This window comes from Mytilus californianus, unplaced genomic scaffold (assembly GCF_021869535.1).
Source record: "Mytilus californianus isolate M0D057914Y unplaced genomic scaffold, xbMytCali1.0.p SCAF_10, whole genome shotgun sequence".
Classification (NCBI taxonomy): Eukaryota; Metazoa; Mollusca; class Bivalvia; order Mytilida; family Mytilidae; genus Mytilus; species Mytilus californianus.
In genome coordinates this window covers 54,078,359-54,150,447 of record NW_026262582.1, presented here as the reverse complement: position 1 = coordinate 54,150,447, position 72,089 = coordinate 54,078,359, and the positions used below count along the sequence as shown (strand labels likewise).

General features: G+C 32.0%; 1 protein-coding gene and 1 long non-coding RNA gene across 2 annotated transcripts; both read left to right on the top strand.

Moving 5' to 3' along the window:
- Positions 1-9,923: 9,923 nt before the first annotated feature.
- On the top strand, positions 9,924-12,678 carry LOC127718933 (uncharacterized). The gene is made up of 3 exons (XR_007990027.1): positions 9,924-10,245; positions 12,046-12,191; positions 12,579-12,678. It is a non-coding gene; the product is annotated as an uncharacterized LOC127718933 (long non-coding RNA).
- Positions 12,679-27,718: 15,040 nt separating this feature from the next.
- LOC127718870 (protocadherin Fat 3-like) lies at positions 27,719-67,744 on the top strand. Its single transcript, XM_052224921.1, has 19 exons — positions 27,719-27,918; positions 35,484-35,564; positions 36,440-36,616; positions 38,948-39,023; positions 42,223-42,371; positions 43,620-43,808; positions 44,370-44,491; positions 48,203-48,371; positions 49,567-49,700; positions 52,241-52,418; positions 53,288-53,446; positions 53,955-54,095; positions 56,998-57,120; positions 58,345-58,533; positions 59,954-60,147; positions 61,466-61,835; positions 63,361-63,715; positions 64,285-64,325; positions 66,921-67,744. Exons 1-19 carry the CDS (start codon positions 27,858-27,860, stop codon positions 67,001-67,003), a joined length of 2,991 nt encoding a protein of 996 aa, XP_052080881.1. The 5' UTR covers positions 27,719-27,857; the 3' UTR covers positions 67,004-67,744.
- Positions 67,745-72,089: the final 4,345 nt, after the last annotated feature.

Here is a 72,089-nt window from a genome sequence, read left to right as displayed (position 1 = left end):
ATTAGGGGCTAAAGGGTCGCAGCAGTCCATTCCATTATTCAAAATTGGTTATTTCTTAATTTTCACGCGTATTTTGGTATTTAGGTCCTCCGTAACCCCTCTAATGGTCATTGCGGCACATATCGTTTCTACTCAGTTTATTCCTCTATCAATTAGCTTTAATTTGGTGTATACATTTTTCCTTGATTAGGGGCTGACGGGTTGCTGCAGTCCATTCCATTATTCAAAATAAGCTATTTCCTATTGTTCACGCGTATTTCGATATTTAGGTCCTTCGTTACTCCTCTAATATGCGTTGCGGAACATATTGACTATATACCTTTTGTTTCTCTCTTAATAAGCTTTCGAATGAGGTATAAGGTATATCTATAATTAGGGGCTAAAGGGTCGTAGCAGTCCATTCCATTATTCAAAATATCCATTTCATTATTCAAAATTGGCTATTTCTTAATTTTCACGCGTATTTTGGCATTTAGGTCCTCCGTAACCCCTCAAATAGTCATTGCGGCACATACCGTTTATACTCAATTTATTCCTCTTCAATAAGCTTTAATTTGGTGTATAAATTTTTCCTTGATTAGGGACTGACGGGTTGCTGCAGTCCATTCCATTATTCAAAATAAGCTATTTCTTATTGTTCACGCGTATTTCGATATTTAGGTCCTTCGTTACTCCTCTAATATGCGTTGCAGAACATATTGACTATATACCTTTTGTTTCTCTCTTAATAAGCTTTCGAATGAGGTATAAGGAATATCTATAATTAGGGGCTAAAGGGTCGCAGCAGTCCATTCCATTATTCAAAATATCCATTTCATTATTCAAAATTGGCTATTTCTTAATTTTCACGCGTATTTTGGTATTTAGGTCCTCCGTAACCCCTCTAATGGTCATTGCGGCATATATCGTTTCTACTCAGTTTATTCCTCTATCAATAAGCTTTAATTTGGTGTATAAATTTTTCCTTGATTAGGGGCTGACGGGTTGCTGCAGTCCATTCCATTATTCAAAATAAGCTATTTCTTATTGTTCACGCGTATTTCGATATTTAGGTCCTTCGTTACTCCTCTAATATGCGTTGCAGAACATATTGACTATTTACCTTTTGTTTCTCTCTTAATAAGCTTTCGAATGAGGTATAAGGTATATCTATAATTAGGGGCTAAAGGGTCGCAGCAGTCCATTCCATTATTCAAAATATCCATTTCATTATTCAAAATTGGTTATTTCTTAATTTTCACGCGTATTTTGGCATTTAGGTCCTCCGTAACCCCTCTAATAGTAATTGCAGCACATACCGTTTATACTCAGTTTATTCCTCTATCAATAAGCTTTAATTTGGTGTATAAATTTTTCCTTGATTAGGGGCTGACAGGTTGCTGCAGTCCATTCCATTATTCAAAATAAGCTATTTCTTATTGTTCACGCGTATTTCGATATTTAGGTCCTTCGTTACTCCTCTAATATGCGTTGCAGAATATAGTGACTATATACCTTTTGTTTCTCTCTTAATAAGTTTTCGAATGAGGTATAAGGTATATCTATAATTAGGGGCTTAAGGGTCGCAGCAGTCCATTCCATTATTCAAAATATCCATTTCATTATTCAAAATTGGCTATTTCTTAATTTTCACGCGTATTTTGGCATTTAGGTCCTCCGTAACCCCTCTAATGGTCATTGCTGAACAATCGACTTGTTATATCTATAATTAGAGGATGAAGAATAGCAAAGGTCCAATGAAAATAAAAAAATACCACATAGAGTATTTTAATTTATATATATATATATATGTTTTGGTATTCAGGTCGTCCATACATTGATCCAAGGAAATTCTGTTAAAAATAGTTAGGAAAACCCACTAGTTTATCCTCCGAAACTAAGAACCAGATAAAAAAATCAAATTAAAATTTAAAGAGTGTTTTTATTTATTTGTTCTGATATGAATTTGAATATTTGTTAGATAACACCAAAAAGACTAATTTAGAAATACGGGATATAGCTATAGTGTCACAGTCATTTTTTTTAATTTTTATTTCACTATTCACCGCTTCAACTTGAATAATGAAACATATACTATTTCATTATTCATTATTCATCACTTAACATTGAATAGTGAATAGCGAACTATTTCATTATTCATTATTGAATTTTGAATAATGAAAAATGAATAATGGACGTACTTCAGCGTGGTCTAATCTATATTAAAAACGAGAAACGAGAAACACTTAAGAACCACATCAACAAACGACAACCACTGAACATCAGGTTCCTGACTTAGGACAGGTGCAAACAAATGCAGCGGGTTTGAACGTTTTATCTTTGAGCCAATTTATTGCAATCAAACAGGTTTTAGTTTCAAACTAGTTTGCAAAGCTATTCGTTTATTTTCACAAACCGGTTTAAACTGGGTTGAAACTCAATCTGGTTTTCTTGTTTATCTCGTGCAAACTAAGATAAGTTCTTGAATTTAGGCAAACTTCTCGTGGTGCAGTTTGACAGTTCGGTTTCTGCAACAAATATGGCGACGTCGCAAAAAATATTGAGACTTGAATTAGAAGATACAGAAAACGTGCAGTGGATATGCGACCAACACGAGAAAGGTGGGTGGATTAAATATTTTCATGAATATAAAAATAAGGAGATGTGGAATGGTTGCCAATGAGACAACTATCCAACAGAGTTTAAATAAAGTGGCTGTAAGCAAACATGTACTTTGGTGACGACTACAAGTCAGCAAATCGGATTACTTGGGTACATAAACATAAACCTCAACATATTAATTTTCAAATTCCAAGCCCCTGTGCTGTAGTGTGCGTACAGATGATTTCCATGGTACAAAAAACGGTAAAAATGTCCTTGTTTGCATCTTTCCAAGTCAAATCGTTCTTATCCGTGGAGGGGAGATGGACTGTTTAATTATTTATCGAAACATAAACACATAAACTATGAACTAATTCAAATGGCTAAAACATTGGGAAAATGCATTGTATAATTATTTACCAAAACATAGACACACAAACTAGAAACTTATTCAAATGGAGAAAACATTGGGAAGATACTTTGTATAATTATTTACCGAAACATAAATACATAAACTAGAACTAATTCAAATGGCTATAACATTCCTAACCTTTTTTAACATGCACACACAATATACTATTGATCCAGATTGAAACAATAAAATCAGGGAATGGTTTCACAAAGTTGTCCCAGAACGAAGTTATGCTTTGATAAAGAATGTCTTCAGTCACATATTGATTTGTCCTACGCTGTTTCGTAAATGACTACAAAGCGATAGGTGTTTTTAGTCAACGGTATTCGACAAATAATATAAATAAGATGTGGTATGAGTGCCAATGAGACAACTTTCCATCCAAGACATAATGTAGTTAAAGTAAGCAATTATAGGTTACAGCAACACGGGGTACAATTTTTATAGAAAAAAGAATTGATGTCTTTCTGTTCATTAATTATATTTATATTCATATTCATATAGGTTTGCATTGTATCCCAAATTTGTGAAATGTCAGTCATAGCTTGGTTATTTTAAATATTTTCACTTTCGGTGGTTCCATAAAAATAAACCTATTGAGTTCTGAAACATCGTGCATTTCGTGTAGCATCTAATGTTTGAATTACGCGACGAAATGATTACGCGATTTCAAATCTCATTGAACTGTTTGTTATTATAAACATATTTTATTCTAATAGAAGCATTTTATACTCATTTATTGACTACAAATAGGTCGTCAAGTATTGAAATATTTTCCCACAATTGGTAAATTGAGTAAAACATTATATTTCCCTGTGTATATGTTTTACATACTACAGTTCTATGCTAAGACGACAACCCTGCACACATTTTATGAAACACTTTAGCGCAAAACTTAGGAATGTTATACGGCATGCCGCATGTCTCAAAGTCCTACCGCTTTTCGCATGGCCTTACGATGCATATGTAAATAGACCTGAATCCCTGCATGATTGCATTGTTCATGTAATTGAAGCGGGCGTGATCTATCTTCAGTAACAACATACAAGTCTATTGACAGATGTTTGGAAAGTCCATGTAAAAAAGCGGCGGGAATATAAGACAAAACTTTGGACATGTCTTACGACTCTTTCGTGAAACTACTCTCAGATGCGCAATCCATTATGTGTGCATATCCCCCCTCCCCCATGAATACCGAATACCGCTGAAATTTGAAGTGAATACTAGTATCGTATACTATTTGCTATCCAGTTGATTTTTTAACACACACTGTGATCTTTTTTTTAAATGTCAATGTCAAAAAAAGATAATTCATTAAGTACCAAATAATAAATTTCTGAATACCACATACTATGCCTATGCCTATGAATACTGAATATTCTTTAAAAATACTCCGATTACTGCGTACCAAAAGGGGTGTCTTATATATGCGTTTTGTACGAAACCATGTAACCCAACTGTGACACAGGGAATGACACCAAACGTAATCCTATAGCGCGGGATAACTTAAATTTCTTTTCCATTTTTTTTACTACGGTATTGAAACGGGGGCAACTGTTGCTAACAGCGATGCATATACATGGGTGTTGGAAGTTCCCGGTGTTTATAAGCAGAATACAAAGACAGCAATTGATATTTAAACAAAACAAAGAACACTGCAAGATCTACAATTCACAATTAAGAAGATTATTTATATAACATGTTTCAAACATAATAAAATACACATCAAGCGTATGATCTAAGTAAGTACCGACACAGCAGACCAAAGCCAATTAACTAATAAAACCTCAATGCGTTGACCTTAATAGACCAATTGATAAGAGAATTACTAGCGTGAACAATGATTAGAGATATACAGCTAAATATAAATAAACCTTGACCGCAGATAATTGATAGCTATTAACGACCACTCTTATAAGATCGATCACAGACACTATACCATAATTACAAAAGTAGTTATTGTTGATATAAAGCCTGTAAACGTCCAGCAGGAAGTATTTCAGATACCCAGTCTGATATTGTTGAAGTACTGAAAAAATATAAAACATGATAAAATAATTATTTTTATTATGCAAATATTTGGGCTTAAGGGCAACACGTTATGTTACAGAAAACTTCCTTGGCGTCATTGAATAAGAAGCGATGAATGTAAACTAACTGACGCCAACATTATACTTAACTATCCGAGCAGTGTGCGCGGCACACTGTGTGAATGCTTGAGGATATTGTTTCTCTAGTATCATGTAATTCACTCAGTTCTGTCATATTGTAAATCAAGAACAAAACAAATTACATGCTACCTGCAGTTGACACAAAGCACACAGTATGTACATAAAATGATAGTGTGTTCTCAGATAATTAAGGATAATGTGCCGCTAAAATACTGTGCCTGAGCTAGCCACATATCTTTGACAGAAATGCGTCACCATAGGGGTATTTGCATACACGTGTGTGTACGTCTACCAGTCTACTTGTCTCAGAGTACTTTAGCAAGCCGTTCCCGAGCGGTATAGCCTTACTTGATTTTCCACGTGGTACCGCATAAGAGTAAATCTTTGTGGGCATAGACCGACGTGAAATAGAGCTGTTGAGCAATCAAGATGAGACTATTCCTCGTTAAGGTACGTAGGCACCCTAACTACTCAGAAAATGTTCATAAATGTCTGGCCTTAACATTTATAATAGTAACATAACGTGAACCATAAAGGCACAACATCTTCGTAAAAAAAAATAATTCGGCGGTGTTGGGGTGGCTGGAGGGTTGATTTGAATTTTTTGCACTGCTACTGCTACTAGCTAATTAATGCAACTGACTGAATAATCCTGACAAAGATTGAAAATTAACACGTGCACCAAGTTCATGAGACGGTTAAGAAAACATTGCCGTCTCGACCACAGACATCATAAATCTAGTAATAAAATGTGTATCGTCCACCTAAATAAATAATGGATTTTTGACAGAAGCCGAGTCGGACAGAACATGAAACACTAATATAAACATCAATTAAAAATTTCTAATTTATATAACATGTTTCAAACATAATAAAATACACATCAAGCGTATGATCTAAATAAGTACCGACACAGCAGACCAAAGCCAATTAACTAATAAAACCTCAATGCGTTGACCTTAATAGACCAATTGATAAGAGAATTACTAGCGTGAACAATGATTAGAGATATACAGCTAAATATAAATAAACCTTGACCGCAGATAATTGATAGCTATTAACGACCACTCTTATAAGATCGATCACAGACACTATACCATAATTACAAAAGTAGTTATTGTTGATATAAAGCCTGTAAACGTCCAGCAGGAAGTATTTCAGATACCCAGTCTGATATTGTTGAAGTACTGAAAAAATATAAAACATGATAAAATAATTATTTTTATTATGCAAATATTTGGGCTTAAGGGCAACACGTTATGTTACAGAAAACTTCCTTGGCGTCATTGAATAAGAAGCGATGAATGTAAACTAACTGACGCCAACATTATACTTAACTATCCGAGCAGTGTGCGCGGCACACTGTGTGAATGCTTGAGGATATTTTTTCTCTAGTATCATGTAATTCACTCAGTTCTGTCATATTGTAAATCAAGAACAAAACAAATTACATGCTACCTGCAGTTGACACAAAGCACACAGTATGTACATAAAATGATAGTGTGTTCTCAGATAATTAAGGATAATGTGCCGCTAAAATACTGTGCCTGAGCTAGCCACATATCTTTGACAGAAATGCGTCACCATATGGGTATTTGCATACACGTGTGTGTACGTCTACCAGTCTACTTGTCTCAGAGTACTTTAGCAAGCCGTTCCCGAGCGGTATAGCCTTACTTGATTTTCCACGTGGTACCGCATAAGAGTAAATCTTTGTGGGCATAGACCGACGTGAAATAGAGCTGTTGAGCAATCAAGATGAGACTATTCCTCGTTAAGGTACGTAGGCACCCTAACTACTCAGAAAATTTTTGGGGAACGATATTATATTTGGCCAAAATAAAATATCATTGCCCAAAACGAAATATGTAACGTTATGTTGCCTGCCCAAGTTGCATATTGAGTAACCCCAAAATTTGAAGATGTTGTGCCTGATGAAGCCTTGTGTCTTGTTAAAATTAAAGTTGATCTAGAGAAAATTAATGTCAATATAAAAATCCTTAACCACAATATTGAGATCAACGTGAAAAGAAAAGACACAAGGCTAGGATGTAGGACATGTTACAAAGTCAGAACCGATCGCGGATTTAATATCCGATTTAAATGTTCTACTGTAGCGTTTAAAACAATCTGATTTCCAAAGTCCCAGTGATTGTATCATGCTGTCCTCAATACCTTTAGAACTAGCGCTAGTGGCCGCACCTGATCGAAAGGAATGTCCGCTATAATCCTTTTCACAATATCCTAATGCCATGAGTATTGTTTTAAGCTTGCTTATAAAATAGTTTCGGGAAACTGGGTTTCCGATATTTCTTCAACGAAAAACGAATCATTATGCTTTGCGTTTATAGGTTTCGTTTTACACTCAGCAGCTGGAATAGCAATTTATACGAAAAAGCGATGTCATCAATCCTGAACAATGAAATTAATACCTTGTCGGAAAATATCTGTCTTTGTAGCTTTTAAATTTATAGTTACTTCGCTTTCTGAAACGAAACATCTGAAATAGCAATTAATACGGACAAGCGATGCCATCAATCTTGAACAATGAAATTATAATGCTGCTAGCCACGCCTGATTGAATGGAATGTCCGCTAAATTCGTTGTCTAATTGTGTTACTGGACAAAATATCTCTATGCAGTCTAAATGGACTTCGGTCGGACAATAAATACTATTCTTGTAGTTGATACAATGTATTTGAAAAAATTACGTCGGTGAAATAGTAAGCTAACAATATGTCAAATGTAAATATAAACAGTGATGAAGATAATTTGTCAGCAAAAGTTCTAAATTGCAGTTTTTCACGCGATCGTATGTATTTAGGCCTCTTCAATAACTTCAGTTGATCATGATGTCAGTTCTTCACATAAATACGCTATAAGTATCACTTATCCAATTGGTTGAATGAACAAAAGACAAAGAGCTTCTCCTCCATATTCCAAATATGAAATAAAGAAAAAACGAATGTAACTGTGTGCACAATATCTGGTATCATTTAACATACTAAACCTTACTAAGTAGTAAAATAATAGTTTCAATCAATCCAACTATTACTGTATCGTGACATCTGAACTTATGATGAGTTAGATGTTTGCCCTATGTTGAAGTGTCAGTGTGACTTGAGATAAAGGACGGCAATAAAAGCATATTGTGATATTGTGTTATGAATTGATATATACCATATCCTTTTCTACTTGCTCATAGTATATAATCGTTGTCGTGGACAAATGTATATATATTAGGATAAAACGTTAAGTTGCATGACTTGTCTATTTTCATTGTGTCATGGAACCTTAATTTCGTTAATTTTCCTAATCTGTAATCAGATTTACGTAGGTAAATTGATAAGGTCGTCGTTGTTGAATACTTGAAGGTTAATTGTTTGATGAACTATAACAGACAGTCTTAATGACTGTTAGTTTAATGTACAAGTAGTTTTGTGGACTAGAGGTAAATGATATTTGATGGGTGTTACATGTAGAAAGTGTCGAAAACTTTCATGAAGTGAATATAATATATGACATGCGGGAGAGTCGAGTATGACTAGTTACAGCGAATGGACATGTATCTGCTTAACTATGTAAATTTGGTAAAGTGTATATATACATGTATGAACATACATTTGTAAAATTGTAAATGTGAAATTGCATTTTTAAACCAATGCATAGGAAGAACCCCGTGGCTTGCCCAATTGTACCGCGATTTCGCGGGCATCATCTAGTACCATATAATAAATGTGTTGTAGTCCGATGATTTTACTCTCATTCTAATGATTCTTGTGAATCCGTAGCATAGTGTCAAGTAAGAGCCTCAATGCAGAACGTAGTCTTGTTGAGTGTTAACAATAATAATGTATCATGATCTATAAGAGTAAAGTATAACGTTTACTAAATACAACCTGGTGTAACATCTCTGTAATCATAGTTCCATATGTACATGGTATACAAAATCTGAAGTCTATGTGCACGTGCTAAATCAGGTGATCACCATAAACATGTCAATGATAAAACAAATATTAAATAGAAAATTTTACATTCAAGATGAACCTATGCACTTGCGAACCTTGTGTAACACAACAATTCTTTAAAAATAAAAGATATATATATATATGTACCCAGGTAGCACAAAACATTTTCAAAACATTTTTATAAGGTTGTATAAATGTCGTCTCAAAACGTTGTCGAAAAAATATTTTCGTGATGTTATGTAGATATTTTTTCTTGTATTTTAAAAACATTTATTTAAAACATTTTTTGAAAATGTTTTTACAATGATGTAAGAATATTCATGAAAATGTTTTCAATGACATTTTTTAAGATATTTTGTTTGAATGTTTTATAAATGTTCAGAAGATATGTACGTTCTACCTCTGAAAAACATTTTAAAAGCATACGAGTAAAACATTCTTAACAATATTGCTGCGATGTTTTTAAAACATTTTCTAAAAATGTTTTATGAAATGTTTTAATAACATGCCTTTAAGATATTTTAACAACATTTCTTCATAATATTTGATGAAAACATTTTAAAAACGTTACGCATTTAATATTGAGAAAATGAATTTATAAAACATTCTGTTACTAATATTTTAACAACATTTTAAAATAATATTATGAATACATTTACCCAAAAACATTTAAAAAACGTTTCGCATTTAATATTGAGAAAATGAATTTATAAAACATTTTGTTGCTAATATTTTAACAACATTTAAAAAAAATATTATGAATACATTTACCATGTTTACCTAAAAACATTTAATAGAAAATGTTTAAACAATATTTTGCAAACATTAATTTAGGTTATGGAAGAAAAACTTTATTTCATCAAATGACAGTGAATGAAGCGGTACTTCCCATATATAGCCTTTTACAGTGCACGTATTGCTATTTTCCGGATTTTCTGTTCCAGTACCGACAACAAAAGTTTACACATTTAAAATCTAACTGTTCCCGATGACCAACGAACATGATCCGAAGCAATTTTGTAAACCAGTAACCGGAAGTTTTATTTACCATGCTGTAAACAAAGACAAAGGAAACGTACAAAGTAAAGAATAACCTTATCATGCGTTAAAACTGGTAAGATATGACACTAGTTCACATTTATAAAACATTGTTATGCTTCTGGAAATATCTTGATTAATTTGATTAATATATTCCAAGAATTAATACGAGCGTTAGCACAATGCAAAAAGGGGGGTGATGATTTAGTCTACCTACATGTAGATGTTATGATGTTTATGTCCAGTGAACATTACGAATTATACAAAAGGGGTTAAACTTAAGGGTTTTTATATGATTTTAAAATTCATAAATGTAATCACTTGTACCCAGTGAGCATGTCTGAAACAGGTCAGGAATAACCACCAATTGGTGGATTATACCTCAATTGACGTATAATCCACCAATTGACATATATTGGTATAGACCAATTGACGTATAATGCAAGTTTTTTGTTATAAAATGCTAGTGTGAGATAGGAGCATCATTTTGCAACTTACAACCTATTTTATGACCATTATTGAGTCCTCCGAAAGTTTCAGTTTTGTCAAAGCCTGCTGCATCTCTTGAGAATGCATGTGTACAACAATTCTTTTGTTGAAACATCTGTACTATTGACCATGATTGACTTTTAATAATGAAAGTCAAGTATTAACAAAGAGCTCCATTCACCTGTGGAGTTGTACTCATAATCACATGACTACAGACAGTATTGATGACCATTGACAGGTGATTAGTGGTAAATTTGCCAATCAAGAATTGACAAGATAACAATAGAAGAAACTGCAAATACAATTATTGATTAAATGCAATATGTTATGTCACTATACTAAACTAGAAATGTTTGACATGTTTTCATACAATAATATGGTTTTAAGAAAACAATGCTCCATTTTGGTTGAATAATTTGCTTTGAAAAACAAAGAATTATACGTCAATTGGTCTATACCATTATATGTCAATTGGTGGATTATACGTCAATTGAGGTATAATCCACCAATTGGTGGTTATTCCTGACCTGTGAAAAGTTCTGTGTTACAAGTCAGCCCTTTGACGCTTTGTTGGATTTAACAGACTGAGCTATTTAAGCAGTACTTCCTTAGCTCAATCGCTGGCTACATATCTACTAGTCAAGGGAATCTCAAACACGCAATGGTTTATCTATAAACACACAATATATAACGCATACCAGTCGACTGGCACATATTTCCGCCCCAAAATATCTATGATACGTGCCCCTGTGCTATAATATATTGTTTATGTAACTTGTACATTTGTATTTCGCCCTACAGCCCAGCCCAAGGCCAGATAATTATTTATGTGCCGGTCCCAAGACAGAAGTTTGATCTAGTAGTTGTCGGTTCATTTCTGACATATTTGTTTTATAATTTATGCCATTAGTTTCATTGTTTGAATTGTTTTAATAATACGCCGGTTTACAGGACGTATTATGGTATACCGTTGTCCGTATGTGTGTCGTCAACATGTCAGACATTAACTCATAAATGCTTTAACCAATTTGAATAAAACTTTTTAAATTTTAGATTTTACGTTTCCGAGTTCTGGAGTTTTATTCATTAAAAATAGCGTGGATTTTCTAGTTTTCGGACAATAACTCAAAAACGCTTTCAGCAGTTCTCTTTAAATTTTGGTGAATAGTTTATATCTATTGACTTAAGCTCCCTTTCAATTTTCATGAATTTCTGATTTGACATTGAGAAATGATTGAACTTTTTTCTTCGAAAAATGCGACGGGCGTATCATGCGCTCATGGCGCAGCTGTTTATTTTTGAATGTTGTGGCCTTTGTAGCTGACTAATACAATGTGACTTTTTCTTACCTGTATTTTATTTATTTTGTTTATTTAAACTTTTGTAGGATCAATTAGCATGTTTAGACTTACCAAAATTTAGGATAGATTTTCAGAAATGCAGATTAAAATTGAGAATGGAAATGGGGATTATATAGAAGAATATAAGCTTAGAAATGATTCAAACCATCCTGGAGGAGCAAATTTTATGAAGGTATTTATTCTTTAAAATCCTCAATCTATAGTACATGTATTTGCGCTAAAATATACAATAACCATTACGAAACTTGTTTTTTTTGTAAGACCAAGAAAATGTTACAGGCCCTACACGGCTGGCTACTCTAAGTTGAGAAAATTGTAGTGTACAGTATACATGTCTTATTTTATAAACTGGTGAAATCTACCGTTACACTTTTGTAATAATAATACACCCCAAACTCTACAGATGTATAAAGTAGCTACAATTGTTGCTTCTGAATCCAAAAACACTGGATTAAATTGAAGAAAAATAGTTTATTGTGTAATTCAATGAAATCAGCTGAATTTCCACTCGTTTAATCACTAAACAGGAGGACTAATTTGTTTACACTTTATTTTACAGAAGCCAGCAGATGTCAAAAGAAATAAAAAGAATGGAACAAAAGAAACTTTGAAAAAGAACAGTGATACGAAAATATTGAATAAATGTTTTGCATTTATAATTGTAATTCTATCTTGTATAGTGTTGACTAAGGCAGCAAAGAAAACAGTCAAAAAACTTCAGAAAAAAAATGTCCGATGCTTCATGTGATCAAACATGAGATCAAGAAATACTTCTCAAAAAAATGCACAAAAATTAAAATCAGAAAAAAACCATGACAAATTATTACGTGTTTAAGGTATTACAAAAAATAGGGTTATGTCAATGATACATCAATCCGACAAAAATAAACAAAATATATGTAGACTCAACTGTAATCAACAAACAATTGTAAAAGATGTGGGGTAAAGAACAGTACGACAGCAGTTGTTTTTCAGATGCAGATCCAGGATTATGAAAAGAGGGTCTGCAGGCTCTAAACTAGACAAAGTTTGAGTGAAATAGTAGGAATTAGAATAACCATAATTGTAGCTCCATGAGGGGACCCAGGACCCCCCCCCCCCCCCCTCTCCCCCACCCCCAGATCAAACATGATTAAAATGTTTTTTGAATATTTTATAAAACATTTGAATGATGATGTTAGAAAACATTTTTCTAATGATATTCATATAACATTTAAATGATGTTTTGAGAATATGAACATTATTAAAACATTGTGTAAAATGTTTTTTGAACATTTTCACCACATTTTATCCTGCAAAAACATTTTTTTTTATGTTTTAAAAATGTTTCAAGGATATTTTATAAACATGCATATTTAAAACATTTACAAAACATTTTACAAACATTGTCAACAAAATTCAGAAACGTTTTAATGATGTTTTAAAAATATCCTGGACATGTTATGGAAAATGTTTTGAAAATATTTTTAGCGCCATACATTTTAACGTGATTTTGATATTTTCTACGATATTTTCACAACATTTTTCAAAATGTTTTTAAAACATAAACACAATGTTTTTGTGTTAACTGGGTATATATAAATAAATAGAAAGTAATTGTTTCTGTCTCTTGACTACACGCGTACGTTCTATGAATGTCGAAAATATATATACAACATCGTGAACTCAATTAGGCGCAATGAATTCTCTTCTGTAGATCTTATATCATGTGAATGTGTAGATAATTCAAATGAGCATGCTAAATTGCTGCTCGTCAGTTTCAAACTGCACGCATAATTTGTTGTATGACCAAAATATGAATTGAGATGACATGTCTATCGATTATTAATCATTTAAAAATATCTATTTTAACGATAGCTTTCAGAATCAATGAAAATTTGAGTATTTCACCAAAGCATCATATCATTGTATATTGTATATTTATATAAATCATTGTATATTTTTTCTATCATAATTTTGTCTTTAAACTGTGTACTCGTTGCTAACACAGTTACTTAGAAGTTTTGTGAACTTATGACAATTTGTCATAGCATGTTTCTAACATACGACACTTTGATATTTTTATATAGTTTTTTGCATCTCCTAAAAAGTAGGATAAAATGACATACGACATCCTGGACCCGCAGCGACGAAATATAGGTATCGAATGTCAGTTAATGTTATATAAAATGGGTACATTTTTTAGGCAAAAATGCCATACCCCTACCAAGTTAACCCCCCTCCCCCTATGCAAAAATCAGAGGCCACTATTTGGATTTAAACAACCGAACCTTAAAGTGCCGGGTGTACATTACAGGATACAAACAATACATGTTCATTGTTGGAGATATAGAATTTATTTGTACTCGCTACAAAACAGGAGAAAAGCTCGACGAGCCTCGCTCTCGTCCTGTTTCTCAAACTCGTACAAACACATTTTATATTTTCCGCATATAAGTATTTTCGGAAGTGACACCACAATGACTTATTTTTGTATTACATTTACGATGTCTGGTAGCATATATTGATGTGAAGAATAATTCAATATTTAAAGCATTTTGACTTTTTAAATCTCTCATATATAATAGCACATATTTTTTTCTTAAGAATTGTAAAGTGTTAGCGACAGTATTAACTGTGCTTGATAAACGATTGTTTACAAATAAAATCGAACACTTGAAGAACATGGGATGCTCAAAATGCTGTAATACGAAATTCATTCTGGACTAGTTGTCTCAATGTCAGGGAATATGAGCGCATAAAACATGTGAAAATACCGAAAACCGTATAAAATATTTACTTTTTTCATTCAGAAGATAGGTATGACCCATTTGATCAAAATAACAACAATGATTTAACAGGTATTTACGTTTTTGATATATAAAGTCTTTATTTAAATCAAGAACGTTATATTATGTTACACTTATAGAATAGGTCACAATGAGCATACATGTACTTATTATATCCCCGTTCCCCCTGTTCGTCCAATAAATGTTTCCGTTACACTTTTTATGTCCCAGGCGCTAGCGAATGATTATTAAGGTTTACCCTTGTCCGACCGTCTGTCCGTCTGTCCGTCTATCCGTCCATGTAAAGTGTAAACGCATCCCATAAACGACTTGATGTATATTCGTGAAACTTTTCACAGTTCTAGTACACCACCTGATGATGTGCAGGAAGAAATATAATTCCGGTCCATAGTGATAAAGGGGAGATAATCGAACTTACTGCAATATACGATAATAGACTCGTAAGCGCAACTCCTCTTTAACTGTTCTATGGATTTTAATGAAACTTTACCTAAAGATAGTATACTATATGTAGCTATGCATGAAGAAATATTATCATGTTCGGACATCTGGAAGACGAGATAATTTAATTTAGAGAAAAAAAGGGGGACAGTGAGCGTGATCATAGTTCTAGTTTCATATTATTTTTAACTCAATGCTTATAGTGAACAAACGAGGCTCTCTTTTAGTGAGAAGTGAGAGACAGGACCATTGATAAGCAAACAAATAAGTCCTAGAATTCCTATGTCGTATGATAAATTTAGAAAGATTTGTTCAAACAGAGCTCCCTTATGTTTTTTGATATATTTTGAAAGTGTCCTTGCAAAGGTTTGGCTCTGGACGGGTACCTATTAGGACGGGGTATGCTATGAGTCCATCTTGACACATTCTTTCTGTATTTTTCTTGAAATGCAACCCTCAATTCCCCTTATAGTTATATTGCATGTTTGATTTTTATTTTTCAGAGTATCATGAAGACAGCAGTACAGAAAAAAACAGAAATTACTGGTATAATTTGGTCTAAACCCGGTACATCATGAGAAGCACCATCTAAACCTGGAACATCCATAGAAGCACAGTCTAGACCTGGAACATCAGGGAACCACAGTCAAAATCTTGTACAGCAGCAGAAGCACTGTCTACAATTGGAACATCAGGAGAAGCACAGTCGAAAGGCACATCAGGAGAAGTTCAAAATAAACCAGCAACATCTGGTGTATCTCTATCAGGTTCATCGGGTAAGCTGTAGAAGTCAGCAGAAGTGGAAAAGCTTATGGATCTTCATGGTGCATATGAAGGCAAATTTAAAAAACAAGGTAGTCAAAAAAGGTCATCTGGCAAAATATAGCAGAAGACATAAACAAGCTTGGAAATAATTTCACATATCTGCAGTGTGAACAGAAGTGGAAGAATCTTACAAAATCCTTCCGCGATACTGTGGACCATAATTCAAGAAGTGGGAAATGATGCAAAAGAATCTGCATTCTTCAAAGAGATGGAAGAAGCCTATGGATACAAGACAAATGTAAAGCTAGCATTTACCCTTGGCTCAATGAGTCAAATGGCATAAAACCAATCGTTAATTCCTGAAGACAAAAGTAGCGATATTGATTGTATAAATGATGATAGTTTCTCATTACCAGAATGTCAAAGCAGTCAGGGAGAAAAAGGGGTTAATGATTCGGTAGAATCACCTGAAACTCAGAATTCATGCAAGCAAGAACAACAGGAGCTTTTGTCAGAGCTGAAACAGCAACACCAGGACAAAATGAAGAAAGAAGAAAAAAAAAATGGGAACTTATGTCCGAGATTGTCTCCCTTATGAAAATTAGACCTTATTGATTCATCAATACTTGTTACTAGAAATTTGATATTTTGTATGTTTTATTTATTTATTTTTTTATTCTATTATTACCAGAAAAGAAGCGTAACCTTTATCATTTTATGACTGTTAAGTTTGTCGATGTTTTTATGTTATATGACTTAAAAGCATATATTAAAAGGACTTTTATATGTTTAACCACATTCTTTGTGTGCCTGTTCCTGTAGTTCATTGGTTGTCGTTGGTTCATTTGTGACATATGAGTTTTTCGTAATAGTTTTGTTATAAATTAGGCACTTTATTTTCTCGTTTGGATTGTTTCACATTTTTCATGTCGGCCGAGGCCTTTTATAGCCGACTATACTGTATGGGTTTTTTTCATTGTTGACTGGTGTACGGTTGTCTATAATTGCTTACATTTACTTCATTTGAACTCTGATGAATAATTGTCACATTGGTAATCATACCACATCTCCTTATTTTTACATGTATATTAATATAGCAACAACAAAAAATACTTTAAAAGTGAGTTTTGTCCTATTTGTTTATGATTTAATACATGTATGTATCAGATAAACCTCAATACGGAAATTTCAATGAGAGTTTTGTCAAAAGTAATACATATTAGTAAAGGTAGTCACGTAAGTTTAATATCAAACAGTAAGGTATCTATTTGAGTATGTTCACAATTAACTGGCGTTTTTGTTCTGCAGTAGCCGTCCTACGCAAAACGTCCTGAAAGTCATTGATTTCTTCATTGATTTTTCACCCTTCTTGGATATACTCCTTAAATTCATCACAATTAAGTAAACAAACTTCATGTAAATAAAGACAACAGTAGTATACCGCTGTTCAACAGTCATAAATCGATTTAACTGAAACAAATCCGGGTCACAAACCAAAACCGAGGGTAACACTTCAACTATAAGAGAAAAACAACGGAACAACATAAACAATGAACTGCTACAAAAACAAACGCCAACATACATAGAAACGGACTATTTGATAACAACTGTCATATTCCTGACTTGGTACAGGACATTTTAAGAAAAAATGGTGGGTTGAACCTGGTTTTATGGCTAGACACAGACACATAGTATAGATCAATCAATTCGTGATGGTGTCCATAACATTTACGGGGTGTCATTTTTAATCTTTCCTCCTCATAACTCTGTTTGAGCACTTTCTGCGGAAGGAGCACACTCCTGTATATGAATTCCTCATATTGTGAACATGCACGAGCATAACGTATCAACTGAGATATGTAAACACCATACGATTGAGCAGAAGGTATGTTACTGCTGAGAAATGGGAAATTGATAATTGAGAAGTTGAAATCGTCCCGTTTTTCATAGATTTTAGTGTGAAGTCGTCCATCTGTGTCAATGTAACGCACAACAGCTTAAAACCAGTTTTACTGCCTCACACACATAAAGCATGTCAATATACTTTAGACTTCTAAATCTACCCTCTAGTGCCCCGAATGCCCGTTCAATACACATCCTTCTTGAACTGTGGATGAAATTGTAGCGTTTCTGATCAACGGATAGTTTCCCAAAATCTTTGAAAGGTGTCAATATCCATTCAAACCCCTAAAATCATGAACTTAACCCAGCCATCCACAAAAACATCCAGAAAATGTAAATTCTGGTCACAAACTGCTTGCAGTACAATAGATGGACATTTTTTGCGGTTATAATATTGTTCAGCATCGACTGTAGGTGTTTAAATAGGTATAAGTGAGTAATCTATAGCACCTATGACACCAGGACAACCTTTGTGCTGAAAAAAAAACTGTTGACAGTTTCTTGGACTTTTAATCCGATAAGCCATTTAATCAAATCGGGGAGCATATAAGAACAAATCATTGACAGTGTTCTATGGACAATGGCATGAGCAGTACCCTCACATACGCGGATATGACAGTTGTTATCTATTCGTTTGATGTGTTTGGGACTTTCCTTTTTGAATTTTCCTCGGAGTTCAGTATTTTTGTGATTTTACTTTATACGCCAAAGTTATCAGTTTTTCTCTCAGTGTTTGTTGGGAAGAGGCATATATAATGAATATAAACAGCTGTTTCTCTATAGACACTTACATAATGCCTCCCTTATTTCCAACAACTAATCTGTGGGATAAATGAATGACTACTCTGTCAAATGTGGATCTTCTCATTCTGAAACGTTGTCTAAAGTCATCAGGGGAATACCATGGAAATACATTTTCAACATAGTCTTTCATTCTGGCTATCTTTCTACGGTTCTCAATGAAATCCAACAAAATTGTAAACTGAAATGTTCTGTGTACAAAATGATGATTAATTTGCCTTAACCATGTATCTGCGCTCTCATCCTCACTTTGTGCTAACAAATCTATCATCATAAGAATCATGCGTTCACCGAAATTAAGGAAACCATGGTGTAGTTACAAACTGTTTTTTCTAAAACCTAAACTGGTTTTCTAAACCCTAAACCTGAACCCAAACCGGTTTGACTTGCAATAAATTCGCTCTTTGTGTTCATCCAAACTAGTACCTAACTAGTTGGAAACCGAAACATTTGTTTCCTGAAAACTGAACCAGTTTCCTTAAATTAACCAACCTTCTCTTGTGGTTTGACTAGTTTAATTAACCGTTATTAAAATTTTTCGTTTAATCGAAACTGATCAACCGAAACTGGTTTTAAACCAAACCATAAATAATTCAAAATCCCAAACCGTAAATCGAAACTAGTTTGAATGCAACATATACGCCATAGTTAGAAACCTGTTCCATCTACTATATAAAGTTAAAAGTACAAGCTAGGTTTGTTGATTTTTAATAAGAGAATGAATTTTAAAAGTTTTTCTTGTGTGTTCATGTACTGTAACAATCAATCTACATTCGAAGTAATTTCTTTGTTCATCGAAACTCTCAGATAAAAATATTTTAAATCGTGTGTCATCAGTTTAGATTATAAATTAACATCCATTTTCCTCGTCCTGTGATCATTTAATACATTATTTATGCTGTTTACATAACAAACATAAAAATCAAATTATGTCATTTTTATCAGATTTAAATAAAAAATGAACGGGTATTGTTGTTTTGTAAAGAACTTATCACATTCTTCATATATATATACGTCAAACATAAATATTTGGTGCTACTTTTCAAAAATATTGAAAACTTGAATGGAAGTCTGATCATAAACGTTTACTATGGTACAATAGTTTTCAATGATTTTAATTTAGAAAGATCGAAATATATTATATGGATGAAATGATTCATTTTTATTTTCCAAAATATATTATTGTGAATATAATAGGAACGTTTTTATTTGACATAGATTGTGTAAGAAAGGAAAATACTTGTGTATAAATTCATAATGATGTTTGAGAACTGAGTTAACAAAACAAATTAATAGAACAAGGACAATATATGCAGTTAAATATGATTATTTTTCCAGTTTGTCTTTCTATTGTGTTTTTCTACGGGGATTAAAACAATAAACGGTAATTTTATAATAATAATAATATAAAGATACATCAACTCTTCTACAGCAAATAGAACAAATTTTCCTTTAACAGTTACAAACTTAGAAGGCGTTATAAGCCTGCTAGACTTTCTCTAAGCGCGAGGCGTAGAGTTAGATTAAAGCATGGTTGGCTTGGAGTGAGAATCAAATGATCGAGTAGGACGATGCTTCTTTTTTTCTTTCATTTTTTGTAGCAGAATATTTACCTTGAAAGCTATATTTAAATATAGGATTAAATGCTGTTTTATAGAAATATATATAAGAAATAAATGCAAGAAACCATCACATTTTGCATGAAGCACAGAAGTACGAAAAAGTAATTCTTGTCAGAAATGTCACTTGCTTTAATTTCGTATAAATTTAGAAAAAAAAACACACACACAAAAAGATATATGTTATTAACAGTTTGAATCTAAAACTAAAACTTTAAAAACAAAACTTCGGCAGAAAGTGTCTGGTGAGATAAATGCATAACCATATCACGTGAACAGTGATAGCTGAAATTGGCATATAAAGATGTCGATTTCAACGTAGATCGCTGGTAAAATATTCGTCAAATTTCAATCATTATTGTAAATGTCTTTCATATAATGATAGATTATCGTTACATATTTATATCAATTGTTCATTTTTAAAGATATATTTTCAAACACTTTTTTTCAAATGAATAAAATTTGCAAATTTCTAAATGCATATTCGTTTTCACGAAGTACACGAACAATGCGAAAGATTGATTGATTGATTGTTTGTTGCTAACGTCCAGTGACAAATATTTAATGCATGTTCAGGACGAGAACAAATTAACAATAAATACAATAGGTAGGTCCTGTAATAGAGGACGTCCAGGATAAAGGTCGGGGAAATTTGGACTGCCACGGGAAAATGAGGGTATATTGGATAGGGACAGAAATTTGGCCTTGCAACAGGTCACCTACGTACCCTCGAAGAGTTGATTGGTGGCCTTCGGCTGTTTTCTGCTCTTTGGTCGGGTTGTTGTCTTTTTGACATATTCCCCATTTCCAGTCTCAATTTTATTGTTGCAAGGGTTCCAATGCGAAAGAATAATGTTGATTACTAGTAATTAGGTAGGAGGAGCTAATAATTCTAAAATCTTGGATTGCTTTCATACGGCATGGGTTGTTTTCATACGAAATATAAGCATATGACGGAATCGAACGATTTGTTCTTTTAGTCAATTAAAGATCAGCATTTGTATGGGTCTACTTGTCTACTACAAATATAAATAAGAAGATGTGGTATGAATGCCAATGAGACAACTCTCCATCCAAGTCACAATGTATAAAAAGTTAACAATTAAAGCAGGTTATTGTCCTGTATGTGCATGTAGAAATATTTTCTATATTTTTCGACAACGTTCCGTAGAAAAAAAGTTTCTATACCAACTAACTTTTATGAAAAATTTATACCAACTCGTATTAAAAATTGGCCCTTAAAAGGGCATAATCTACGATTTAGACAAACACATATAAAATTATTTTTTTTGTTTCAAACATTTATAAGAGCGGAATAATGAATTAATACTCTGCTTTTGACAAAATAAGCCTCAACAAACTTTGCTGGTGTATTATTGGGTCGAAAGACAATAATTCATCTTCATTTGAATCCGTATTCAACAGACCTACCAATTTTGACCGTTAATTGAGATGAGTTGCGTATGTGCACAGTGTGTTCAGTTATTAAAAAGAAAAGAATGGCATTATTTAAAAGTGAAACAATGGACCGGAGCTCCCTAGAAGAACCATTTCGTTGACTGTTTCAGCCCACATAAATCATTCTTATACAGATAAGATGACCACGTTTCATATATTTTTAATCTATGACATGAATTCACACAGACCTAGAAAAGTCATCAATTTATACGATATTGAAGATTATCAGGCCATACAACCATCGATGGCGTCTAGTCTAAAATACACACGAAATACTTATACATTAAAACGAGTTAATGCATTGTTTAATTGTTTCTTATGAACATTTTTACATTTGGATATACATTTAATGATGTTATAAATCAAATATTACAATTTGAGTCAAATCGGTGAGCATGAATTTTAACAGTTATGCCCCGTTAACATGTCGATGATATTCTTGTGCTTCATATACAATATGATTTTTACGGAACGAGACGTATTGATATCATATGGCTCAAAAAGTGTTTAGAAAATATGTAAAGCCAGTATGGATAATACAATGTTGCAATTTCAATTAACAACGAAATAGTTGATTCAATCTCAAATGGTCATCATGGCATGATTTTGATATCATGCCCCCGATAATAAGTTTCGTTTTTTATAGTATTAGCTTTTTCCCTAAACCTCACCATAAAGTTTGATATCAAGTTTTTTTTCCTTTTTTTTCTAACTTTCCATTCTGGCCCATAAAATTCTGGAAAATATATGTATCATGTTATTGACTGACGTAACAATATTCGGTTATTCGCTATCTGAGATTTTATTGATTTCATTTTTTATTCAAATATATATTTAGCCTTGAAAAGTTATTTCTATTATTTTCGTTTAAAAAAAACCGTTTTACAATGCTTCATTACTTGGAATGATTATGTCAAAATGCTAACTTTTGTCAAGAATAAGACTAAGTGTTTACAATATATGAGCTATGTCACAGCATTTGAATTCACTCCTTATGCCAATTTCTCATTATTATATACAAACATTTGATTCAGTTTGCATTGAATAGTGCATTGAATGGGCATTGTTCACTTCATTTAAGAAACCAAAATTTTCTTTTTAAGAACCTGATTATTTAGGAATAAAATTTAATAATAAATTAAAATAGACATCAGAAGTCAATTCATGCGTTTATTTGTAGTTTTAAATGGTTTTAATTTTTAATATTATTGAAGTATAGGGTATTCACATATCATTGAATAGCTTTATATCTATATTTTAACCATTATCATAAGTTTGTAGAAGAGGGACGACATTCTTCACACAGCACGTTGATTTGTCTTATATTATCAATCGGTCACAGTGCTGTTACGTAACTAATTACAAGCACTTCGTGATTATAAATATAAGTAGTAATATACAGTTGTAATTATTATAAAATGTACATAAAATTGAGAATGGAAATGGGGAATGTGTCAAAGAGACAACAACCCGACCAAAGAGCAGAAAATAGCCCAAGGCCACCAAAGGGTCTTCAACACAGCAAGAAAATCCCGCACCCGGAGGCGGGCTTCAGCTGGCCCCTAAACATACATGTATACATAATAAACGAACTTGGTAATTGTCATTATTTGCCGGGAATATACATATTTATCGGCAATTTGTACAATTTTCCTTTGATTTTACTGCCTAATATTTTTAAGATCATGGACAGGACTTGATACTCGAAAATATTAGGCAATAACGTCATGTATAGGTACAGCAACGTCACGTGCTTAAGCATGTTAAGTCCTTCCGCGTAAATTTATCAATGAAAAGCACGCGACTTCATTCATACACCCGAACAACTATCCAAACGTTTTGTACGCGTAAAAGTAGTTTTACTTACTATTTCATTTTATATCATATTCTCAACCAAAAAACAAACATACAGTTAAGACAAATTGCCGATAAAAAGAATAATGGCATTTAATTTTTGATACTGACTTCATCAGCTCGAATATCAGCTCGCCCTAGCGGGCTCGTTTGGTATTCTTGCTGATAAAGTCAGTATAAAAAAATGCAACTATTCTCTATCTATCCCCTTCTTAAACTGATAACCGGAGTCTTATTTAGTAAGGCAAACATAAGTACACTAGGTAAGTAATCATTACCAAAAAGAAGGATAATTGTTGTGTGGGGATGTTCACAAGTCATAGTTTAACCGCAGTTGTTGCTGACAAAAAACGTAAAACAGACGATAGATAGGCCTATCTTTAATAGTTTGGTATGTGTCAATTTTTCAGACAAAAGAAAGTTTCCATACATACTGCCAGACTGGCTGTAAACTTTTGAACATTCGTAAATTCACAATTTTTTTTCTCATTTTCAGTATTTTTGACTTGATAATTTAACCGAATTCTGCATTTAAATTTCACAAATTGTCTGTTTTAAAAAATAACATGTGTATGTTAAAAAGTCTTTTATTCATTAAATTTGCCTTATTTCAATCGGTTAATGTATATGTGCGTGTCATTTGTTTGTATCCATGAGTGAGTATTGTGATATGTAAAAAAACAAATGAATGAAATACAATATGTTACTTCCATGGTCAAATACATAAAAGAGTAAAATGTTACTCTTTCTCAAATACAAACATATATAAGTACCAAGGGGGTTGGATGACCTAATGCGAGATAACTACGACAAAACCAAAGAAGAATAGACATTAATTGATCAGAACCACCGAAAGTCAACTTTGCCTTAAAGATCTATTTGTAAGTTTTTGAAAAAGATTTTTTTTTTACAATATTTCAATATGTACAGAAGAAGAAGTAAACTTAACAACAAAATTATTTTCATTTACCTGTGTATAATATGACGCAGGTTTCTTCAAATGTGATGATTTTCTAAAAATTGTTTGACATTTCACAGTGATATCATACTTTAACTTTGTTTAAACCTGTTTATTTACTTTTGACTTTAATTATTTATCCCTTGTAATTTTTTTATTAACTGTGTATTTGCATTCAGGTGTCACAGGTCAAATTTATTCGTTCATTGTATGTTAATTTACGTTTTTTGATTGAGTTAAGCCTTCCAATTGATATTTTATAGTGTGTTTTTCTATGTTGTGATGTTATACTATTGTTTCAGAAAAGGGAGAAGGTTTGGTACCATTAAAACGTTTAATCCCGCTGCAAATGTTTGCACCTGTCCTAAGTCAGGAATCTGATTACAGTAGTTGTCGTCTATTTATGTAGGCCATACGTGTTTCTCGTTTCTCGTTTTTATATAGATTAGACAGTTGGTTTTTCCGTTTGAATGGTTTTATACTAGTAATTTTTTGGGGCCTTTTATAGCTTGCTGTTCGGTGTGAGCCAATGCTCCGTGTTGAAGGCCGTACCTTGACCTATAATGGTTTACTTTTATAAATTGTAACTTGGATGGAGAGTTGTCTCATTGGCACTCATACCACATCTTCCTATATCTATATATGATAAGCTAAAGCCAATGTCCAAAGAGTAACTACTGGACTATTGATACACTCTGGGACTAACACTCTATCAGCAATGACAAAGACCCAGTGATTGTGAATTACAGCAACACGAGCAACACTAACAGTAAACATTTATATGTCAAGATTAACATTCACAAAAAATAAATTCAGATGTATTAAAAGATAGACTAAATCATTCACGATTAACTTTGCATGGGAGATTTGAACTTAGGTGTCACGAACATTTCTAAAATCTCCTTCCAAAGAAGAAAGGAAGTAAAAGGGAAAACGACTCACATGACAGTTGGTTGCAATATACAACATCATACATATATTGTGTTCAAGTTTTTAATCTTCTATGTAAGAAGACGGTTTAACTGAATATGCGAAAGATGTTTTTTTATCAATATATCGGTTCCGTCCATTGTACCTTTTAACATAACGTTTCTGGACTAACTGCTACTTTTATATTTCACTGTTTTGAATTGCTACTCATTGCAGGGCAAAGAGGACACACTTAGAACATACTTTTCTAGTATGAAGTAAATGAGTATATGGAGAAAATGTCGATTAGACCTAACAATTCAATAATGTACTAAAAGCACACCCGAATGTAAGACAGATTGTGACTAAATGCAAAAGTGACAATAAAAAATCTGATACAAGAACTAAATCCCTGAATTTCTTATTTCAATCCACAGATATATCCGACGATCGATCTTTATACCCAAATCCTGGGCCATTCTGTTATGCTATACAATTTGATTAAAAAAAGACTCAGTATTTGTGATATTTAAACCAATGTGATAGACCTAGTGCGTGACATAGATTGTGAATCAAATCATGGATGCATGCAACAGATTGCATTCCTAAAACTATTGCGAAAGCCTTTTACGATTGATGAATTCCTGATGTTTATACACGTTAAAATATCCGCTACACTGTATTTTATATATTGATAGAATTATATAAAGAAAAAAAAATAGATAGTTATGAGGGTCTGAAATAGAGAAGTTCAGTACATTATAAAGACCAAAAGGTTCCTTGTTTAATCATGTGTATAATCTTAATGTTGGGATCCACACATACACACATACACACACGCATGCATATTTTTTCTATACCTTTTCTTCCTATCTTTCCTTTTTCTATATTGTTTGTTAATATGTCTCTAAAATTACAGATGTTTGATTAGAATTGTGTATTAACAAATTTGATATTTACATGCTGTGAAATTCTATTGACTAATATTGTATCATAGGAGAAGACGATCTAAGTTGGACTAACTTATGTCTTATGCTTTTTGTGATATTTTGCAAATAAAATATGTTTAAACTAAACCCTAAGTTATTGCAAATAAGTAACAAATGAACTGTCAGATAATAAGAACTGCATAAAAAATTTACGGAAATCAGCAGTGTGAATCTATTTATCGTTTGTTAAATCTCTGATCATTACAGATCAGCGCATGGAATTGTACTTTTGCCGCTTATTCTAAAGGTAAAGTTGAGTTATTTCGATTGTCTATATTGTTTGACAGATTTTCTATCTAATTCTATGATACGTGGAACATCTGCTACTGGTTTCAGTTTCAGATGTGTTTGATAAAAAATATTTGTGTTCTTCAAAACTAGTACCTAACTAGTTGGAAATCGAAACTGGTTTTACATTTGTTTCCTGAAAACTGAAACCAGTTTCCTCAAATTATCGAACCTCCTCTTGTGGTTTGACTAGTTAAACAGACTGTTGTCAGAACTTTTCGTTTTGAAACCGGTTTTAAACCAAACCATAAACCGTAAAATGAAACTAGTTTGAATGCAGCAAATATGCAATTAGTTAGAGACAATAGAAACATGTTCAATCTTATATATAAAGTTAAAAGTAGAATGTAGGTTTGTTGATTCTTAATAAGAGAATGAAATTTTAAAGTTTTTTTTCTAAACGGGTTGTAATTCAACTGTAAGTTCGTGTACTGTGACATATCAATCTACATTTCGAATTCATTTCTTTGTTCATCTGAAAACTCTCAGATAAAAATATTTTAAATCGTGTTTCATCAGTTCAGATTATAAATCAACATCTATTTTCCTCGTTCTATGATCATGTTATACATTCTTTATGTTTCAGTTAAATCGATTTATGACTATTGAACAGCGGTATACTACTGTTGCCTTTATTTATGCTGTTTACATAACAAACATAAAAATCAAAGTATGTCATATCTATCAGGTTTGAATAAAAAATGAACGGATATTGTTGTTTTATTAAAAAACTTCTCACATTCTTCATACGTAAAACATAAATATTTGGTACTACTTTTAAAATGTATTGAAAAATTGAAAGAAAGCTATAGAAGTCTGTTCATAAATGTTTACTAATGTACAATAGTTTTCAATGATGTTAAATTAAAATCATCGAAATATATTATATCGATGAATTGCTTTATATTTCATTTTCAAACATGTATTATAGTGAATACAATTGAACAGATTTTACTTGATATAGACTCTGTAAGAAAGGGAAACACTTGTGTATCAATTCATAATAATGTCTTAGACTGAGGAAAAAAACCCAAGGAAAAAGAAGGAACATATATAAAGTTAAATATGATTATTTTTCTGTTGGTCTTTCTATTGTGTTTTTCTGCAGGGACTAAAACAATAAACGGTTAGTTTAAAATAATATAATTATAATGATACACTTAACAGCAGCAAGAAGAGCAAATTCTCCTTTCACTGTGACAAATTTAAACATTGAAACGAAAACAGTTACCAGACATTACACAATTTTGTAATTATTTGATTTTGTTCCGATATTCAGATAAAGATAAAGGACAGAAATATTCAATATACGTAATTTTTCAGAAACTTTATATTCTACTCCCAACATTCCATTATTACTTTGATTTACTATTTACACTTCAAATATTCAATCATCTCGGCAGTTTCGTATATAGCATCTGTATCTGAGTACGGGAATTTGATCCACCAGGGCTGGTTCAAAGGGGCATTAGCTGTCAAAATCCTTTTCTTCGATATGACACAAATGTTGCATAACATACTAAAACGTATATCCAAATTAAAACAGTAAAAAAGTAACAATTAACAATGCATCGACTGGTTATATAGTATTAGCATTTCATGTGGTTTTTTTTTTAGATAAGACGCCATAAAATTATCCATCGAGATGACCTCTGAAGACTGACGACGTTCATATAACCCGATATAAACATAAAATATTAAAAGACAAGCTCGTGCGTCTAGGTCTGTTTGATTTCATGTTTGACTTAAATACATATATCAATCATCGTTTTATCTGTATAAGAATGATTTTTCGTTTGCCGGATCATTCAACTAACTGGTTGTTCCTATTATCTTCCTTGTTTCTCTTTTCAATGTTGATATTCTTTTCTTTTTAATGACTAAACATGCTGGCAACGTGATGAAACACATGCGCAACCCATCTCCACTATAGGTCAAAAGTAAAATAACAAAAATACCGAACTCCAAGGAAAATATGAAACGGAAAGTCACTTATCAAATGGCAAAATCAAAAGCTCAAACACATCAAACGAATGGAAAACAACTGTCATATTCCTGACTTGGTACAGGCATTTCCTTATGTAGAAAATGTAAACCTGGTTGTATAGCTAGCTAAACCTCTCACTTGAATGACAGTCGCATGAAATTCTATTATATTGACAACAATGTGTGAACGAAACAAACAGACACAATAGTAAAAAATGTCAAAATTAGGGGTACAGTAGTCAAACAAAGTACTTAAGATTTCGTTTTACCTCCTGTAAGCGCGAATAGAAGAGTATCTTTAGTGTATAGCTGTCCTGGAGTGATATTCAAATGTTCGAGTAGAACGATGTCTTTTTTTTTCTTTTTTTTTTTGTAGCAGCATATTACCTTGTCAGCTATCACTTAATTTTAGGATTGAATGCTGTTTTATGGAAATTTAAACGAAGTGAAAGCAAGTGACCATCACATTTTGCATGAAGCGCAGAAACACGAAAAAGTGCATCTTCCTAAAATTGTTTTGGTCAATGGTTTTCATTTTGTATAAATTTAAGAAAAAAGACAGAATTCATCTTATAATACATATTTTCAAAATAAAGAGATATATGTTATCCACAGTTTGAATAAAACTTTAAAAACAAAGCTTCGGCAGAAATTGTCTTGTGAGATAAATGCATAATCATAACATGTGAACAGTTATAATGATCCGTCATATAGCTGACATTGACATATGAAGATGTCGATTTCAAAGTTGATCGCTCGTAAACTTTTGTCAAATATCAATCATGACTGTACAGGTCTCTCATAATTTATTGTTATGTATTTATACAATTGTCCATACTTCAAGGTAGATTGTCAAATACTTTTTTCAAATGAATGAAAATTGCGAATTTTTAAATGCATAATCGTTTGCACGAAGTACACGAACAATGTGAAAGAATTGTGTTGATTGATAAGGTATGCGGAGCTTATAATTCTAAAATATTGCATTGCTTTCAAACCTTTACTGTTTAGTCTATTTTTGGTAATATCCTTTTGGCGTGGTATTTATACATCCCGCCATTGTGTTTTGTGCTATGGTCATTTTTTGTATTCTTGTCTTTCATTTTTGTTGATGTGCTTTGTCTATAGAGTGTCTACAAGCCATTATGTTTTTATTTGTTTACATAGTTGTTTGTGTTTATAGTGATTAAGATTATAGCACAATGTTCAGGGGCAGATCCAGTCATTTTTAAAAGGGGGGTTCTCAACTATATGTCCCCATTCAAATGCATTGATCGTCAAAAAAAGGGGGGTTCCAACCCCCGGAAATCCCCCCCCCCCCCCCCTTCCCCCCCGGATCCGCCACTTATGCTGACTGCTGTACCCCAATTAGTGACATTTTTACCTCTTATGTCTGTTTGTTTGTTTGTTGTCAATATAATGGAATTTTATGCGACTGTCATACAAGTGAGAGATTTAGCTAGCTTTAAAACTAGGTTTAATCTACCATTTTCTACATAATGAAATGCCTGTACCAAACAGATATGGGGTCAATTACTTTTGAAAGGAAAATTTAGATAAAATTAAAAACATGCATTTATTCTATGATATGTACATACGCATTATACATTGCTTTATAGTAATAACAAATGAAATCTACAGCGACTATTTTCTAATTCAGCCAGTATCAAAGAAGAGTAAAAGTTAAATATCTGGTGTGTTTCGGGAATAAAGAAACACATACATAAATCTGAAGTGCACATAATACTTTGTCTACTTTGACTAGAGGTCTGGTTTAATTTAATTCTCAAGATGATAAAAAGCCTTATTCAATATTTTGAAAATATTAAATTTTGTTTTAATTACCTATTGAAATTTTATGTTTTAATGTATTTCATTGAAAACATACAAAAAGAGAACCACTTATTTTAATATTTTGAAATGATTTTTTATTTTGACCATACCTAATTAAAATTATTTTTCCTAAAGAAATGATTTAGAAAGTCTGACTTTTTAAAATATATACTATAGTTTTAATCACAATTAATTGAATAAAAAAATCATGTTCCTAGGGGTATATTTATCTCTCTCTAATTGGCTTAACACCTATTTAACATGCAAACATAACTTTTGTAAAAACAGTCATTATGTAAAGGTTAGACAATACTTGGTCTTGTTTTATGAAGATTTAAAGCCCAAGGCGTAGCCGAGGGTTTTAAATGTTCATAAAACATTACCAAGTGTTGTCTGACCAATTTAGAACATATTCACACTTTCGAGTGACCTTACAAAATTATCCTTTCCCATCGTAATATTCAAACCTTAATAAGAATTCACTTTTTATAATGAAGTGTTAACTAGGCTGAAAAAATGAATGTTTAACATAGGTAATGATCATTTCAACGGATGGAATGATATAGCAATAACACAGTTTTGTGAGGACAAAAAGGATAAATTGTACAAACATTGAGTTTTTCTTCTGCTTCAGGTAAAATTTAATACTTATATACTTAAATTTCTTGATTTTTAAAAGCACATGTTATATAAATCAGCTTTTTGAAATTTGCATATTTTTTTGATAATTATAAAACTCACTCTATAAATATTTGAATCACAATCATTCAACATCAGTTGTTTACTTTTTATTGATGAATGTACATGTATTGTGGTTTTTTTTCGAAAAAAATCCTTTGCTTTATATATCAGCAGAACATTGTTTTCTTGAAAGAAAAAAAAAATTATTCACTCGAATGTCTGGTATCAAAATTGAATAAAAGATTATTTTACCTACATCTTTGCCCCCATTTCATTTTTTGTTTGTTATATATATGTACCATGATAAACATTTGCAAAATTCAAAATGTTTTTTTTATAATTCTATTCTCTTTTATCTTTAATCAGTAGGCTTTTTTCCAAAGGAAAACGTCTCAGGGGATTGTACACTTCGTTAGTGTAGTTATTAGGAGTTCCCTTTCATAATTAATCTACAATGAAGAGTCATTCATGTAAAGCATTTTATAGTGCATGGAAAGCCATTAGAAGGGAAAAAACGGACTTTTCATTGGACGAGAAGGGGTGACTAAATAGTTTATAATAGATGTTATATTTATTGATTGACTATGTCCTTTAAAATTGATTATGTTAAATCAATGTCTAACAATATCTATCTGAATGTACATGTAGGTAACAAGCTTATTAAGGTGTAAGACAGTGACTTACTAATGGTTTCTTTTAAACACAAATTATGGCATGTTTCTACAATCTTTTTTTTCTTCTTCTTAATAATTTTTTGTTCGTTCATTACAAAATAAAGAATCTCCCATGGTTGTGTAATTACAGGAAGTAACTGTGTATACTTTGCTTTGTCATCTAACTACATTTACTAAGGTCATGGCTTTTCATCATTTTCTGAGAAAAAAACAAGATTCAATCTTTCTGATCCAAAATTTCAAATGCAATTCAGTTGTAATTGTCAATTACAGATAATTTTGGCTTTGAAATTCATTACTTTCAATTACTAGTAATCGAAAAAAAAAGCTTATTTACACATTTCATTCAATTACTTGAGAAATTGTAATTAATTACGGCCTATTAAAATTAAATATTTCATTTACACCATGTCTGGTACCAAGTTAGGAATATGACAGTTGTTTTCTATATTCATTTGATGTGTTTGAGCTTTTGATTTTGCTATTTGTTAAGGAACTTTCCGTTTTGAATTTTTTTTGGAGTTCGGTATTTTTTTTATTTCACTTCATACAGCTTGGATTGTTTTCATACGAAATGGAAGCATATACCGAATTCAAACGATTCTTTTTTAGTCAATAAAAGATCAGCATTTGTATGGGTTAACAAGTCTACTACAAAACAGGATCCATGTTTGTGTATATGAATTTAACATGTTACCGCCCTGAATGTGCATGTCAAAATATTTTCTATATTTTTCGACAAAGTTCTGGAGAAAAAAAAAGCTTCCATACCGACAAACTTGTATGAAAAATTTGGCCTTGAAATGCAAAAGCTACGATTTAGCCAAAAAATTAGAATATGATTTTTTTGTTTCAAACATTAATTTATAAAAGCAGATGAATGATAATTCGCTTGTAGCAGCCGGTTCAATTTTGCCAAAATAAGCTTAAAAAACATCGCTGGCGTATTATTGTCTTGTAAGTCAACTATTCAATCTCATTTATATCCGTATTCATGCAAAGCGTTACGTTATGCTAAGTGTATTATATTATTAAAAAGAAAAGAATGTCATCGTTAAAAAGTGATACAATGTACCGGAGTCCTCTGGAAGAACCATTTCGTTGATTGTTTCGGCTCACAAAGAACCATTCTTATATATATCTAATCTATGACATGAAATTAAACAGATCTGGAAAAATCATCATCATACGATTGCACTTACTTGTTTGTCTACTAATATTTATATTTTTGATTATCAGGCCATATGACCATGGCAGTCATCGGAGGTCATCTTGATGATTAATTGAATGGCGTTTAGTTTGAAATACGCACGAAATACTGATACATTAAAACGAGCTCATTCATCTTTAATTGTTTCTTTTGGATTTATACATTTCATAATGTTAAAAATCAAATATAGCTGCAACTAACGATGAAATAGTTGATACAATCTCAAACGGTCATCATGACATGACTTTCAAATCCAGGTCAGGGATAGTAAGTTTGCCATGGCGTTGTCAGTTTTTTTTTTTTACTTATGAGTTTGAATGTCCCTTTGGTATCTTTCGCCTCTCTTCGATATTTTGAGATTTTTCACTTTAACTTACCATAAAATTTGATATCAAGTTAGAAGCACGTTTGGGTTTTTTACTCCTTTTTTTTTTTGGCTTACTTTCCTTTCCAGCTTTTAAAATTCTTGAAAAATATGTATACATGTATCATGTTTTTGACTGACGTAACAATATTCGCTTATTCGCTATCTGAATTTTATTGATTTGATTATTTATCCAAATATACATTTGGCCTTTGAAAATTTGTTTATTATATTTATTTCCTTTTGAATAATTACGTTTTACTATGCTTCATTATTTGGAATGATTATGTTAAAATTTTCTCGTTTTTGAAGAAGTAAATAGTGTTACATTACATAAGCTACGTCACTCGGCATTTGAATACACTCTTTATACCAATTTCTAGTTATTATATACAAACGTTTGATTCGATTTGAATTGAATAGAACATTGAATGGGCATTGTTCATTTCATTCAAGAAACTAAAACATCCTTTATAAGTCATATATTGTACGCCTGATCACTTGAGAACAAAATTAATAATATATTGAAATAAACTTAATAGTCAATTTATGCGTCTATTTGTAGTTTTCAGTGGTTTCAATAATAAATATTATTAAAGTAGTGAATTCACATATAATTGAATTGTTTTATATCTAGATTTTTACTTTGCTTTAATATACATTTTGTATATCATAATAATACCCCTTATCGAGCTACACTAAGTACATATATGGTTAATGCATTGACTTTTTACGTGTCCCATTCCTAACGTTGCATAGTTTGGGCCCCTTCTTTTCAAAATCCTGTATCCGCATCCGATAACTACATAACATGTAAGAATCTGTAAGTTTGATCGTCCGCACAATTTAAGAGTATAGAAAATGTGCTTCGACCAACGCTTGTACACTCCAATAAATTTACAAAAAGAAGCATACATTTCATAAATATCTTCTGTAGTACATTACGAAGATTAGAATTAATAACGATGAGTTCAAGAGAAAAAAATATGCAAACGTGATAGAAACCAAACTGATTAAACAGTTATTGAGGTTTATGTTCTTTATTATATTCTATAAATATATTGCTAACAGAAATCTTTTAAATATATTTTACTAGAAGAATCAAAATGTCTAAGGGGAGTTTAATCATATCAATAAGAATGAGTATAAAGTTATTCACTATTGTACGGTAGAATATGAATTTGTAGCGTTACTCCACACCAAAATAAACCAACTTGATCTATTTGATTTTTTATTGATTTAATATGCGTTTTAAATTCACCTGACATAAAGGGTCAAGTAAGCTTTTCTCATAACTTGGCGTTCGTTGTCCGTCGTCGCCCGTTAAATTTTACAAAAACCTTCTCTGAATTCACTGAACCAAAATAATTTGTTTTATGTCTCACCTGGATTGGGGGTTACAGGTTAAAAGTAGTATCAATCCTATAGGTTGTAGCACCAAATCCTGGTGAGATGGTTCAACCAGGGTCGTTATTGTCATCCGACTCCTTACAGGATAAGGATAATTAACGATTGTTTACCCTTTATTGCGTTTTGGACAAACTAAATAACTAAATAAGTTAAAAAAAGTAAGCAAAAGTTTTAATCCAATCGCAATGCTTGACCATTGTTACTTTTCTTTCACGATATTCTTTCTCGATATACCGTATGATAGCTGTGTGTTTGATCTCTTATGAATTAGGTTTTATGTTGCAGTCTCATTGAAATTCACACCAATATAAAAATAAGGAGATGTGGAATGATTGCCAATTAGACAACTATCCACCAGACTTTAAATACCCTTGATAAAGTCAATTATAGGCCACCGTACGGCCTTCAATAATGAGGAAAACCCACAATCTTCATTTGTTTGTGTTTGGAAACAAAAGATAAAACAATTTTCATGTGCATCGTTGATGATTGCAAATAAATCATTTATTTTATGCAAATTATTTATTCTATAGGACAAGCATGCACGGGAACGGATACTGTTGGTAGACAGAATACACAGGACAAGGACAACGATAATTATGATGGGAAAGCAGGTAAATATTTTACAATAACTGACCTGGCATGTGTGTCATAGAGCTAGTATGTTGCACAAAATTCTTTTAACATAAAAATAAGGAGATGTGGTATGATTGCAAATGAGACAACTATACACCAGAGTTCAAATGAAGTGGATGTAAGCAATTATATGCAACCGCACGCTTTTCAACAATGAGAAAAACCCATACCTTATAATCGGCTATAAAAGTTAGTTTACTTTAAAAGTCCACCACAGAACTTTCGACTTAGGCTTATGTGTATTTTCATGTTGGTGCACGTTTTAAGGTTGTAAGGTACTTATTTTTTTATAATAGATCAAATCTTCGACCATAAAGCAAATTTGCATAACCCTTTAAGCCTTTTCAGCTGTTTTACAATATAATAGAATCACTGACAAGAAGTAAATGCATATATTTCATCAAATTAGGTTTAATCTTGTAATTTTTATTGATAGTTAGTAAGATGTTTGAGTTCTGCCTAATGATATATATTCCATAAAACTGTGAATAATTTTATATTCTTAAGAACTTTTGCCGTTTCCATTCCTTAACATTTGACGGCAGTGATCTTAATTTTTCTACATAATCATTCACCGTGAAAGAAGAATCGTTTTTCCAAGCTTCCAGCTAAGAGCATTTTCGTACATCATCCATGATTGTGGAAGTGCTTAGAGAGTATTGTTGACATATACCGGTAGTACGGAATTTAGAGAGTACGACACGGTAATGTCAAGGAACTGTAAGGTCAAAGAAAGTTATAATTTGTTAATTTGTAATCAATTGTTTAGGTAAAAAATTAAAGGAAAATAAGAGACACCATTATTTTAAAAAGATTTTTACAAGAAGTTAAATACTTTAATTTTGTTTTCAAGTGAATGCTGTTCTGCTGAATGACAACAGATACCAGTTTGGTTGCTGTGGGTTTATTTCAACATGGGAAGTATTTGCCAGAAATGGGGCAGCTGTTCCAATTGACGTAAAAGTACAGGTTTGGGAAGATACAGGAACTTTGTGGAATCTTCGAGGAGAAAACACTATCACTGCAAACAGTAAGGTCATGTGTCATTTAACAGTTTTGAACTAAATCTCACTGCATTAAATTGGTGATTTTATTAAAGTATGTCTTAAGGTCTTTTTGTAATAATAATTCATTTATGAGAAGTTTATTTCTATTGTGATATTTTGTATATTTAGTGATTTTCAAAAGTACTGAATGTTACAGTTCGGTTGTAAAAACATCGGCACAAATTTATACAAATCTGCTGTGGTCATGTCTTTTTCAATCATATAAAAGGCAGACAAAACATATAATTTAATGTTTAATATAATTGACGTGCCACTTAAAATCGAAGAATAAAACATTAGTTAAATCGAACTATTATTCTTTTTTAAATCCAACTGAAAATTCCACTGTTGAAATTAACGTCATTAAATTATTAACTGTACATTTTTCTGTCAGCAATCACAACCGGGCTTGCAAGTTTTTGTGAAACAACCTTGTCTATTGGCGGTTTGAATCAGATATGGATACTTAAAAATTCCAAAGATGTGTTAGAGTAAACACAATATAAGTATCTTTTCCTCGTGCAAAGTATAAAAATATGTGACTTCTCTACCATTTGCACTAGTATTCCTCATTGTAAACTGGAAGACAGATTTAAAGAAATAGTCCATTTTCGTTTCATCAAAAAAATTGGCCATTGCAGATACAAATATTTTGTTTTAGGAATGGATAAATAAAACTTTGTTAAAAATCGACCTGAATCAGGCAATACATTTCTCGAAACTAACATCATCAAGATACTTGTTTTTTTGGTTGAAAACATCTTAATTACGAGTAGAGGACGTGTTTTTCAATAAATAAACTCACCATAGATACCATGATTAAAATTGTGTACGCCAGACGCGCGTTTCGTCTATAAAAAACTCATCAGTGACGCTGGAATCAAAAAAGTTGAACAATCCAAACAAAGTATAAAACTGAAGTCAACCCTCATTTTAATTGTCGACTTTTTCCGTTTTATATCAGGCAGACTTCATACAGGAGTATCTCTAGAAGAAGGAGAAAAGTTAGTTTTATCATTCAACCTCACGTTTTGCTATAAAGATGATGTTCTCTCACTAAATAATGCAGAGTTTGGTGACTATGTTGAATGCATCTATTCCATCGAATTTGAAATAAAAGATACCACGGACACAGTTAATAACATAAACGGTACCAATTTGTCTGCACCAGATGCGTATTTCGACAATCAATGTCTCTTCAGTGATGCTCGAGGTCAAAATATTTGAAAATCCAAAGCTTTTTAAAAACATGAAGAGCTATAAACAAAAAAGGACCAAAATGTATAGCCAAAGCTGGTCAAGGAATCAGAGCTTTGCATGAGGGAGATACATTCCTTAATTTTAAATAATTTCCAAAATTTTGTAACAGCAAATTTTAATAACATAAAATCCGTATTTTCATGCCAGTACCAAAGTACTGGCTACTGGGCTGGTGATACCCTCGGGGACTATCAGTCAACCATCAGAGGCATCGACCCAGTGGTAGTAATAACATAAACGGTACCAATTTTTCTGCACCAGATGCGCATTTCGACAATCTATGTCTCTTCAGTGATGCTCGAGGCCAAAATATTTGAAAATCCAAAGCTTTTTAATAATATGAAGAGCTATAAACAAAAAAGGACCAAAAAGTATAGCCAAAGCTGGTCAAGTAATCAGAGCTTTGTATGAGGGAGATACATTCCTTAATTTTAAATAATTAAATCTGCCTTATCTCTTGACTTACATCTAAAAATTGGCAATCAGATTCAGTTCATCACTAAGCTTTACGACAAAAGAGATGCTTTCAACTTTCCAATTGTGAACTTTCAATTTTTTATGCAGAACATACCAGCAGCGCCTGCATATGGAGTATATATCTTGCGTTTCCTATTAAGATTTCCTTGATAGAGGGTTTCTGCTTACAAGGAAGCTATAGAATCAAGAAATCCTAGTGGTAAAGTTTAGGTCATCCCTTCGAATGTTTTACGAAAGCCATCATAAATTGGTTGACCTTAATAGAACTTCTGTGTCACAGAAGACCACGAATATGTTCCAATGTCAAAGTCCGTGTTCTTTAACTCGATTGTGACACAACTGAATAAAAATCTGCTGACTCTTCCGGGTCCCTTTTGCTCAGGCTTTAATTTTTTAGTTTTTTTTGGACTGATGTTTTTCTTTTCGTTTATTTGCCATGGTACTGTTGCAGTGTGACGAAATTTTGCTTCACCGAGTCAAGAAGAATTTCTGTTTCTGTTGTCTCCTTCGTATATGCGGGTTTCAATAAATATCCATCTACGTTTTGTTAATACATTTATCTATCTATTTATTTTCAGCTGATGATGCTGAGAATGTACAAACAATAACAGCCCCCAATAGGATTCGTGCAAGAAATAATGATTACATAGGCTTGTATGTTATCCAGTTATGTAAAATGTTAGACAGATATAAATTTTAGAGTTTAAAGAGACATTAGCTACGAATAAAACAAAACAATACTATTATGTTTTATTTTGTTTCAAACATTTATCTAAGCGAAGTATAGAAATAATACTTCGCTTTTAGCAGTCAGTTTGGTTCAATTTCGTCAAAATAAGCTAAAAAAAAACATCGGTGAAGTATCATTGGTTTGCAAAGAAATAATTCAACACTTTAATCATATTCATGCAACTTTTAATTTGACCCTTAGCTGGAGATAGGTTGCGCATGTGTTTAGCATGTGGTCAACAAGTTCATTCATTAAAAAAGAATGTCAACAATGAAAAGTGAAACTAGGAAGCAACCCGGAATGACCATTTTGCTGACTCATCTGGCCCACACAAATCATTCTTATATAGGTAAAACAATGATTAACATATAGTTTAATCTCGGATATAAAATCAAACAGACCTAGACGAATTGTCATTATACGACGGTACGTGCTTTTCTGTCCATTTATACTTTTTATTTATGTTTATATTGAGTTATATGACCATGGATAATTAGATGGCGTCTAGTCTAACATACGTCATGCTGATACATTTAGACGAGTCCATGTATTATCTAAGAAATTATTCATGGCAGCCGTAGATTTGTTCTCATTTAACCATGGTAATTAGATCAAAATTACTGTATTTGTCCTGTTTGAATCGAAATTATTCATAGCAGCCGTAGATTTGTTCTCATTTAACCATGGGTTGGGCATTTATATTCATATTTTACAACTCGTTATCGCTCGGGATAAAAATAATCGAATATAAATGCCTAACCCATGGTTAAATGAGAACAAATCTACGGCTGCCATGAATAATTTCGATTCAAACAGGACAAATACGGTAATTTTGTCAACGAAAAAGATCTATACACACGATACTGTTTTGACTATTCCGTTTTACCCCAATATAATAAATTTAATAATATTATCTTATTCAAAAATAAATTAAAAACTGGCTTTTACTGTCGCAAATTAAGTTTACCTGGTCGTATAAATAAGTTAAGCGTTACGAGGAACAGCCAATTTTGTGTATAAATGCGTTTGTGCTAAAAGTAGATATACTGTGATTATACTGGTTGACGATATATAGGTCGTCATATTAGAATTGTTGTTTCTTTTGAACTTTTTGTAATTTTGATATACGTTTAAGTATGTCATAAATCAAATGTCAGAATTTGGGTAAATTGGTGAATATGAATTTAACAGCTTATGCCCTTTGAATGATCTAGTTTCGGATCAGTAAATTAATTCTCAAATCTATAATTAAATAATTAGGCTATGGTTATTACAATAAGATGAAAGTTAAAAGGAAGTAATTAAAGATGACTGGCGCCACGTAGTTTCTTACATTCAAGATAATAAGTAGAAGTAAATTTATTTTCTGCTGCCCTGTTAATTAGAAAAGAAAATTGAAATAGTGAAAAATGAGTGTTTGCTATTGGTGTAGAAGTAGCGAGAAATTTAGAGGAAACACTCTGTGATGAGCAAAATTTCATGTGCAAAATTAAGCAAGGAGTGTTCTTCATTCATAGTATTTTGAAAATTTCGGAACAATAGAGTACCCTTAAAAATACCATTGTTCTATCAAAAAAGCTGCGGCAACATATTTTTGTTTTTGCAGTATTATTCACACCCAAAGGTGTTGAAAATTCAACGGATTTTTTATAGTGAAAACGCAGAACCCAAAAAGGCTACCATTGTCGCCTATGTAAATAATTAATTCATTTTAACCTTTAAATTGTGCGACAAAGAAGAAATGTATTAATTAACACAGAGGAGAAACAAACGAGCTCCAAATAAATGATACAATTTGAGGTCGATTTTTTGTTTGCCTTATTGCAAAAGAACCTTTTCAAGTGTCAATCATGTAAAAGGACAGGTGAAAATATGTCGGGCATATCTAACTGGCGTTCTATAAATCATGTTTGGTATTGTACTTTCTATGAAATCTTTTGAAAATGAATAAGTTGAAATATGACGACAACTTACCGAATCATTTGAAGGGCCTGTTTTTGTTTTACAAATCTTCAAATATCATAACTTATTTTCTTATACAAACGTTAAAAACCCGCCCTGAATCCTTCTTTAAATTTATTTGAACTATTTACCATTCGGAATTTCCTTCTTGTTTATTAAAGCATTTGAAATTAAACCAGTGATTGTTAATGTATTTTGTACGTATTATAAATACCCTGTAGATTACTACTTATTAAAATAGGGATATTTAGTATGATTGCTAAAAAGACAACTATCCAACAGAGTCCAAATGAAGCGTATTTAACCAACTATAAGTCTAAATACGGCCTTCAACAATGAGCAAAATCCATACCGTATCATCAGCTATAAAAGGCCGCGACATGACAAAATGTGAAAAGATTCAAACAAAAAATCAACGGCTTGATTCATGATAAAACAATAAACGAAAAACAAAAATGACAGACAGCGAACAAAGAAAATCACTGAATTATAGGCTCCAGAATTATTTTCTTTTTCCTGTTTATTCTTTGCGTTTTCTTTTTTCATCCTGTAAAGAATGTGTACTGAAACTAAGGTCTGAATAATTTTCCGTCAAAACTTTTCAAAATCTTATCTGGAAACTTGAGATGCTTTTTAATTATGAATACGTACATGTACATCAGATAGTTTTTTTTTTTATATTTTTTTCTCTAATATTTCGTGTACATATGTAAAAGAGTATCATCTGTATAAAACAAATCTTTAAAATATACAAGTGTTGTCGTTCAATGAATAAATCACCAACAAACCTGATACAACATGTTTAATCACAAGTTTCACTAAAATTTTGAATCTCAACTTCACTCGTTGTAGCGTGTTCGATACGAGCGTTGGTTGTTCAACTTTCTATCACCGGTTGGGATCAAAAGACTTTAAAATTAGTATTTACTTGCACGTTAAAAAACCTGTACTCCGTTTGTCAGTCTTATGCAAAGTAGGATTTATTCATATCTCTTGTAACATGTTATGGTCCTTTACATGATAAAATATTTGCAGATGTCATCAAACCAGAATACAAATGTACGTCATCATCCTGTATCAATTACTGAACTGAAATGTTTTAAATATTTTTATAACCCAAAACAAAATAATCAGATCTAACTATCTTAATATCAATTGTAGTTATGAACCTTCTGGGTCTGTGGTCACATATGGAGGTGGAAACAGATACAAAACAGCTAACTTTGGCACAGATCAAACATCGTATGATTGGGATTCAGAAGGTCAAGGCAAGAACAGGGATCATGCAATTCATGCCATAATAGTTGAAAGTACGTTTAGTATCATATCTGCTACGTCTTCTATCAACAAATTTCGATTCAAATGACATATTTACCATTTAAGGACTGTCGAATCATTATCTACATTTGAAATGTTTAATAAAGCAGTCAAGTGTACATTATCATTATAGGAGCAACGTTTCATGCGTTTTATTTTCAAAGGTACTTGAAAATCATACATTTGTTATAAAGAGCCAGCTTTATATAGTATTGTGCAGAAAAGAATTGATCCCGAGTACATTGTACAGTGTCCTCTTAGGACTTCGTACAGTTTCATATCAAAATTATGATAAAATAGATATAAGAAGATGTGGTATGAGTGCCAATGAGACAACTCTCCATCAAAGTCAAAATTTTTAAAAGTAAACCAATATAGGTCAAAGTATGGTCTTCAACACGGAGCCTTGGCTCACACCGAACAGCAACATATAAAGGGCTCCAAAAATTACTAGTGTAGAACCATTCAAACGGGAAAACCATCTATATAAAAAACGAGAAACACTTATGAACCACATCAACAAATGACAACTACTGAACATCAGATTCCTGACTTAGGACAGGTGCAAACAATTGCAGCGGGTTTAAACGTTTTAATGGTACCAAACCTTCACCCTTATCTGGAATAATAGTGTAACATCACAACATAGAAAGACGCTCTATAAAATATCAATTGAAATGGCTTAACTCAATCAAAAGACATATTAACACCAGTGAACATACACTGAACAAATAAATTTGATCTATGATACAATGTAAATACAAAATAAATAAACTAAGGGAAGAATAATTAAAGTAACATGTTATACCGCTGTGAAATGTTGAACAATATAAGAAAAACAATATGCTTGAACAAAAATATCAGCCATAAAATGTTTATTTATTATTTAAGATTTTACTTAACAAATCAGTCTAGATCGCTTTAATTCTATTAACGGATTTCAAATAAAACTCACTATTAGACTTTTCTCTATGACCTATTATTAATGAGACGAACGAATTTCACTGAGGTTGTAGTAGTTTATATCTTTTTGCCAAATTCTGTGAGTTATTCGAAAAGTCTAAAATACTGCATTTATCATATTCAAACCTTAATATTACAAAACAGTTGATTCTATAGAAATAAATGTTTAAATGTACTGTATACAGATACCGATGATAATGCTACGACAAAGTGTAAGCTTTCTTTTGCAATGTAGCTTATTTTATATATATTACATGTATACTGAAACATTTTATTAGGTCAGACTCCAGTCTTTACGAATTTAGACGATACTGTAGCAGTCAGTAACAGTGAAGTAGCAGGGACTGTCTTGTTTACCCTTACAATCAGTGACGGAGATGCCGAGGATGATTCGACACAGTTAACTATAGCAAATACAGTCAATACGGGATCTGCTTCAACTTTGTTTGAATATGATTCTCTTACATGTATGAACATAATTTGTATGTCTTGAATTGGGTATAGAAATACGGTCATCTGGACTTCTTCAGACCAGCAGTAAAACCTGCTTCTGGTTCTAATGCAGGCCTTAGTTCTTTTGTAAGCAACGCTCTCTGCATGTTTAAAAACTCTTGCAACAACTCGGAGAAGGTCCGTAAGTGGCTTGCATTAAGGCAAAATTTCTGTCTCTATCCAACACACTCTCTTGTAAAGTGTTAATTCATTGTTTCTGACGCCTTTAATATCACAAACGATCTTCTTTACATGGATTTATTTTAACTAGTTCTTGTCCCTAATATGCATTGAATATTTGCCACTGGATACTAAGAAAAGAACAATCAATCAATATAACTTTCTTACATTTATTATTAACTCTAAATAGTACAAATCATTTGGATTGTCTAGCATGATTATAAAAAAATTAATAATCAACAAACCGAATTGAATTATATAGCTCATTTAGTCCAAAAATTATGAAAGTGTTTATATATAATATGATTTAGTTTCTTAAAGTAACGTTACCAGTAGCAAATATTTTCTTTTAACAGTAGAAATTAAAGTGAGGGCTGGTGTTACTCTGACTCCTGGAGACCACTCAATGACATTCAGTATTACAGATCCATGTGGAAAGTCTTCAACAGGAAAACTGACTTTACGGGTAGAAAATGATGTAAGTATAGACCTGTTCAGATCAAAATGCATGGACGCGACGGCCATTTTTGTCTTTCGAGTTTTTCTCGAAATTACCACGTCGTTCTGAATTTACGGATACAAAATTTTGTATAAATGTATAATTTACAACAGCAATCGTAATAATAATAATAGTACGCAAATGCAATTATAAACTTTAATATTAAAACAAGTTGCTTTCTTTAAAAAAGAAAAGCTATACCTGAACCCTAGACCGCTGACTGGTCACCAAAACATTGTTGTTGATTTTCTTTTGCTTTTGTTTGAAATAATTGTCTGTGAAAAGAATAAGGTAATGATGATGTTAAAACACCTTTATTGAAAATATGTAATTGTGTAGATTCTTGCACAAGTCAATTAAAAACAATGTTGGATTTTAGTTGTAAATAGAAAAGTGATTACAGCTACTGTTTGAATTAACCTTTTAAGGCTTGACTATTTTATTTTAGTGTACATAATTTTTTCTTCGTGTTTAATATACAAATTCCTTATCCTACTGCAATTCCCAGATTCTGCAAACCGGATGTCAAAAGCAAATTACATAGACGTATCGCAGTATAAGTTTAAGGACTCAGTTTGCTTTATAATCTGGATGCATTTATTTTATCTTTCATATTTTGTTTTTTGGTTGCCTTCAACTATTCTTATACTCAGTATTGAAGCTGTCAGTACTCTTTGTAGATGTGGTATAGAGAAATTTTAAGTCCAATTTCCATGTGAAGTGAAACTCTGTAGCAACTGTATTATATGAAGGTTTCGTATTTTGTTCTTGGGCGCTTCATTCGGACCTCTTATATACTGACAAGTCTATTGGTCGCATAAAACATCTCACATTTTAAGGATTTCCTGAAGTTACTTAAATAAATCCAAACATTCAACATGAAAAACTAAGTTTTTTTGAAGAATATCTTATTTTCAGAAGTTTTTCAAAAGAACATTTTTTTATATTAAAAGATATGTAAGATAAAAATAGATACCAGGATTAAAATGCACGCACGTTTCAATTACAAGACACATAAGTGACGCCAAATAAAGTACGAAATTGAAGAATATTGAGGACCCAACATTTCGAAATAAAGGTTTTGCCAAATACATCTATAAGAGGTGATCTTTTCCTAGGGCAGGAAATCCTTGGTATTTCGAAAATTTTAAAGTTTATAATAGGACAGTCACTCAAAAAAAAAAGAAAAAGAAAAGAAAAACAGCTAGAGGTCAGAACACCTGAAGTAATGATGATCATGCTTCAAAGGCACATGTCAAGCTCGTTGTGCCGTGTCCTGAATCTAGATAAGAAATGCGAAAATTTATATTCCGCGAGGGAAATTAACATTTATGCATGCACATGATCTTCTTCCACAAAAAAAATAGTAGGTGGAAAGCATACACACTGATACTCTGGATTAGAATACGCATTTGCGTCATCAGGTATATCTATTCTAGGCTCAAATCTAAAGTTAGTGAATTCAGATGTCAAACTACCTACCTCAGTATTCAATGTCATTTAATCCGGAATTTGTGTGAACGCAAACCGATGTTGTGTCGTGTGAATAGGGTGTAATATAATGTAAACAAATCAAGACGTGAGTAGGAAAGCTGGTCAACACAATGAATACAATTTTCAAAATCGCACCATATTGCAAAGATTTAAATGCTATAAGATCAAACTATTAAAAATAATTAATTAACATATACGTTCCTGTTAATGAATTTTGCCCGAAAATTTAAAATATAATATCAAAAACAATAAAACAAACGTTAAGTATTAACTGATGGACATTTTATTTATTAAATCTCCAAGTCTAACTTTTCGTTTTATGAATATTGATATACAAAATATAAGCAGAGACTTATAAAACCATACTAAAACGGTATAAAATAATTAACGTTGTAATCAAATGATTATTGTAAAATATTAATAACGTTTTTTGTAAGATGCAAGGATTTAAAATCCTTGCGAATTGAAACAATGCAAGTGTTTTTGTTTTCATTCATTACAGTTTAAATTTTAGGTACTAACTTATGTGTACGCATCCCTGCTCATATGTTGCATATGATTTTCATAAATGTTTTCACTGTTCAATCCAGCGGGTTATTATATTAGCAATATAACATTATTAATTATATTCTATTAATGATATATTTAGTCTCAGTTCAAACATTTATGGAATTTTATGCGACTGTCATACAAGTGAGAGGTTTAGCTAGCTATAAAGCCAGGTTTAATCCACCATTTTCTACATAAGAAAATGCCTGCACCAAGTCAGGAATATGACAGTTGTTATCCATTCGTTTGATCTGTTTGATCTTTTGATTTTGTCATTTGATTGGGGACTTTCCGTTTAGAATTTTCCTCGGAGTTCAGTATTTTTTGTTATTTTACTTTTTAATGATTTTAATGAATATTCTCTTTGTCTGTTAGTAATTATTAATGAAATTAAATATTTTTGACAGAAATATCGTTTTGTTTTTTTCTGGGATATAATATTTTTGTATACTATGTCCGTGTGTATTGTCACAATGCACAATGCACTATAGCACGTTGTATTAAATACTATACACAAAACGCGTATAGATGCCGTCTCAAAACATGAATTATATAATTGCGTTATTATTATACTTGATATTTAATAAACATTCGCATTATCAAAAACGCATATGTTCTGTCAAAAAGACAAATGGTTTTAAATACATAAATGATTTTTTACTGCAATTTAGTTTTTATTTTTTTACTTTCCGATCTAAAATGAACTTTGATTGGTGAAATATACATTGTCACGTGGTAGCCTATTCATATAGGGATAGTATTAAAGACATTGATAACTACCTGTATAAAGGAGCGAAAATTTTCGAGACGTTCCGATAATCTTTTATTCGAGGATATCTGAATGTCCCATAGAAGCTTCCAAAAATCACCAATATAGTCGTGAAGTTTTGATATGCAATTTCAAATGCATTTGATTCCAATGTCATCTATACCGGAATACTAAGTTGTACATGTATATGCAATGAATAATATAATTTATGATATATGTTTTAGCAATCCAATTCTCTAAGTATGACCCCTTTAGTACTTTCATCGACGTTTGATATTTCTTACAATAAAAAAAATGAAAACAACACGTTATAAATTTTATGCGTCTGAAGTGCGTTTCTGGATTTCAACGTGTGGTGTGCCTCATCTCAGTTTTTCATTGGTGAAAATTCTATGGTGACGTCAAATTATCTTGCCTTCCTCTGATTTAGGCTTTGTGTCGTAAAAAAAGAGGAGACCATTCCTGATGAAGTCACATAGAAAGAACACGATGTTTTTGCGGAACATCGAAAAAGAAAACCAAATCTTGCCTACACATCGTCTAAAATCATCAGAGAAAAAGATTCCACCACCGCATCTCATGCGATACAATATTACTGCATTATCAAATTGACGAATGCAACTAAATTTGACGTCTAAACAAAATTTTGACAAGTGAAGAACTAAAATAAAGTGTATCGCACGCTCATTACAAATAAATATCAAAAACAAAAGAAAGTACAAATCTGATACGAATCGTCTGTATAGTTATATCTGAAAACTTTTCGACAGTGAATAAGTATCGATAAGCTTTTCTAAATATTCATTTTCAAAAGTGGAAAGCTATCACAATACCCAATGAACAATGGAATGCATCACTTCATATATCCAATATTGCAGCCACCCGTGATAACGAGTCTAGCTACAAGTAATAATATAAGTATATCTGAGGATCTGACAACAGAGACCTTACTACATACTCTCGTAGTCACTGAAGCGGATCCTTTCACATGTCAGATAGATTCTACTGGAGTTCCATTTGTCATCAAAACTATATCTGGATCTTCGAGTGAGTAACAAATTATTACTAAACGAAGATATTGATTTGTAGCAATTTATACACTGAGTTCAAAATTAAAATAAGGAGATGTGATATGAATGCCAATGAGACAACTATCCACTCAAGTTCAAATAAAGTGGGTGTAAGCAATTAAAGGCAACCCTACGGGCTTCAACAATGAGAAAACCATGCATATAGTCGGCTATAAAAGGCCCCGACATGAAAAATATTAAACAATTCATTTGAGAAAACTAACGGCCTAATTTATAACAAAATCAAGTGTGTGAGAGAGAAGCCAGCTAACAAAACTACAAAACAAATGCTACAAAACAAATGCTCGTTAGTCATGAACATTTCAGTATAAATGTACTTATTGAGCGCAATAAAATGTACCACTTACACGAAACAAGGAAATAAAACCAGCACATAGTTTGGAAAGCTGGAGCAAAGTATATTCGCTACTCTTGGAGCTAGCTAAGGTACCAAAAGTTGTTAATTGTATATTGCCGATCAGTAAAAGAAATAAAAGCAACCCTAACACCCTAACAGGTTTCATGAAATTTAATTGCAATTGGCAGTATTTGTTAGAGGTCACTAAAGATTCAAAATTGCCAGAATATGGGGGAACAGCACTTTGCCTAAACTGTTTGGTAAATCATTCCAGTAACCCGTGCTATTGAAAGATATATAAGAACCATCCCGAGGATATATGTATCATTTTGCAATTTTTTTTATCTATTTACGACATAACAAAAGACGGTATATTGAGAAATACTCTCTAGTGTTATTATCTACTAAAAACATTATATGTACAGATCAGATGTTAATCACAATTGCAAATATATTTGAATGTATTCAAAATTTCATTTTGTGTGTAACCCGGTTAAAGTAAAGTAAATCTTGTGCTCATGATGTCCGCTTCATCCAGATGCTATATTAGAACACAAGGACATGTTTTACGTCTAAATCTCTGATTTAATTTTCTTGCTGGATTATTAATTATTCAACTCAGTGTTTTCCTTTTTGTTATAAAACACATGTACATCTTTTTGGGTCATCACAGCATAATTTTATCTTTTTTCTAAACTACATCCAAGCGCACAGACAATACCATTAACGTTGGTGATTTGTGCTATATTTTTTTTTTTAATTCAAAATATTTAATATTCATAGCAATTCATAGTTAAAAGATTTACATTTTTAGACTATGGAATTTTCCTATCAGCCGGTGCATCCATGGATTACGACACACAAAATGCATACGTTTTAGATTTATCGTGTACTGATACTTATGATGTCACACCTGGAATATTTACAGTCTTTCTGATTAGGAATAATGTAAGAAAATGAGCATATTTATATTATGAGGCAGGTGTTACATGTGAAAGATGACGAAGTCTGTAAACTATAAAGTATCGCCAATATTCTTTTTGCAGATCAGGATACTAATTTTTGGGAAATGGTATCCACCTTTCTGATGATTTAAGAAAAGTGTCGAAAAATGTAGCGAAAACCGATATATATATTACCGCTCAAAAGAGAAAACAGTAAATAGAAAGAAAACAATTTTGATTCATTAGTATTCAGTAATGAGGAAATCGTCCACTATTGAAATTTTTTGAAAACTTTACTAAGTAGGACTTTTCATTAATCGGGTAAAAGGCTGAGTTGAATCCAACATATGGCTAACATGCCCCCATAAAGGTGAACAGATAAGACAATGAGAACCATGAAACTAAAACATTCAATCATGTCTGTGATGTACCAAACTTTCACCCAAAACATCGAGCTACAAATGTAGCATGATCTGAACTGCAATCAAACATTATCACATCGACGTTTGTTTTCTATCCGTCCTTCCCTGGTCAGTCGTAGGTCCGTTTTATGTACCTTTTTGAGTTTCAAACAAAGATGAAGAACTTTGATCTTCTTTATTTCTATTGGATACCCAAATTTCATTATTATTCTTGCAGATGTAATGGGAGTAATTGGTCAAGCTCCCGTTTTCCATATTCCCTAGTTCAAGTATGAAATGCGATTCGTTACAGTTTAGAAATGTTTATTGCATTCTAAATGTCTTCATATTCCAAAAGAGTAAAAATGCTAGGTTATAAAAGCCAACATCGTCGCCTTCTTTCAAAAGCCAAACAGGTCCACACCTGAAAAAGCAAAGATATTTATATTTACAATGACGTCATAGCTCCAGCTGAGCTAACGGGTCACAAACAATAAGTATTTTAAAGCATCTTTCAAGCGAACTGTTTCCAAATTACTAATTTCTGTTCCATCAGAAGTGAGAATCGGACTTCATAGTAACTGTTAGGAGGGATGAACCAATTGTAACAGTTAGTCAACGCAAATTCATAAAATTATAAAACAAAATAAACGTAGACAACGAAACTTTTATGTAATTTCGGTTTTACAAAACAAATATTAAAAGGCATTACAAGTTATACAAAACAAATATTAAAAGGCATTACAAGTTATCACACCTTATCCGCGAAAATTGGGAAGTAATCGAAAAACATCTTAAAATATCCAAGATCTTCCCCGAGCCATCTGTACTGGCTTTCCGTAGGCCCAAACGCCTTTAAGACTTGCTGGTGAGAGCTGATTCATCGTCTAAATCAAGCTCTTCATCTGTGGGGTCTTGCAAGCCTTGTGGGAACAAACGATATCTGAGCTGTAAGCAAATACTGAATACCTAGACTTTTAACAGTCATTCCATAGGTACGGAATACACCATAATTTGCAATGTGAATTTGCGAGACTACAAACGCTGTGTATCTTCTACAGTGTAAATGTGGTAATCAGTATATTGGTGAGTCAGAACAGCCATTTCACAAACGTATGAACGGTCATCGTAGTGACTATGAATGTAATCCAGACCTTCCTCTTAATCGACATTTGAGATCTCCTGACCATACTAAGGCAGATCTCAATCGACTGACTATTACCATCATAGACCAAAACACTGCTTGGTCTAGGGAGGAGAGAATCACTCGAAAAAGATTTTGGATAAGAAAATTAAAAACGTTGGCACCAAATGGAATCAATGAAAAGGTGTAGTTGTAATCGCGCAGTTCTGTTCATTTGGGTTGTATAACCAAGCAGTCTCTGTTGTAATTCCTTTACCTTCGTCAACTCTGAAATTCTATATTCATACCAGTTCAAACCGCACAGTGCTATCCATTTTGGATGTATAAATATGCAGCCGCTGTTGTAATTACTTAACTCTCGTCAACTTTGAAAAATTTAGAATTAAACCAGTTCGAATCAAACAGTACGTTTCAATAGGGATGTATATATACGCAGTCTCTGTTGTAATAACTTCACTTTCGTCACCTTCAATTTCGTGAAATTTAGAATTGTACCAGCTCATATAGCACATTACTATTGTTTTGGGATGCACATCTATGCAGTATCTGTTGCAAATACTTAACCTGCGTCATCTTTGAAATTTTAGAATTGTACAAGCGTTGTTAGGTTTTTAATTTGTAATACATTAAAGATTGTTTTAGTTAAATCAGAATAGATTGATACGATTCATTCAACATCATCATTCTTATCATACCGATGAAGCATATCTGTTATCCGAAATATTCATAGATACTTATAATTATTGTTTCCTTTTTGTAATATGCGTTATCTGTTGTGCGTTGAAGTTGACTACTGCAATTGTAAGTATGACTGAAAGTAAGGGTTAGAAACGGAGTACGGATTTCCCCCCACATTTCTACGCGATGAGTATTTAGCCCGACTTTAATCAAAGATCTAATTGACACAGTTTCATCGATTAAATATTTGACTAAATATGTGGTTTTGTTAGATTTTAAGGATTTGTGATATATTCAGTATAGTTTATAATTTTGGTTTAGCCGCCTGTTATAAATGGACTACCTTTGGCAATAGATGTACAAGAGGACAGTGTTGTGGAAACTACTCTTTACACCATGTCTGTTACAGATCCAGAAAACACTGCTGTAACCTGTTCTATTCCTACAGTTACACCATCAACAACTATACTTTTTCATAAGCCGTCTGCAAATTTTAACGGTCAGTACTCTAAAAATAGAAATTTACAAAGTTACAAAACCGGAATTACAATTCGAAACATGAATGTCAATAATATATGCATAAATTGGCCACTTTTTTAAATAAAAATCTCACAAGACATTCCTCTCTAGAACAATAAATTATTGACTGATAAAGCCTGATCGTGACTTCTAAGGGCAATTTCTAATGAAAGTGATAGATTTATGTGTCATGTCTCCTTTGACACCATTGCACTCTCCATAAATACTTGATTTGTTCCTCTAAAAAAAAAAATTTCAATAAAATTACTGTCCAAGTAGCAGATGGTATTTTTGCACATGCAACACCTTAAATTATATACATATCAGACACTGCATGTTACACATGAAATGTATTTCCTAGTAACCGTTGTTATTCGTCGATTTGACTATCACAATTTGTTTTCTGGTAACGGAGCAGAATAATTGATATCTTAAGATCGATTTAGTTAAATACAGCCCATTTATTGCAATTCAATAGCTAAGATTCAGTTTTGTCTGGTGTAATTATTTGTTTTAGTTTAACAGAATCGTCGTATACAATTTTGCATGACGCCCTGACAGCCACATAAAAATGTTTAATTGAGAGAATTGGTTGATTAATTGTTGTTTGCTTAACGGCCAGTTGCAAATATTTCATGAATGTTCACAATGAGATCAAATTAACAATTAAAACAATACGCGATGAGAGTATATTGGACAGGGACAGTAATTTCGCCTTTCAACAGGCAACATACGGATCCCTCAAAGAGAAGTTGCAATTCTGCAATTTAAACTATTGTATTATAATTTCGTATGTATTAATCACTGAGATGATTTCTGAACGTAAAATAAATGATTGTTTTCTTTCAGAATTTGACATTGTTTTGCAGTCGAATCCTAACCTTCAGTATGATTTAGTACGAACCTACCGACTTGATATAACGTGTACAGACGGTAGACGGAGCGACTCTGGTATCTTCTTTATGAATGTTCTTCGAAACAAACCCACAGTATTTTTAAATCTGCAGAGTAAGTTGCCAACAATAGCAGAAATACAGATTAATGAATCCTGTTCTGTTAAGACCCTTTGTTTTATATATGATATCCAACGTTTTAAAGTTTTACCGTGCCGTGGTCCATGGCATGCCTGGTGAGGGTTACCAAACGTGCCTTGGTCCATGTGGTTCAACTGAATAAATAAGAAATAACAAAATTTATAAAGTGTTGTTTGATCTGCTAAGAACATATTACCATTACAAGGCAAATATTTCAGTTAACCTGTAAATGACAATAGTTTTGACAAAACTATTATTTTCTCAATCATTTTTATCATTAAAAACTGAAGATGGTAAATTATATATTTGATGAAAAGTATATTAATTTGAGCTTATTTTTATTAAGGGCATTTGTAGTAAAAATCAAGAAAGTAAATACTAAGTCTTACTCAAATGTGTCAAACCAACTTTCTACAAGTGTTATTCTAGACAACATGTTTGTGTTTTCCATGATCCTCAAATACTGTTTGTTTAATTTTCAGACACAACCACAGTGTCCAGCATTTCATCATATATTGGACAAATAGTGTTTGATGTAGAAGTAACTGATCCAGAGAATGACCAAGTTCAGTTTTCCATGTCATGTGTACCGTCTATTAATTCTCCGTTTGAAATATATCACTGTATGTACCATTTTCTTTTTATAACACGGGATGTGATTAAACTATGATTTGCTTTCCTTACATGAACAACTTTTTGACCTTTAAGTTACTTTATTGCCGACGTAAAACACATATCACACATAAGAAGCATCGAAACCTTCAATATTATATGTCAGTATAACTAGTTTGTGTCGCTCAATCTATAGTTTCTGTGCAGTATAATGTGGTCTGCTGTTTTAGGTGTATATCAATGAGAAAACAACATAACAACACGAAAAATATTCAATTGATAAAAAAAAACACAGATGTAAAGCGATCAACATTCGCTCTTCAACAATATGCAAGCATTTCTTTTACGCGTAAAAAATGAGAAATTTGCGTAATGTTTAGTTTTCCAAAATATTGGGTTTGACAATGCTCCAGTATGGCCGACTTTTTCTAGCTAAATTTCAAACTAAATTTTAACAAGGTATCATATTCAAAACAGTGAATAGATAGGTTAGAGATCATCTTTAGCAAATTTACGTTTCAACGTTCATTTAAGACGTCAAAATTAGTGAAAAGTTTTTTGAGTAACAGGAAACATATAGCGTATGCGTCCACAATAAACATGTCGTAATTCTATGTTTGTTTTTAAAAAAATAACCTCTCCGCCTTGAATATTTGGTTTGTCGAGTCCTGCGCCCTATATTTCCAAGGCCTAAATTTGTTCAAATCCAGAAGAATCTCTATATTAACACTTAATTTCGAAAAAATAGTTCTTTGTCACTTTCTTTAGGACATGTTTATGCATTAATTTGAAAAACTTGTCATAATGAATAATTGGGGACCAAATAAGGCATAAGTGCACCTATTCCTTAAAAAAAATAACTTCAATCTTGGTTTATAATTCAGATCTTTCAGCAATTTAACCCCAATTGATAATATCATTATTAATACCAGTTGTTTTTTATATGAGCAAATATTATTATAATAGCTTTAAAGTACATGTAGTTTTATAGGTTCAGTACATTGAAACTTTTATTTTGGCCTGAACCACATTTATCTATTAATAAGTTAATTACTTTTGTATTTGTCAACTATATTATAACTAAATAAAGGCAACAGTAGTATACCGCTGTTCGAAACTCATAAATCGATAGAGATAAAAAAAAATCCGGGTTACAAACTAAAACTGAGGGAAACGCATCAAATATAAGAGGAGAACAACGACACAACAAAAACACAACATTTAAATGTAACACACACAGAAACGAACTATAATATAACAATGGCCATTTTCCTGACTTGGTACAGGACATTTTAAGAAAAAAATGGTGGGTTGAACCTGGTTTTGTAGCATGCCAAACCTCCCGCTTTTATGGCAACGTCAAACATAACACCAAAACGACAACATCACATGACAGGACCACAATACAAATAAATGGGAGAACATATAGGACAAAGAAACACACGAATAATAGCTAACAAAAGGTACTAGGCTTAAAATTAAATACGCCAGACGTGCGTCTCGTCCACACAAGACCAACCAGTGACGCTCAGAGATGAAAAAAGTTTGAAAGCCAAAACAAGTACAAAGCTGAAGAGCACGAGGACCAAAACTTCCAAAAAGTTGCGCCTAACACGGCAAGGGTTTTCTGCCTGGGACAAGAACATCCTTATTATTTAGAATAATTTATAATTTTGCAAACAGTAAATTTTATAAAATTACTATATAATAGATATACATGATGAAACCGAAGTGGGGACTAACTACAGAATAAAAACGGATACATTACATAAAACAACTTAATCCAATACATAAAAAATACACAACCGAGTTAGCCAAAGCCTCAACGCACAAAGTGACGTCACATTTGAAATTCTAAAAAAACACACAAAGTGACGTCACATTTGAATTTGTAAAAATATTTCCCAAAAATAAGATAGGATTAGGATTGATTCAAGATTAGATTTGTAATACTGACATTACATTTATTAATAACAATGAACATTACAATACATATTTATATCAAATTGTGGTAGTAATTAGATAATTAATTGTATTATCTAGCTATGTCGGTGTTTCTTCTGAATCAAACTGTAAACCAAATATATCGTATGAATTTCGTTAAACCAAACTAAAATCTAATAAATGAAGGGGGTGATTAATTATCTTAACCATAACACACGAATATAACAGAAAAGACGTTAAGACATTTGACAAAATCATAACGAGAATAAAAAATATAACATTAAAATTAAATACATGAATTTGGGATAGAAAAGTACCGTGACACGTCTTATAGCAATGCGGTTTCACACTCAGCAAAACAGTCACAATCGTATTAAAAACCGTTTAAGAATCACACAAAATATGATTTATATGTCGAAAACTTACAAATGAAATTATTTGATATCTTATTTAGTACATAAAAATAACTTGAAATTTATGCGTACTTTTTCCTATAAATACTTACCAGGTAAGCAGTGCATTCTGTAGAACTCACGATGAGGGAAATGATTTCCATAATATTCCATAGAATCCATTGTAAATGCCAATGATCTGTCTTGCTGTGGTAATATATGAAAAATATTTCTACGTCCATATTGTAACTGATTGACAAAAATAATGATTTGCTATTAAGATCTATTAAAGCTGTAAACCACGTATTATTTTGATTAACATATCTATAGATATTTTGATATTAAAACTGCTTTATCACGAAAGTATCAGAAGAACACATGCTCATCATAGTCCCAACATTAAGTAATTTTGTCAAGTTACAAATGGATGGCGAGTAATATTTTCTCATTTTATTTTAAGTTTCCTAGAAGACTGGGAATATTTCCTAAAATTTATTAGTAATTGACCAACTAGCAACTTGCTCAAAATATAATAAACAAAATGCAATCCAATGCAAAGACTATTTCTTCATTGCAGCTGGTGAAATACTGCTAAAAAGGTCAATTGAAGGGGAATTCGTACCAGCCTATGATTGTTATGTTGAAGTTAGCGACGGACAAACAACAACAGGTCCTAGGTCATTGACAATTCATGTTTTAGGTAATATATTAAAATGCTGACAATAATTCTCGACATAAACATTAAATATTTTCAAAGGTTTCATATTATTTTTGTTCTAAAACATTGATTAATTAATGTAGAATAACACGTTTGGGAATAGTAAGTTGATTCCTGTGAAAACGACAGAAATCGTTTGGTTTCATATTTTTTAAATATAAAACAAGATTTTCTTAAAAATAACCAATACTAATACAAGAAAACCTAGAGCTTTCATTGAAAGGTGTTGAAAAACAACAATATATATATTTATGTATAGAATAATATATTTTTAAAATGATTGACTGATTGTTTCTGTTTGTTTTCTGTCCAGTGGCAAATATGTGAAAATACTCAATAAAATACGGCCAACATGTATAACACTTTTTGTGAAGAAGATCCCACTTTCTATTATTTTCTATATACTGACCTTTATCTGGTTTAAATGAAATACTATATATTTTGTTTTCACACTTGCCTTTCATTAATGAAGTTGTTTATACTGAAATTAGTTTCATTGCACTAAAAAATTTGACAAGCGTTCTTCGAGTGGGGTTGTAGAGTTAAACAAATACGCAATGTAAAGGGATAACCCATTTTGGTAAAATTTCCACATGAGATATCCATGGAAATAAATTATTTCAATATTATTCAGATATACATGAAATTAATTTACTCCAGTATTTACCAGATATCCACGAGACAATAGAATGTCCCTATATTCGAGTTTATCCTTATCAATTTAATGCAAAACGGAACATGCCTTTATTACTTGAAATCCCTGTAATATCATGGAATAAAATAAATTAAATGAATATAAGGTACATATATAAATATATTATAAATGCCATTTAACACACATGTAAATGTGACATAATTGAGTTTTTTAAGCTTCAGTGGTCTCTAGGTAGCGTGCAATTCTCGACTGTAGGAACTTATGGATTGTTCTTACCAAAATACAATAAACATGGTTTGCTGCTTCTACAGAGATACCGTATTTTGGTGTCTCCAAGGAGCCAGAATAATGTGTGAGATAATATTGATATGTCATTCTGAAGTTACCTTGTGGGCTTGCACGTTAAAAGGTTCGACTAAGCATGTTGGCCTTAAAATAAAACAGTGTACTGATCATATCGCCTAAATACAAACTTCAATGTCACTGGACGTTAGGCATCCGTAAATCTATGTATTAGAAGAACACATGCCTAAATTTCTTTTTTGTTTCAGATATAAATTATGTTCCTGTTATAAGGAACCTTCCTCTTCCTTCACCTTTAGTAGTGTCTGAAAATTCGGCCCTTGCCATGAGTGTATTCCAAGTATCCATACAAGACAACGACGGAGCGGATACTCATACCTATACTATGACATCATCACCACCTGATGGCATTTTGTATTTTGATATTGATTCTACAAGCAAGTATTTTGGTTTTTTATACTAATAAAAGGAGGTATAAAAGCTGCAAATCATTTAGCCATTTAATGTACTGTTTTCTTTTGATTAAAATCCAAATAAAAACAATCTTCTATACTTTTTTATCATCTGCTCGACAGTGATGAGATGTATGTGTGTTCTGTCAAAAACCTACTTCCTGTTGACCGATTCATTTAATTTTTCATTACGTTTAATGAAAACAAATATTTTTGTCACACCTTTTTCAGGAACTCTTGTGATGTGAAGTAACATGACCGACATGGTTAGAAAAGACAAATAATTACACAATTTTAAATTAATTTTCTTGTAATGGTTAGAAAATACATAAAATAACACCATTACAAACTCAATCCCAATTTTATATTCTATTTTTAGAAATTTACCTGTGACGTCACTTTTTGTGGCGTTTGATACATTCGTGTGATGCGCAGTTCATAATTCTATTGTGGTGTAAATGGGAGGTGTCCGTTCTGTGGTTTACATGTTGTAATGTACTATTATATTATTTATTTATGTATGTCTCTGTCCTGAGTGTTCTTGCGTTTAGTTGTAATGTATTCCTGTCACGTAATGTTGTCATTTTAGCGGTATTTTTAATATTGTCATATAAGCGGGAGGTTTGGCTAGCCATAAAACCAGGTCCAACCCACCATTTTTCTTAAAATGTCCTGTACCAAGTCAGGAATATGGTAGCTGTTATCAAATATTCCGTTTCTATGTATGTTGTCGTTTGTTTTTGTTTATGGTGTTACGTTTTGTTTCCTCTTATAGTTGATGTGTTTCCCTCGGTTTTGGTTTGTGACCCGGATTTGTTTCAGTTAATCGATTTATGAATATTAAACAGCGGTATACTACTGTTGCCTTTATTTATGATCTGTCAAACACTTTCTTCTTGTTTTAAGATCTACCAGACACTTTTTTCCTGGTTTAAGATACTTTGCATTACCACTTGGGGTATGCTTAGCAAGACAACTTTTTTTTTACGCCTTGAAAGTCACAATAACGATCGTCCTAAATAAGCATAAAATAATTGCCACTAGACGTTAAGTTTACAATAATCAATCAATAATAATTGCGGCCACAAGGGAGGTAGCTCATCAAATATAATAAAGTAATAATACCGACCCTATTAATGACTATTAATGACTTATTACTGACATTTTCTCAATACGATACCAAACTTATCGAATATTCCAGACAAAGATAATCGTAATACATATTATCAAGGACAATGCTATGCTCTGATATTGTGACGAAGATATATTTCATATATGTATATATCTAATCGAATATGTCAGTTAGATTAAAGCTATAGAAACTCCTTGTAAGTCTTCTACTTACATAGCACGCTTCTCACAAGGTATACAATGTTTAACAGTGATATCATATGTTCTGTTATAGCTGGACTTGTGAGTACATCTGCAACAACAATAGTTGATTTTGAGGCCGTATCATCAAAAGATTATACGTTAACAATAACAGTCACCGACACGAAAGATTCTGTTACACAGAATCTATCTCTTACCGTTGCCGATGTTAACGAACCTCCAGTGTATACAAAGAGGTCTTATGTACTAGGTGTTAACGAAGGTTCGGTATGTACTATAATGTGGAGAAAAAAAAAATTGTGTTGTATAGCTTCGATTTCGTTAGTCATTTTTTAACCATTTCTATTATTTAATAATTCGCTGGAGACCTATAATGATAACTAGCTTCCAGGGAAAACAAAATAAAACTTTTTCATCATTTGAATTTATTGTTTTACATCTAATTCTATTTTGTTTGGTAAATGAGTTGTGCTTCAAAACCTGAATACATTTTACATTGTAACCTTTGGTATTTTTCGAAAATTTTATTGTCCAAATCTTTCCAAATTTCTTGGAACATATGGCAAGTTTAAGTTAATCATTACGCGAGTTTCATTATTATTTCATTGTAAGCAATGACTCTAAGACATTGTTTGTATTGACCCAAATACTATGATTTCCATTTAGGAGATATTCCAATCGTAAAGTAAAAAAAAAACAACATGATTATCTTCGCTGTATACCATATCTTAATATAATCAACGGACTTGTGCTCGATGAATCGAATGTTTGGTGTCATATGAAGGTTGTGTGCTATGTTGGTGATATACAATATAACATGTTATTCATGTTGGTTTACAATATAGACCATCCTTGAAAATTGGAAATTTATACAGCATATGACATCGTTAATAATTGACTGAATTATTTTTAGTTTGAAGCTTCAATTCAGTGATTTCATCCTCATGCACAAATCATTAAGGTATCTTGAAACTCCGATTCGATGGATGACAAATAAATCTTATTTCATATCAGAGTATTGTGAACTCAAAAAAAAGGTAAGGAAAATGAGTCGCTCTCCATTGTTGAATAGTTTTAAGTTTTCCATCATTAAAACAGACATAGAAAAATGAATTCTGCCCGGAATACAAAGTAAACGTAACGCTTAATCAAAATGAAAATCAAAATACTAGAAGAATGAAAATAAACTGAAAGAAAAAAGAGAAGTAATATAAATTCGATTGTCAGAATAGATTTTAAAAGTATGTTAATGTGACTTAAGTGCAAGATAAGTTTGTAAACTCCTAAACAAAATTATTGTCCCTTTTATAATAATAATAATAATAATAATAATAATAATAATAATAATAATAATAATATTTCAAATGTGAATGAGACTCATTTCCAACCAAAAATACGTATAAGGTTATATGCGAAAATGTCATATAAATTGTTTTGCTTGTTTATAATAAATAATTTACCCATTCTATATCCATTCTTTTTACATGGTTTGGTCCATTAAACAGGAACCAGTCTTATTTTCTAAAGACTTCTGAATATTTTATTTAGTTTTATATTGATTCTAATTTTCTTTGAATTTTTAAAGGCTGGTACCATTCTGCCTGATCCTGGATATTTGTATACAGATGAGGATACAGGCGACACACATAAGTTTTCTATGGCTTGTGGGTCAAACGTTGGATATTTTTCTATCTCTTCAACCACAGGATTTATAACTCTCGCTACAGATATTAATGTTGATGCAGCAGGTTCTGCTACTTCCTATACCTGTGGAGTGACAGTATCAGACGGTGTCTTATCTGATAGCGCCACTTTAACAATCAATGTAAAAAATATAAACGACAACACTCCAGTATTTTCCAACAATTTATTCACTTACTATTTGGACAGTAATTATCCTTTGAACACTGTTTTTGGTTCTGCTGTCGCCACTGATGCCGATGCTGGAGCGTTTGGTATGTATATGAATAAAGAAATAACAGCGTGTCTTTACGCTTAAGGTTATACAAAGGTCTCAAAAAGTATAGTAACAAACATATCGAACTCAAAGAAAAATTCAAAACGGAAAGTCCCTTTTCAAATGGCAAAATCAAACGCTCAAACACATCAAACGAATGGAAAACAACTGTCATATTCCTGACTTTCTAACAGGCATTTCCTTATGTAGAAAATGAAGGATTAAACCTGGTTTTATAGTTAGCTAAACTTCTCACTTGTATGACAGTCGCATAGAATTCCATTATATTGACAACAATGTGTGAGCAAAACAAAATGTCAAAAATTAACGTTTGATAGGATAATACAACGAAAATGTAATTAAAATAACACGTGAAGAGCAATATTACCAAATTCGTCTAAGGTCAATATTTAATTATGACTAGAAAGAAAATTAAGTAATGATAAAATAATAAAATAAAATACGAAAGGATAAATATTTTTAGTCATTTTAATAAATAGAATGAATCAAAAAAAAAAAAAATCGTATCGTACTTATTGTTTTATGACATGACATAGTGGATGTATACATTTACAGAACAAATAAATTTTAAGTAATTTGAGTTATCTTTCCTTTCAAGTCGAAACGATGTTCTTTAATTGTAAAACCAAAGTCAGTCTGTCAGATATCAAAATTCTAATTTTCTAATTTGTCTTAATTATTTGCAGTAGGGCTTTATATTTCTTGCTTTAAGTGCAAAACTGGAAAAACTGCCGAAATAACCATAATTTGATATCTTGTCGTTTATATTTAGATACAAGCCTAGGCTTTACCAAAAGAATATTTTGATACATGATGTATCTTACAAAGATATAATTACTGTGTTTAAAATAATTCAAGATATCTGCCCATATCTATTTTGTCAAAAACTTTAGTACTTTTTTCCATTAAATTTTTAAACTGAAGTTGCCATTTTTGCTCAAAAATGTATGTTATGACATTACTTTTATTTTTTTTTAAACTCATATGAATGTGTCGTCACTTATATTAAAATAAAGTAACGTTTTTTTTTTTCACCAGCAATCGAATATTGTAATATTTATTACAATTTTGCTTTTACAATCACTTTATTGTCTTTACATTAACATAGATTTAAGCCAATGAGATAGTTAATATACTTACTTTTAAATATTCTCTCAATATTATCAATACCTTTATCTCTTATAAAACTGTAGAGATACAGTAAACACCAAAATACCAAAAATATATTCCATCAATAACGTGCCTTGCACATTTTATTAATTTTGTGTATACAAGTAATTTAACTTATCTGTTAGTTTGGGTAGTAATAAAATTGAATCATCCAAATGATTAATGACAAATTCAATGTCAACATGGTCAAACATTGGTATATAAATTCCATCATATAATAAATTTGTCAAACTTTAGAGGTTTTGTGCAAATACAAATATGTTATTTGGTTGAAGCTAAATTGTATGTGTTGTCACCAATATCAGACTAATTTTGTTTATTTTCTAATTTAGGAACATTTACTTATAGTATTGACCAGACCTCTTTAGGAATAGAAACATTTGGGATACAGACAAATGGGGATTTATACTTAAAGAACTCCTTAGCTAGTTTTGGATATGGTGCAAGTCTGAGCTTTATCGTACAGGCAATAGATACCGGAAGTCTTCAAGGAACGGCAACTGTTTTTGTTGTATTACCACAAACAACAACTACAACAACGACAACAACGAACCGATATATAACGTTCTGGGAATATCCTGCGAATCCAGCATGGGTTATTGTTCTCAGTGTTCTTGGTGTTTTCATTTTGTGCCTACCATGTTTTATGGTCTGGAAAAACAGGGGATCTTGTACATATAAAGGACGGTAAGCTTGTTACATTTTTCAAGCACACAGAACTTAACGTTCTCAAATTTATATCGTCGCATGAAAATTTCATTTATTCACAATTAGTACTGAACAAATGCTGTTGATTTGAGTGAATATCAAATGAAAGCTGTTGCGAAAACCCATAATATATTGATGCATTTATCTGGGAAGGTAGTTTTTTCTTTCTTTTGTGTTTAAATATATTTATTGTTTTCTATTGTTCCTTTGTTTTCCTCTTATAGTTGATGTGTTTCCCTCGGTTTTAGTTTGTAACCCGGATTTGTTTTCTCTCAATCGATTTATGACTTTTGAACACCGGTATACTACTGTTGCCCTTATTTAGTAATAACCATTTAACATCAAACAGGTGTTCAATTAAAATCATTCAATATAAAAATAAGATGTGGTATGATTGCCAATGAGACAACTCTCCACCGGAGGAGCTCAAATGACGTAGAAGGTTAGCAACTATAGATCTGTAAATTCATTACAGAGTATGCATTTGTTCACCAAATCAACAGTTACAATAACTAATATGTCCATGTAACTTATGTTTTTCTTTCCAGACCTGATGACTACAAGGAAAGAATTCGAGAACCAAGCGAAGGTAATTGAATATCTAATACTTTGAATATTTGCATATTGACATTTTAGTAAATAGTCATTTCTACGCTTTTTGTTTTTCGAAAAAAAATTATTAAGAGATACAAATTTATACCAAGGTGCTACAACTTGTATCTTTTTTTATTATTTATTTGTTCTTTATTGTTTCTTTTTTTTATTATTATTTTAGGAATAACCTTTTTATAATAAACAGGTGTTCCATTTAGATAATTTATACGAGTAAATTTCAACTTAACTGAATCCGATTTCACAACTAGCATGCATATTGTCGTAGCCACAATCCTGGGTTTTTTTTTCAACGAATGAGACTTATCGCCAAAATGTGTACTTGCCATGAGCAACACGAAGGATGCATCATGTGGAACAGTATTCAGTATTTCTTAAATTCGTGTTTATACGTTTTAACCTACCTATGTAAAGTTTCGTACACTGTTGTCTGTCTTTCTATCGTTTCTTGGGATATTTTTTGTTCGCTTTTTCCGCGATGATGTTATCGGTTTTTCTTCGACTTATGTTTTTATATAGTCATTTTGTTATCTTCTGCATCTTAATTTAAAGGTTTGCACTTGTCATAGCTGCTGATCTTTTCGCATTTTCCGGACGTTAGAAGTAATTGTTTAGCAATTCCCACTGTTTTCGTCAAACATGTGATAAATAGGGCTTTTTTGTATGATTACCTTGTACTGCAATTTTAGATATTTTTCTTAATCTTATACTTATATAAATACAGGCAACAGTAGTATACTGCTGTAAAGCCGGAAATAATGGTAAAATCAATAACAGAAATCTATCAAAATACCATTACGGATAATGTTGACAGAAACCAAGCATAATAAGGGTGTTGAATATGATAATATTATTCTTCAATACGGCCTTCGGCAAAAAATAGATCATTCCCTAAAACATACGCTTTGAATATTCAAGACTTACTAAGTCTTTGATGAGTTCAGATGAAAAATCCGAATATCAGAAAACAATTGACAGAAAGAACATCTCCTCTTGTTATATTGTTCAATGGTAAAATAAACGTTCACTATTAGAAATCCGCAGAAACAGTTGTCAATTTATTAATTTCAAATAATAGATCCAGACACAGTCACATGAAAAAAATGACACCATGAAAAAATATTTCTGCGATTTATAACAGTCATTAAACCCAATCTAAATGTCAGAATGCAACAAAACAGCGTGTTAAGCACGTTCAAAACCTTACTACAAACATCCCAACCCACTTTACATATTTTTCTCTTCGTTAATCGAACTGCCTGTGGTATATGCCTTTATATTTAACAGTTTAACACCTGAGATCACTCCCAGTTTTTGTTTGGGTTCGTGTTGCTCAGTCTTTAGTTTTCTATGTTGTGTTTTGTGTACGATTGTTTGTCTGTTGGTCTTTTTCTTTTTTAGCCATGGCGTTGTCAGTTTTTTTTTTACTTTTGAGATTGAATGTCCCTTTGGTATCTTTCGCCTCTCTTTTGTGGTAATTTGCTTGTGAGAAAGCATTCTACATCTTCTATCATGAAACCACGCCACATTCTGTATATGCCTGTCCCAAGTCAGGAGCCTGTAATTCAGTGGTTGTCGTTTTTTGCTGTATCTCATATTTTTTTTTCGTTGATTATTTTGTACATCAATCATGCCGTAAGTTTTCTCGTTTGAATTGTTTTACATTTGTCATTTCGGGGTCTTTTATTGCTAGCTATGTGGTATGGGTTTGGCTTATTGCTAAATGTCGTGTGGTGACCTATAGTTGCTAATTTCTACGTCATTAAGTCTCTGGTGGAGAATTGTCTTCTTGGCAATCATATCACATTTTCTTATCTTTATATGAAAAACAGAAACACATGCTACAGTGTGGTTACATGTGATATTATCCTCCTTTTCAAATGAAAACAAATAGATTACAGAAAGTAAAAAATCTATAAAATCCTGAAACATCTAAACTGTTTTACAGTATATATGGTAACTGACCTCTAGGAATTAACTTTATCATCATCTCGATTTAAAATACCACATTATCATAAAGTGTCACATTTTTATAAACTAATCTCAAGTTATTGTAAAAAGCCTACAAAAAGGGGCTCATAAGGGTCCAAGCTGTCTTCTTATTAAAAGATAATATGATTAAAAGGAGATATGGGGTATATGTTAATGAAACAGCACACAACACACCAATGAAAACTCGTATAGTAGGAAGTCAATGAACATAACATTTGTGTGTGTTTCTGAAACAGGTTTAAAGCACATGTCTAATGTTTTTGTTTTGAATGGAAGGCTGTTACACTATTCATACTTACTCCATCAAGTATTTTATATAAAAAATAGGAGTAACATGGAGACCTAATGGGTAACTTTTTTGATTATTGGCCCAAAATTATGATATTCATAGTCAGAGTTTGTATATATCAAAAATTAACATACATCAAGAAAAAAATGTTTATTTGCAAAAATGAATTTTTAAGAATTATTTTCTGAAGATTTATAGAAGTCAAACAGACTATACAGTTTTTGCAGTGTAAATATCTAAGTTGTATAATACAATTTTCATTTATAATTTTGAAATAATGTTAACTTTCAGTGTATGAAAATAAAGAGGACATGACGAAAAAGAGAAAGTTTAATCTTAGATGGAAACCATGGATGTGGTTTGAGCGCAGTTGAATAAACCATGACAAAAACTCTAAGATTCTTTAGTTATTCGAATATTCAACGTCAGATTCTTTTTGTGATTTCATAAGGATACAGAGTAGAAATTTGTGTTCATGTAATACTTTGCAACCATTTACTCACATAAAGCACTATCTAGAATTCAAAATTGATTAGTCTGCGTTTTTTCATAATGATAAATTTTCTATTATTCATATCTGTTCCATTTTGTTTCATTTCTTAACAAAATAATACATGCAATACTTCACACTAGTGTCTATAACTTGAAATTATATTTATGATGTATATGACAATAACATCAGCTTGTGAAAGTAGCGCTTCACGGAATTGACAAATTCAATTATTTTAGAACGAGCGATGTAGTGATGCAGTAGGAATGGGAATATATGACATTACTAAGTCGTAATATTATAATAAACTGAAGTTTGTATTTACAACGAGGCAGTAATTGACAGTTTACACTTATTTATTAAACATATTAAGCAAGTCCCATTATTTTCTTGAACTTGAAGAAATCGTGATGTTTTCTGTATTAATGATCATAACATGACGCAAGGCCAATACCGGTCTAAAAGACTTTTTATTCTTCATTGTAGTTTTAGCGTCATTTCTTTGTTGCCTGATTTATCTTATGTTCTTTGTTTTAATGTCTTAATTTTATCTTGTTCTTTTTATTTGCTTGTTTTTAACATATCAATCTTCTTTTTCTGCATTAAAAACAAAACGTTTCCACGATATAAGCGTTATCAGTAATATAATATTTGTTTAATTTTCTAATAACTTCTTTGTTAATTATTGTAAGCCATCAACCTTAAGGTTTGAAATGTGCATTTATTTATGTCTGCAGAATTTGATTACTGTATTCTTAGCATACTGCTGTAACTATTTCATGTAAATTCAGGACAAAAAATTTATTTCATCGTACAGTCTGGCAGTAAAAGGATTTCTTAGGTGGTAAGATGCATTTCTTTAACGCTTGTTGGTACCGTTGCTGCTGGACTATAATGTGACAGACTCCGAGAATATCCTCCATCAAGAAGCCAGTGATTTGGTGTTGGAACACGTACGATATCAATTATACATTTTAGCATTAAATTTTCGTGTCGTTTGTAAAAAGAATTATATCATACGATTTTAATATCACTATATAGGTACTGCTAATGGTAAACTATATATTCCCGATTGAACCATCCAGTTCTTCTGTATTCGCATAAATTAAATTATAATTTGTGTAAACATTTTCAGTTCAACAAACTATTCAAATGAGTTTAACTTTGGGTAAGTTTTCAATTACCTATAAGCGATTTGGGCTGTTTCGTTTAGACGCTTTGTGCTGTCAGTCGTGCTTTATATGTATTTGGCTTCCAAATCTTGTTCCTACATGATTAATGTTATATCGACAACAAGTGATGTCGCACTGAAATCGGTATTTCATACGTTCATATTGTCTATCTGTAAAAAGAGGTAAAAAAACGCAAGGGTAAACCAAAAACCGTAAGTCACAGAAAAAATGAGAAAAAAGGCATCTTCAAAACACAAAACAGGAAACTTAAGATTGGAAAAACAGAAATCCTATCAAAAACAAGGGATGAACTCGAGTGCTCCGGAAAAGTTCCTGTTCTACTAGCGGCATAGCACTTAAAGATATTTATCACCTGCAAACTTGATCGTTAGTCAGTTTAGTGAACACATGTGACATTAACTTTTCTTCATGCACATTTCATAAATCCATCAATTGGAAACACTTCAAAAAACTGATGGATTCAGTCAGGATTATTACAGGCAATGGGTTCAACGTGAGAAAGAAGACGTAGATACTTTGTCGAAATGGATTAAGGCTGTGAGGTGGTTGATACAAATCAGAATTTCAAAACAGATAAAACCCCAAACAACATCGTTTTTGTGTGTAAATTACATTACACAAACTGCTTGATAAATAGATTAAGTATTGCCACTTCACTGGAAATTCAACATATACCCCCACAACACTTGCCAAGGAGGAAATCCTGAATAATCATTGGTCTGTTCTATGTTCCTTTGGAATTTCACCCAAAGTTGAAGGACTGGATCTTCCTTCACTGTATTGGATACTTAAATTACATAGGTGTCATTACACACAACTTTGAATTGCTGGGATTTTCAAGTACCCTACGAAAACTCTTACTAAATTATTAACATAAATGTTATCAGCTATCAAAGCTGGGCTTCAAAGTTATTGTGAAACTACCTATTCTAGAGATGGCGTGAATCAGATGTGGATACTAAAAAAAATCCAAAGATCTGTTACAGTACATACAATCTAAAACTCTTTCATCTTGCAATAGTAATAAAACATTTGATTTTTCTACCCTTTACACAAGTATTCCCATTTCAAACTAAAAAAGACAAATTGAAAGATCTGGTCCTGCTTTGCTTCATAAAAAAGGATGGACAACGTAGATACAAGTATTTTGTGTTAGGAAGGGATAAATCGTACTTTGCAAAATATCACTCTGATTCAAACAAAAAATTCTCTGAAACTGAAATTATTAAGATGCTTTAATTCTTGATAGAAAACATATTCGTAACGTTTAGAGGACGTGTTTTTCATCAAACAATTGTCATTCCCATTGGAACCAACTGTACTCCTCTTCTTGTCGACTTATTCCTTTAATCATATGAGGCTGACTTCATACATGATCTTCTTACTTCATACATGATCTTCTTAGAAAGAAAGAAAAGAAGCTAGCAATATCATTAAAAGTCGTTTACTCTAAGGGAAATTAGATTAGATTTGCACTTTGAGAATCTTACATTATCATATCTAATTCTAAACAGTTGACCGGGTTCTAAACGCATGCAAATATCACAAAACCGCAAGTCTGGCAGAATTTGAAAAACTATGAGTAGTCAACTAAAAATGTCAAAGAAAGATATTCATAACCAAATTTAAAATTATGTTGGAACTTAAGTTGTACATTTTCCGTTACATATTATTTCATTTTGATTAGTGACGTCCTCCGATGCATTTACAAAAACGTTTAAAATTTATAAATTTGTATCAAAATGACTTCAAAAAAGCAAAATTAGCGCCGAATTCCATAAAGAAACATGTTTGGAAAAAGTAAACTCATATAGAGTTTTTTCGTCAATATTCAATTGATAACTTTCAGATTTTGAATCTGTGAGTGAAACAAATACAATCATGATTACAGGGAAAATTTGTCATACTTCTTTCCTTGAGTATTAATTCAAATTTCCATGAGTAATGATAACATGGATAAAACACAATGTTGACAGAATTTGTCGTAAAATTGCACCTCAATGGAAAAATGCATATGTATCCTTACACCCCAGTTATATTGTTATGCTTCATAGTTTCCATTTCTGAAACAAGTGTAAATTGAATAGATCTATTGTTACGAATAACAATGGATTTTATCCACAGGGTGTGACGAGCGGGGTTTCTGGAAACCCCTGCTTCTACATCCCGCAAACAAAGTCCATTGTTATTCGTAACAATAGAAATTTATTATTTTTTAAATAGCATGAACATAAGAAATTACTAATAGTGTTCACTACAAATTGTTTCATGATATTAAAAAAAAACACATTTTAGGAAATTCCAATAAGCATCTATATGGAATACAAAAATAATCCTTTAAATACTCTTTTGCTCGAAGGTAATTTTTTTTTATCCCAGTCACATGTCTCTATTCTAAAGCATTGATCTTTAAAAATAAATGGGGATTCTAACTCCCGGACCCCCCCCCCCCCCTGGTTACCCAGTGGCCGATCCGGGGTTGGGGGTTCCGCGGGTTGGACCCGACTTTTATTTTAAAGATCAATGCATTTGAATGGTTGGAACCCCCACCCCCTTTTTCTCTTGAGTTGGGAACCCCCGGCTGGATCAGCCCCTGATTGCCCTTAAAGGGAGTTCCTCTATATTAAATATTGTATGTTGAGCGTGTCTGGTAGTCGGGTTTCTAATGCAGACACACCTATCCCTTAGTATGTTCGAATATGAATGTTTGTTTATTCTCGAGAAGAGGGGGGGGGGGGGGGCTTTTGTTTTTGATAAAATCGTAAAATATAAAATACAGTTATGATTACCTTTATTAAACTGATACAGGTAAGTACTTTGGGTTATACCATTGCCTTTATCTGTAGTCTCTTCTACCAAATCCAACGCTTGACTCAAAATGTCGTCCGTCTTATACCCGTCCATATTGACAACTGTATACCAGGAGCATGATGTATTTTTTTGTTTGTAATAAGGATACACGAAACAGTCAACCTTGACCTGCTGATCCATATTAGCACATGGATTTAACGGGAATATGCAAAACAACTTTGACATTTGTAAAATATACTCACTTGTCAAAGTTTGAACGAAGATACCCAAAGAAAGGTTACTAGTGGGGTTTCATGTAAAAAAAAAATGTTTTTCTTATAAATCATGGTTTGATATTGTCAATAAATATGCTATCGTGTTTTTTTCATTTAATAATCAATGTTAACAAATATAGTTTAGAATGGGGTGTAAGTTAGTTATACACTTCGGGATACGGCGTGTCTGGATAAGAAACCCCTCCGGCCTCCGGCCGACGGGGTTTCTTATCCAGACACACCTATCCCTCGGTGTATAACTATTACTGCAACCACCACTGGTGACATGTATAACAACTATATCGTTTCGAGAAACACAATATCTGATTTATCCTTACAAGCAATTAACAACAAACAAATATTTCTCCATTAATCTAGAACGGTTGTAGAAATATTACATCCACAATCGAAAATAGTTATATGTGTATTTATATTAAAAAAACAAATAAATAAACAGAAATCTCACCTTTATCACCTTTGATCATTGAGAAGCTTAATATTTCCTTAACAATTAAAACGTTCAGCTGATTTTTACAGAGTTATCTCCATGTAGTGTCATGTACCACCTTAACGCCGTAAATTGTTATAAAAGCACAACTAAGAAGATCGATTGACCAATTAAAACAGTAGAAGAAATTATATCACATGATAGGATTACTACGGATTCCGTCCGTCAAGGTCAACTTTGTAAAAAGTGCTAACATGGACACTT

Coding starts and splice junctions, on each gene's coding strand:
- LOC127718870 (XM_052224921.1), top strand. CDS start 27,858: ATGATTATTTTTCTGTTGGTCTTTCTATTGTGTTTTTCTGCAGGGACT. Junction 44,492..48,202: donor CTTTACGGGTAGAAAATGAT/GTAAGTATAGAC, acceptor CCAATATTGCAG/CCACCCGTGATAACGAGTCT. Junction 61,836..63,360: donor TGCCGATGCTGGAGCGTTTG/GTATGTATATGA, acceptor TTTCTAATTTAG/GAACATTTACTTATAGTATT.